Raw genomic sequence first — 72,089 nt, forward strand, 5'->3', positions numbered from 1 at the left:
CCTGATAAGGACAGCTCCCAAGATTGGGAGGTAACCAGTCATCATAATGGATTGCAAAGGAACAAGTAATACGTTTTATTCCATGTTGAACAGAGAAGAGAAAACACAACATTTTGGCTGTGAAGCCATCTTCACAGATAACTATCTTGTCTGGTCTGTAACTCACATCTGAAGAAGGATTCATAGCCAAAACATTGTATTTTCTCTCTTCTCCTTTCAGCATGGAATAAACCTATTACCTGTTCCTTTGCAGACTACGCATGCTGATGCAGCTACCCAACTGAACTATCATAATAGATAGCCTACTTCTGGCACCTACAGTAAATGTCTACTCGAACCCTAAAAACATCTTATTATGGTTCTAGAGTCAGAGGTTATGGTCAGTCTTTTATCAAGTTGACCAACAAATCAGGAACCTGCTGGACATGGTAACAGCATATGCCTGGCAACCTGTAGACCAATTACCAGCCATATTTCCCCCAGTTAAAAGGCACTGCACACAGCTCAGATTTGCTCTCCTCCATCCACTTTTGTGTTCAACTCAGACTCAATCACGTGACTGCCAGTGCTGCGGACTGGGTGCAGGACTTGAAACTTTGTTCCAAGTGCTGAGACAGAGAGTAAGCCCATACGTAGACAGAATTCTGCCCTAAGTCAGCCTGCAGCACCACTTTGTGAACTGCTAGCAAACAAGCGTATCATGCATGCCTGATCAATGGATCAAAATACAACTGGACTTTGTTAGCATTTGAATACTTTATTCAGAAGTAGCCGCTATGATATTTCTTCCACCTTACAAATATTGCCTATATTAGGCATTTTTTAAATCAGTGTCCAATGCTAAGTACTTGATTCATGTATTTATAAATTCAGGGCTCGATTTCTCCAACTCTTGACTCTAGGAGATCCCTAACTCTCTTCTCAACAAGTTGCAATATGTTAACAGTTCTGCTGCAAGACTACTAGCTCACACCAGACCCTGTCATCATATCACTCCAACATGTAATTATCTCCATAGGTAGCCTATAAAATCACATATTCAACATAAGATCTTGTTACTGACTTACTTTCAAGGCTGTAAACAACCTGGCTCCATCATTACATCTCTGAACTCCTCCATGTTTACATTCCCCCTGGAGGCTCTGTTCAGTTGAGGCTGGTCCTCTACTCACTGTACCCGGGGCTAAAGTACTGACTTGTGGTGACCGTGCCTTTTCAGTCGCTGCTCCAGTTTTGGGAAATTACCTTCCTCAGATTCTACGAGACACGACATCTTTAATTCTTTTCAAGTGTAGCCTTAAAATATACCATCTGACCAAGGTGTATGTCTATTTGCATAGATCTATAAAAATCTGTATGTAAAATATGAAATCACAAAAATCCTTGTTGTACAAATAAGATAATACTGCTTCTCAGTGATATACAATAAACAGATCATTAAATATATACATATAATTTAAAAGATGACAAATTTATAAGTATAATTGTGGACATGAGGATAATAGAGTTGACATAAGCGTAATGTACAGTAATTCACAACAGTCATACAGTAATTTATTTCAAATTAATTAAATATCATTAATAACTAAAAGATGTTTTAAAAATCTTTTAAGGAAAAACACATTTTCATATACGAGGAGATATATAATTAAAAAGTTAATTCAACAAAGAATAGAACAAATACTATAATTCCATAATAACATCATTAGTTGACAGTTTTCCAAAGAGAGAGAAACGATTGCAGCATTTGAATCATGTCACTGGATTTCTCAATTAGTTGACACAGCTCTTTAAGGATGTAATGTTATTTTCTAGACCACAAAAAGCCCTCCAGAAGACACTCATTTCTCTAAATCCAATGACAAATTGTGAGGACCACATTGTCTTTTTTGGGTATTAAAATATTTCTTTCTCTGAAAAATATATAACAAAAACATATACAGTATTTGTGTCTAAATTTTGCAAGTCTCTGCTTGGTGCATTGGCTGTAAGATTCAGGCATTCCTTATAAGAGGTCAGGGACTGTCAGCACCAAATTTCTTCTCCTATCCCACTACCACTAACCTCTAAGGCCAGGTTTGTCTTGGCAAGATATTTCTGACTGGTGAGTAACTGCAGAAAACTGCACTAAACAACATCACAGCCTCACTGGGGGCTCTTCAGCTTGCATACCTCTCTAGACATAGTGAAGACCCTGGGTGCCCAACCTTTTTTAATGTAAGATCTACTTTTTAATTCCAGTCCAGTATGATCTACCTGTGTGAATTTGGAGCTCTGATATGGGAAAAACAGACTGTGGGCACATCAGTACAATAATGATACCCATCACTAAAATGACAGCAAATAAAAGCAAGTGACTAATGCTACAGTGAACATGTTCCCCATTTTAGGACAAAGAATGTCATACTTTAATGTGATCATTGGCACTAAGAAGCAACTGCCAGTTTTTCATAGTCAGGGCAGTAGCAGCTGGATTCAAATCTCAGGCAGACCAGAAGGTGTTCATCTGTCATAGTAGATCTGTACTTTGATTTAATAATTTTAATGTGAGAGAATGCAGACTCACACAAATAAGGTGATTTCAAAAAGGCAGACAAGTAAAAGGCACATCTTCTTATGTTGAGATATTTCTCCTCCAACAGCAGCTCCCAGAACTCCCTCTTCATCTCAGTAGTTGCCCTGGCTTTCATCTAACTGGCATTTTGCAGAGTGAGAATCTACTTCTCCACTGCTGTTGTGTCGAGGTGAAAGAGTGATCCCACTTTGAGAGGCTATATCATCCACATCTAAATCTGGGCATAATGGGAAGCACATGTGTGAGGCAACAGGCTCCAGAAATGTCAGTGAAATGTGTGTGGAACTCGGATGAGAGCTCCTGAACTTGTTCAATGTAACGTGCTGTCAAGCTGTGCTGTATCTTTGCCCTGATGCTCAAGCTCTGAATGCATATGATTAGTGTAACACAGGTCTTGGCACTGTTGCTTACTGGAGAGCACTTGTAATTTTCTATTGAACGTGTTGACACTGTTGATTATGTCGATGGCATTTTTATTTTGTCCCTGCAGCTCAACATTCAGCTCATTCAGGCCAGCATGTTTAGACGACTTGAGAAACAGTTCTCTGAACCTCATCAAAAATTTACCTCTGCTGAGACATTGCATGTCAGTGTGCAGCAACAAGTCTATGTGGTCTGCGTCTGCCTCCTCCAGGTGGACATCACAATGTCCATTATGTCTCTCATAAAATCTTCCCACACAATGCTTGCAGATGAATTATGCAGTGATAATGAATAAAATCCAGAAAAGTTTCACTGTTTGCAGAGTGCAATGAATCCACTGGTGAGGCCAGCCATCGCCGGTGCTCTTTCACCATTGCTTCACATCGCCTTGTTACGGTATTTCTTCACAATTGAATGTCCTTGATGGCAGCTGAGATTTCATTTTTCTTTTAATCTCCAAACAGCAAGTCAGCTGCCTCAGCACATGCTTCTTTTATGACCTCTCCATCACTGAATTACTTTTTGTGTTTATCACAGAGCGATGCAATGATTTCCGCTTTTCACTCTTGTATTGGACCTTGTGGAAACCAACTCCTGTGCTGCTAGTTGAGATTTTAACTCTTCCACTTTTCTTTTCCGTAACTCACTTTTAGCAGGAAAGTCCACATCATACATTTTGTGTGGAGTTTTGAAATGTTGTTCTATGTTTCCCTTTCTTTCGTGTAGACGCTAGCATTGCAGATTAGACACACAAACTTTGAATGCAAATGTACAAAAAAATAATCATGCTCCCATTCCCTGTGGTAATGGTAAGTTTCCGTTCTTTATGCTTCACTCATTTTTGCTCAAAAACAACAACTATCAAATAGGCAACAAACTTATCAAACTGTTGGTGAATTTATCATGGCCAGACTGTTTCGCTCCTTATGCACTGTAGCAGATGTAGGGTGCGTTTGAAAGTAACACACTTTTTTTATTTACACAGCTCCATCAGCCAGCAACCAGGTAACAGAGACTTTTACAACCTACTCGACAAGGGTTAAACACACACAAGGGCAGTAAAATGTATGAGATTATATGCATAGAATGAATTGAATGGATGATTGGGCTATTGAAAAAAGTAAATAGATTTTTCACAAAACATTCTTGAGATCAACCGCCAAGCACTCCAGTCGTTCGTGATCTACAGGCTGTGAAGACACTTACTAGGTAGTCTCAATTAAGTGTGTGCCCTCATTGTTTACTGATATCACATATGCATTAGAGAATGTTAAATAGTTAGGTCTTAATCCACATTGGTATAACTAGCATATAACAATATGTGCATGAAACCATTTGTGGGTGAGCCCTGTCCTGTCAAGTAATTATATAGACACCAACGTGTAGAAATGTTAGGAACATTGAAAGAGTTTAAGAAAGTGAAAATTGCTGTTATTGTTGTTTCACATACTGTAAGCTGTATGAAATATGTCATTAAGCACAACTTTAATCCCGAACATATCCAAGTGATGAAAGCTTCTCCAAAGCCAGTGATTGTGATGAAAGTGTGACACGAGGAACAGTGCCCTTAATGATTAATGATTAAACATCTTGAAATGATAATCAATACTGAAAGTGAAAATAAAAGTTTCATGTTTATCAGTCATCTCCTGATTGGTTCTCTGTGTTTTCTATAAATATATGTGACTTGAAGCCAAGGTTTAAATCACTATCTTTTTTTTTGGCTGACCAGACCAGAGCCTTTCTTTGAAACTGGTAAGAAAAATATTTTTTTATCCATAAATTTATAAACAAATGTAAACATTAACATATACATGAATGTATTTTATGTAAACATCTGCATCAATGCTGTACTTAAACTGTTTTGCATTGTAACAACAGAATAACAGATATACCTTTTTAAAGCAGGTCTAGATTACTAGATAATAATTTAATATTAGATGCATTAAATTCTTTACTTTTTTATTTTTAATTACTTTTCTTAGTTAAATACATCATGGTTCCATGCTGTAACACAATAATGTGTGAAAAGTTCCATGGGAGTGAATACATTTTAGGCACTGTACTGTATATCTGACTCTCATATATCAGCCTCTCTCACCTACGGTCTGAACCTCACAGTGCCTTCTTTCTTACCAAAAACTCAAACACATATTGAAATCTACCTCTACCTCCATGTCAAAACACTCCCCATCATTGTTCTATCCTTTAATTATTCTGTTGGTGTATATTTTTGCACATCTGATGTTGTTTTGCACATTACCTGTTACCTTTTGTTGTTTTGCACATTGCCTGGTGTTGTTTTGCACACTGCCTGTTGTCTCGGTCTTTCTTTTATTATACAAATGTATTGTTGTTATTTTGTACTACTTATCATCTGAGAGCTAGCTATATAGCATTTCGTTATACCATATACCTGTATATGTATATGAGTATAATGACAATAAACTTTTGCCACTCATCAACACCAGTATAACCATTAGTATAACGCAGATTTGAGCATCATCAGCATAGAAATGATAATTTAGACCTTTTTATGTAATCTTAATAGTTAGCCAAGTGGGAACAGGTAAATGAGGAATAGCAGGGGGTCCCAAATCAATTCCTGAGGTACATGTCATGAAATTACTGAATTACATTATTACAATGATTAAATGGTACAGTATAAGTATTGACATGTATGCAGTAAACAGTAAACTTATGTTACTCTCCCTTATTATCTACATATATAATAAAACATTTAAGTTCTTGTATATATTAGTATGTTAGAAAATATAAGTTTTTGATGAATATACTGTAGAAATATGAGGATATTCTTTGAGTATTATAGCTTTATTTAATTAGACACCAGTGTTTATCCAAATTTCCTAATATGTTATTCCAACTTATGCTCTTCTAACTCCCTCAAAACAACCAGACAACACTCAAGTTACAGTGATGTGAAATCTTAACACACTTGGACACATGGATTATAATAAATGTCACAAAATTGATGCTGATTGAATGTAACATGCATAATTCTATTTCCATACAGAAATGGGCAGTTCTGAATCAAAACGAGGTAAGATTAATCTTTCATACATAATCTACAAACAAAAGGTAGCTGAAAAATATTGTTTCTACATTTTATTTTTCATTGTTGAGTTAACCATTACTTGTTCCCTGAGTTTAGACAGTGTGACTAAAATGAGGAAAAGGGAATGGCATTAACTACTACAGATGCAGCCATTCAAAGTGCGCGTTACAGACACGTACCGCAGGTGGCGTCGCGCATTGTGACGCAAGATGACGCTCGGTTCCGCGGTAAGTGATTGGTTGACCGACAGGGGCACTCGTGGTCCGTTGGTCTGTCGTAGAAAGACTTACAGTAAACGTCTTTGCTGTGCCCGTTGTATATATTGAATTTTACCACTGAAGGGAAATCTTAGTAGCTGAGCATAAAAAGAATAGGAGCATACTGTAACGCGTGTGAAGGCCATAAACGATATTAATTTTGGAACATAAACATACAGTATATGGCTGGTCTTGGTACTTTAAAGAAAAAATACACACCAGTATTCCATTTCTCCCTAAACATTTTAAGCATCGAAGTCTTTAACTAAAGAGATACCGGAGTCAACAAGCATACTTTTAGAATTTGATTAAAAGGGAATATAATATGGAATCGTGTATCTAACGAAATTAATAACGATATAATTATATTCATGTACCGCAACACAAGAATAGTACACGCTGTACATTGTCTGTCGATAATGTTTCTGTAGTGCTTTTTCAGCACTCTGCATGTGACTGGGTTAGGTTCCTGACTCCCATGTCACACGGTCTGTGATCGAATCCCATGGAACTATGACTTTATTTTTTAACAAACATTTCTTTGAAAAAATGAAACGTTTCCCTTGGTCAGAGATTAAATAAAACCTCACTCGCACCAAACAAATTTATATTTCTAAATATCACAACATGATCAAATTGAAGTCTTTTTAATAACAATGAATAGTCACCTATGCGTTACAAAATAAACAATTATATTGTTTTGAATCGCGTTTTGATTTAAATCGTAAACGCGTGTTTAAATATATGTGTTTAAAGGCGATATATAAAAGCGCTGATTCTTATGGAATGTGTTCCGCTGGGGATTCAAAAAATTTATTTTTTTTAATCGCGTATCTAAGGAAAATAGCAGTATAACTTTGTTCATGCACATCATTATACAGTATCTCATTTTGTATTTCTATAAAAAAATTGTTTGCCCAGCCACTATTGTTGTTATTGTTTTTATCCTGTAAAGCGCTTTGAGGAGCACAGCTTTCTCACCACTTAGATTACTTTTTGAAACCATCCTTACACAAAGCAGAAACTGATTGTATTTTCCAATTACATACTGTACAAGTGCAAAGATTACAGATTTTAATCGTCTTTTTTCTGAACCACGGAAAATCTGATCATTTTTCTCTATAACAATAATAAAAAACTTTATTTTACATATCACCTTTAAAAGTGGCATCTCAAAACAATACAGTAGATGTAAACCACAGATTACAAGGTAAATACCCTTAATCGTTTATTAAATTTAATCGTCTTTTTTCTGAACTGGTTTCACAGCGAAAGACACCTCCCCCCTCAAAAACCCAGTAAGTACAGTGCTAGTTAAGAAAGGCTAGGCTCCTCAATGAAATCGCTTTAACATGCTAATACGTTGGTGTAACAGTCCGGGCGTGGCAAGATTCTAATTTCAACCCGTTCACGGTGAAAGGAACCCTTCTTTCATTTGAAGACAATGAACATATTTTAGCCCTGAATGAATTAATAGCAAACATGGTTTACATAAAAGACATTTTTCCAAGAAAGTTTAGCCTTTGTCACTAATGAAACCACTAAATAAAGACATAAATATAAAAATCTTAAGATTTTTAAAATACATGACTTTGCTAAAATTTATTTGAAAATAAAAACGATTACAAACGCCAGGGGAGAGAGAGAACAGGGGAGGGATGTTGGTTTTGCATAAGGGGCGGGACTATGGAAATAAGGTCTGTTTGGGAATGTGGAGTTACATGTTCTGGCTGTTTGTGAATTATCGTTGTTGAGTATGGAGTGTTGAGGTATTGATTTTGTGTAATGCTTTATGTTGAAAATTGAGGTGGATTTTGTTTATGATAAAGAGGATAAACTGGGATGGGAGGAGGGTTTGGTTTTGCATAAGGGGCGGGATTATGATAATTGAAGGAATTTGCGAGAGTATAATGGTTTGATATATTTGATTTTGTATTGTGGTCGTTATCTATGTTTTTGGTTGGTATTATGTTTATATGGTTGTTTTTGTTGGTTGGTTGTTATTATGGTTATTAATAATACGATCTATAGTTGAAATCTGAGCCTAAATAAAAAGAAAAAGCAAGTGATTAGGTTTATGAGCAATCTAATTACTTATTCGTTTAAAACGCTATATAAAATAAAGTTTATTATTAATTTGCTGGACAGAGCGGTGAACATTATTATGCATAAGACAAAGATAACGATCCTGATCAGTTTAGAAATCTGTGTACGCTGTAAGGTTTTTACTTCTTAAACTTTTAAAATACACGTTTCAAATAGAAAGAAATCCTCTTCCTGGTACAGTCGCATGAAGAGAGAGGCGAAACAGCCCTACACAGCCCTGTCGCAGTACACGAATATAATCATATCGTTATTAAATTCTTTAGATACGCGATTCCATATTATATTAGCAGAAAAGCTTAAAACTACCACTTTTTCACACGCTATTTCACATGTTAGTTAAATACTTCGATGCTTAAAATGTTTAGGGAGAAATGGAATACCGGTGTGTATTTTTCCTTTAAAGTACCGATTCCTGGAATCTGACTGGCTGACACCCTTCTGAAGTGGTTCCATAAGATCTGGTATAGGGAAAAGAAAGCGTTGATAAAAAAAGCCTGGATTCCCATGTATCTCAGAGAGCGAGTGATCAGAAAAAGGAACAGCTGTTACACCCAGGTTTTACGCTCCCTCTCTCTGTTGAATGAATGAAAGCATTTTATTAAAAACGCGTTTGCGTTTGTCTGGGTATTTACCTTGTAATCTGTGGTTTACATCTACTGTATTGTTTTGAGATGCCACTTTTAAAGGTGATATGTAAAATAAAGTTTTTTTTTATTATTGTTATAGAGAAACATGATTAGATTTTCCCTGGTTCAGAAAAAAGACGATTAAAATCTGTAATCTTTCCACTTGTATGTCATCGGACATTAACGAGTACAACCCCCTCTCTGCCGGAGTGCTGGCTGTGACGAATTAAACCGGTTTCACAGGTATTTTCAAAGTAGGAAGTACAGTGTTAACTAGTAGCTAGGCTCTTCAATGAAATCGCTTTAACATGCTAATGCGTTGGTGTAACAGTCCGGGCGTGGCAAGCTTCCAATGTCAACTCGACTCGATTGGAAGACAATGAACGTATTTTAGCCCTAAATGAATTAATAGCAAACATGGTTTACATAAAAGACATTTTTCCAAGAAAGTTTATAATAATACGATCTATAGTTGAAATCTGAGCCTAAATATAAAGGAAAAGCATTTTCAGAGAGCAATCACGCTGTGTTTATGTAGAAAAAGCGATTAGGTTTATGAGCAATCTAATTACCTATTTGCTTAAAATGCTATATAAAATAAAGTTTATTTAAAGATGAATGATAAGTGTCGCAGTTTAAATAATTTTCGTAGTAGGGCTTGGACAGATTCCAAGTGCATTTTTGCAATTTACGTTGCACTGTCCAATGTGCTGTTGTAATACAGTTTAGAATACAGTAAGTCTAAACTGTATCAGCTTTATTTATGGGTTGCAATTTAGAAAAAGTCAAAAACCGCACTCAAAATGCAATTTAGAGCTTTCTGGCAAGAGGAGACACCTAAATTATAATGTAACATGCCACTGTTTGTGCATGAACAAAGTTATACTGCAATTTTCCTTAGATACGCGATTAAAAAAAATAAATTTTTTGAATCCCCGGCGGAACACATTCCATAAGATTCAGCGCTTTTATACAGTATATCGGCTTTAAACACATATATTTAAACACGCGTTTACGATTTAAATCAAAACGCGATTCAAATCAATATAAATGTTTATTTTGTAACGCATAGGTGACTATTCATTGTTATTAAAAAGACTTCAATTTGATCATGTTGTGATATTTAGAAATATAAATTTGTTTGGTGCGAGTGAGGTTTTATTTAATCTCTGACCAAGGGAAACGTTTCATTTTTTCAAAGAAATGTTTGTTAAAAAATAGTCATTTAGCTGTCTTTAGCCCTCTAAGCTGGTTCATACAGAAATGTAGAGAACCAGGCTCAGAACACACAGCTTCATTAGCGAATACATATGCAGGACAACTAGAGAAGACGTTTTACAGAGGATGGATTTTAAGAAACATCCCATCAGTGACATCACTGAAGTCAACTCCTACTGTAGGTAACTGTCGTTTGGATAGTTTCACAAGAACCAGACAAAGGTTTAAGCATCGCTTGTTCTAGATAAAACTGCAAAAAAAAAAAACAACAACCCATAATGTACTTCTTTGCGGCTCTGTTTGCCCAAATCATATATTCACAATGTGAAATTAGAAAATAATATTACGTAACCAAAATCGGCAATATGGAAACAGAACCTGTGTAATTGTTGACAGATGATGTTCTCGTAACATTTTTACAAGACGAACTACAACATTTAAAAAATGACTTGTATGTACTTGATATCTCTAATCAATCCACGGCGATATAGTTAAAGCAGTCCCCGCACAAAACGAAACTAAAACACCCTGGGCATACCGTTTCGCGCTTCTTATCAGTTGCTCAAAATTAATTTGACTGTATGAAATGCATAATATAAACCTAGAAACATATACAGTACGTGAGCAGTATTTACGTAGTATCGGTGTCAAGACATACCTCTAAAATACTGTAAATCAAGTTAAAAATATCTCAAGACCAATTCTGGTCATAATGAAACCATGTTCCGTGTATGTTTTCTTTAAAGTACCGAGACCAGCCATATACTGTATGTTTATGTTCCAAAATTAATATCGTTTATGGCCTTCACACGCGTTGCAGTATGCTCCTATTCTTTTTATGCTCAGGCACTAAGATTTCCCTTCAGTGGTAAAATTCCATATAAATATTCAATACTTAAACGGGCACAGTTAAGACATTAAATATACATATACATACTGTATACAGTACAGTTTGCATACGGAAATATGTTTATGTTCCTAAATCAATCTCTTTTATGAGCATGTGAAAGGCATGGTGAATCGAGTCTCAAAAAATACTGTACTTTGCATGATTGGAAAAAAATGCGTGATTGCAAAATGCTGTGGTGTTACTTTTACAAAGACGGTCAATGAAAAAAATAATGTGGACCAGGGCAATACTTTGAGTTTACAGCTTGATCCAAGGTCATTTATTATTAATACTATTAGTAATATCTTCGTTAAAGACTTTGATGGCTACAGCTCAAACATGAGAGATTGAGCTTTATTAGCTCCACCTTGCGGAAATTCCGGATACTATTATTTTGCTAGCGGTATTTACCGGTAACTTGCGGTATTTACCGGTAACTCGCGGTAGACTGCGTACAGCGTACCGGAAAATAATGCGGTATCGCCCGCGCATTTTGAATGGCTGCATCTGTACCATGGACTTCACAGTGCCCTAAGAAACTTCAGATTCCCTGAAACACAAGCAGAGTTCCTGGACTTCAGGAATTTAGGAATATTTCAAGGACATGAAAGAGGCTTTTATTCTCTTTGGCCTGCAATTAGCAATGGCATTTGCCCTGAGGCTGTAGGACCTAAGGAGGTTAAAAGTTGATCTTTTTCCTCTCTGAAATTCAAGCTGACCTTGTGTAAAACTAGCTGTGTTTCTTAGGTTGATTTCCAAACTGAACTGACTTAATTGAAATATATCCCACAGCTACATTGCATTCCTTGGCCTACCATTCAGAGCTGTAATATTTTCCATTTCTCTGGGACACAAGGATAACAGTGCTGGACCAATTTCTCTAATATATTGAAACAAAGGTCCTGGACCATAGCTTGGATTTGGGCATTAATGCATGTAGGGCACAGAAAGGTCAGTTTGTTTGCAAAAAAGGAGGAACAAAAGTGCCATTTTCATCTTCTTAACCCCTGTGCCTTGCAGCCCAACTCTCAACAGGCTTTTCCAGGAGGATAAGCTAGATTGAACGGGCCAGTTTCTCTGAGCCCTCTGTGAAACTAACCTCTTTACACCATTGTAGTGAACAGGGGTTTTAATTTACTGTAATAAAAATTCTGATGGTAAATTGTGAGAGTACTTTTTAGGAAGCAATCGAACATAATATAATATAAAAGAAAGGAACAGAGGTCTTGTAGCATAAAATCCTATGCTCAATTTAGAAACCAGAAACCACAACCTTTTACAACACATTTATGCACTCGTCATTTTACACAATAGCAGCTTGAATAGTTTTAGGTTGAGATGTCCTTCGTATTTTGCCAAGAACAGTTTTGGAATCTTCTGTAAGAAAAACAGAATACACGACTGTCAATTTGCCAGGTGAGATGGAGGGAGCTTTAGAGAACCCTGTCATTGGATAGGTTCCATCTTTTAAGATACCACATCACAAGTTGTTGACTGGCTGAGATGCAATCAGGTATAGTTCTGGACTTTTAACCATTGCTCCATGGAAGGCGTTTTACAATATCACCAGGATGTTAACTGCAATACACACTGTAGACAATTCCTTGACAGATGCTATGGCTCTCAACCTGGAACATGTGGGTAATTCTGTTTGTCTGGCCTTGTGCTGCTGATCATAAAACCTCTGTGCTTTTTACATGAACATCAACCTGTTTGGTACAAAATGTTTCATACCACTGCTCTTCAGAAACTGTTTGGCAGTAAAACAAGAGTCTGGGGAGTTACTGTACCTGGAAGCATTCAGACCCAGTTAATTTTAAAAGTAGTATTGTTTCATGAAACCAATCCTAACTGAATTTAACACACATAATTGTTTTTTAATACAGAAAAGCATCATTCCCTCCCAACACCACCGCCAAATCCAGGTAAGGTTCGTATTTCATACATAATCTACAAACAAATATGAGACAAAAGGTGGCTCAGCAGGCCAAAATTGTATTTCTTTTTGTCTACTTTTAACAATTACTTGTTTCACCATGGAGTTAACCATTACTTTAAAAAGTAATGCACTTATCCTACAGTATGAAGTGAAAGACAGGCTTGTCACTTAAGTGGAAATTTATTTAAAAAAAAACAAAAAACAGTTTATACTATCCCTGTGATATGTTGCTCTTTTATCAGAGATCATATAAAAGGTTGCTTGGATTGTTTCCGTGAGTGGGATTGTCTCGGAATGAGTTTGATCAAACAATTGTGTGCACATCATACCCACCCCCTTACACAGCCCATATAACTAAAGTGAGGAAAAGGAAATAGCATTGGGTTTCATGGTGTTCTGAAAACCTAAGAGAGAGGCACCAGACTGCTTGGTCAAGGCACACAGATTATTAGAAATCCTTAATAACACTTCATTCTCAGTGGAATAGTACACCTTTTTCTACACCCTCCAGCTACCCTCCCTACCTATAAAACCTCCACCCATACTGCTTAAACAGTTACTCCAATGGAACCAATCCCAAAGCCCAGAGTCAACCTCCTGCTGCCATGTTCATCAGTACATTTTTATCTATAGTCTATATACTGTAATAATGTGCTATACTGCACATTGCCCACCCGTTAAATAAGCTCATCTATTCGCGGCATGGGATAAGCATCGAACACTGAGATTTCATTTCATTTTTGAAAGTTATAGTAAAACCTAATTGTTCTGTCTGGCTTTGGAACCAAATACAATTGGTTAGGCCCACTCACTATGAAACTACCATTGCTAACATTTGCTCCACCTTCTCTTAATAATCTTTCTTATTGCTTTGGGAATGCGGTAAGGGGAGACTATACATTTTTCCCTGGTTCCGTGATGATGTGTGTTATGTTTCCAGCTTCTCATACTGCCGCTTTAAGAAGGCGCAGACTTTTTCAAAGTACCTGACCACTCACCTGTTTCGTTCGATCCTCACATTCTCTGCATTTCTCTATTTTAGGAAACCTTAGTCATTCACCCTTTGCTCAGTATTTTTGGAAGTTCTCTCCTAGTACTCAACACTTCTCTTCGTCTCGTTTGGTCTCGTTTCCCCTGTCTTACGGATTGCTTTTCTCCTCAGGCCTTGATTCTTGGATTACGCTTGTCGGCTTGCTGTTTTGGTTTTGCTTTATTGGTATTGGTACTCTTCATTTTTCTGGCTCCCTGGTTTATGACTTTGTTTTGTGTTTCCCTTCGGTTTTGAACTTTTGGACTGGTTTCAGGCTTACGGCATTAGAACGCGGTTACACTACTCCGCGCAGGATTCTTCACGATCTACCTGGCTACTTTAACAATGTGATGTTGAATAAAGTGGTTTCTTCCTGGTATTCTGGAAAATACATCTTTATTCTGGGACAGGAACTCCTGCAAGTCTTGTCTCTGGTTTTGAGCTACTGTTAGTCTCCCTTGGCTACTGGATCAGTGCCTTCTTCTAGAGGATCAAGGACAAACTGGACTGGTGAGGATTCTGTCCCATGCCATTCCTTCAACAAATTAATGTAATAGATTTGAAATTGGCTTCTTTTTTAATTTTAATTTTATAATTAACAGGACCCAACTTTTACTGTCAGATTCCCACCACAAAGCCACAAGAAAGTTTTCCCCTGGATGAAATTCCCTTAGTGTGACCCCTTGGTTATAAATTTGGGTTTGTTATGCCTGTGCTTTCTCTAAATCTGCCTTCATCCTCTCCCTCATTTGTTCCACATGTACAAGATTGTTGTTCCCATGTTTCTTTCACTAGATCCAATTATTCTCCGGGTCTTCCAGAATATAATAATTCAAAAGGGGAAAATCCCATAGAAGCTTAGGGAGCTTCCCATATCGCAAACATTAAATAGGGTAAAAGCTGATCCCAATTTTATCCATCCCTGTGCATAGTCTTCCTTAACATGCTTCTTAGTGTCTTATTAAATCGCTCTTCCAAGCCATCTGTTTGTGGATGATAAACTGAGTTTCCAATTTGATGAATACCAAATAGTTTACTTAACTCTCTCATAATGTTGGACATACAGGGAGTACCCTGGTCTGTTAGGATTTCCTGGGGGTATTCCTACTTTAGAGGAGAACTGAATGAGTTCTCTAGCAATGTTCTCTGCACTGGCTACCCTTAAAGGAATTCCCTCAGGATATAGTGTAGCATTATCCACTGTCACTAATATATATTGGTATCCCTTAGCAGATTTTATAAGAGATCCATCTCTATACGCTCAAAAGATGTTTCTATTATTGCATGGGACCAAGGGGGCTTTTATAATAAGGCTGAGGTGCTGTCCTTTGGCACTCAGGACACTACTGGAAGTACTGTTTTATCGCCTTACTTATTCTGGGCCAAAAGAAACCTTTGAGGAGACTTTCAGCTGTTTTCTTCACCTCAAGAAGACCTCCCAGGAGAATGCTGCGTGCAAGATTGAGGAGTGTTCTTTGATAAGGCTGTGGCACAAGCAGCTGTTCTATCTCTTTGCATTCTCCCTTTTGGACCTAATAAAGCAGATAATCTCTCACCACAAAATAAGAAGAGGAAAGGGTTTGGTTAGGATCACACAGAAATCCCTCAATCTTTTTCACGTGACACATGCATGTTTCAGATGACCTTCTTCCAGTTGCCCTGTTTTAAACTGACCTCAGCGATCACTCACTTTTAGATCTGTTAATTCTATATTCAATAAATCTACATCTATTTTAGATTCTGTTGCTTCTTTTTCTCTTGGTTCCCTCTGGGTCTCCATGGCTTCTTCTTATCCCTATGGCATTTCGTGGTGTCATTCACCATATCCTCGAAGCAAATCAATCTGGGGCAGAGCAGTGACTCTGTGGCTAAGGATCTACACCTGTGGCTGGAAGGTTGCCAGTTTGAATCCCGCGGCCGGCAGATTAATCCTACTCTGTATGGCTCCTGAGCAAAGCCCTTAACCCCAGCTGCTCCAGGGGTGCCATATAAATAGCCGACCCTGCGCTCTGTCCTCAAGCTTCTCTCTCCCCGTCTGTGTGTCTCATGTAGAGCAAGCTAGGATATGCATAAAGACACATTTCTAATACAAGAAATTGTATATGGCCAATAAAGATCTTATCTTAATCAATGGGTGTTCTTATTGGTGTCTGGATGATGGAATTCTGGACTCTCTTCCTAATAATATGGGATAGAGAAGTTGTTTGGCCACACCCACGGTAGCACGATATTTACCTTGAGAGGTGTTCAAGTTAATACCAGTGGTGGGATATATTTTGGTATCTACATGGATATGGATGAATTCCAATTTCTTTTTTAAGAACTGTCCCTCTGGGTACCCAAGTTACCGGAGTCCAGTAGGGCATCAATGGTTTTCCCTTTTACTTTAATTTTTGTGAGTAGAGGCTACAGGGCAGTTGGATTTTCTTCCGTCTTCTAAATCTACCTGCCTGGGATCTGGCTGATTCGGACAGTCAAAGGCCAGATGTTCTAAATCATGACAAATGAAGCATCTGAGAGTATTCTGTCATGGTGTAGTCCATCAAATAAGTCTTCTTTGTGGGGACATTCGGAGAGGGATAAAGCTTTGAACTGGTCCGCGTTTAGCCTTGAGGAAAAAAAAATAGAATCATTCTCTGAGGTTTTTAGAGAAGAAAAAAGGTCACCTCAGCTGTGTAGCTGACAGCATGGTCCTGGGATGAATGAAGGGGAGATGCGTGAGAATTTAATATAGAGCTCTTGATCAGAAGCCCAGGTGCTAAAGAGACACATTCTCAGGTGACAATCTTGGAGGAAAAAACTATTTAGAGGGCTGCTTTGGTAGTGTTAATGGCCCTCTAGTGGTGAACAGGAGAAGATTCCTTCTGTCTCACACTCCATATAAAAGAGTAGAGGAAGAATTATACATCTGAATGTTTTCATTTATATCATTATCATATGTAGCTAAATCATTGTTACATTTATCTGAGATTGTATATGGTGTTGTCAAAGGCTACAAGATAAACCTGACTTTCAATAATCTGGACTGCTAAAAGACATGGAGATTAAAGTGGGGAGAGGAACTGCAGTGGGACCAGTGCTTAAGGGGTTCATGTTCAACTGCATTTATATAGCACATAAATACAGACTGATAGATGTACAGAAGCATTTACAAGCCTCTTCATATCACTCTATTATGGTGTCAAAATATACAGTGCAAACTCTAAATTCATGTTATTGCAACAGTCTCAGACAATCTGATACTTTACTGTCAATTTGTAGTTAACCAGAACCAGGTAAGGAAAAAGGATTGAAGAAACTTTGATGATTTTAAGTTACATAAAGGTTGTCATGATGTCATTTCTGTTTTTTAGAACTTGTTAACCCATGGAGGGAAATAGTCTGGGGCAAAGAGTAAGTATTTAAAAACACAGTATGAAACCCACATCACACTGTACCTCCCAATGTGGAGCTGTAAGAATGAGATGAAAGCTGTTCAATACAGTCCTGGAGAGCTGCTGTGTTTGTATGTCCCTGAAGAACTGATAGAAGGTGTTCAGTTAAGAACAATAATGAGTATAAAATTGTTAAGAGGAAGAAATTGGAAAGAAAAACTACATTATTTCTTAACCCGTCTCATACCTCCTGACACCCATAGTGTAAAACCCAGAATCCATAATGCCTGGTAATTAGTCATGGTTGTCAGTAATTGGAGTAAGAAGCCACGCATATAAATATATTTTTCATAATAAAAATCTCAAATAAAATTGCTTCTTATTATTTGTTCCTGAATTAAGCATTATAAAGAAATATACATAATTTCAATGTGTATTAAAAAAGGTTCAATGTGTTTACATTATGCTATAATATTAAATTGTTCCTTATATATATCTGGCAGAGTAATGTAGCTCTCCAAATCTATGTGGATGTAAAACAATAAAAATGTAAAAATAATATAAAAGTAATGTAAAACATTTGGATCTAAACATAAAAAAAGCATGTTGCACTCACAACAAGATATAAAAATAAACTATTTCTTTACTGTACCCAACATGGTAATTTTGTTTTGTAAAATAGAACTTGTTTCTTTTTTAAAAATTAATTTAATGTTTAACATTCTGTAATATACAATAGAAAATTAATAAAAGTCTAAACTCTATACAACTTAAATTCTGTCATTGGAAATGTTTGTCTCAAGGGGCTCAGTATTGAGTGGAATTCAAAACCAGGCTTCCAGACACCATGTTAAGCATTCACTGCACCACCTGGCAGTTTTACAAAACAGTGCTATCCTTCAACACAATATTAAAAAGTGTGGTGTGCTATGTTGCACTGAGGTGTGTTCACTGCAAATTACTGCATTATCCTGCGTGCATTCTGAATGGCTGGATCTGTATATATTAACAGAGATGTTCTTAGTTGAGTAGCAAAAGGAAAAAAAATGTGAACAGGAAGAGTGGTAGAAAAAATATAATTCTTGGTCTGAAAATGATTGTTTAAGTAGAGTGACCTCTACTTACAATCGTAATATCACAGGAAATTGTAAATACAAAATTTCAATATTTACTATTATTTTGTTAGCCACTTCGTCAAGCTGTTTTTGACAATAAGTATCTACCCACAGAACAGTGTAGAAGCCCAGTTATACACCCTTCTAGGATGTATTATTTTTTCTTTATTGTGGGATCTCTTCTTTCTTATTTGCAGGGAGAAAGCAAGACTGATGAAAGAAATAAGGACTTTAACACCAAAATACAAAGAAGCAAAAGAATTAAGAATCATGATGGCTGGACAGATCAAGGCTGGAAAGTCCAGTTACATCAATACAATTGATTCTGTGTTTCAAGGTCATTTGACAAGCCGAGCTTTGGTTGGTGAAGATAAATACAGTTTTACCACGAAGGTTAGTAGCCATCTAGAGGGTCTGTTGAATGGAATAATATATTCAAATTCTTTATAAATTATTTGCAATGCTGATAAACATACGGGTAATTTAGTTATGATAGTATATAGCAAACTCTACAGTGACTTGGCACTATTAATGTATGGATTATTCCTGACTGTTAATGTCATGGATTGTGACGCCTAAATGCAGGAACTGCTTTTGTTGTGTCGATATAGCAATTATGAGGATGCTAGGACCCTTTTTTTCTTGCAACAGGATCTTTTTTTTCTTTTTTTCAGTGCACTCACAGTTAACTCACAGTTATCCTAATGTGCAGAATATCCCAGTTATTTACAGTATTTCAGTCTTCCCTTCACATAAAAGTATTTATATAATAATAATAAATTATTGCTTACACTTATATAGCGCTTTTCTGGACACTCCACTCAAAGCGCTTTACAGGTAATGGGGACTCCCCTCCACCACCACCAATGTGCAGAATCCACCTGGATGATGCGACAGCAGCCATAGTGCGCCAGAATGCTCACCACACATCAGCTATCAGTGGGGAGGAGAGCAGAGTGATGAAGCCAATTCATAGATGGGGATTATTAGGAGGCCATGATCAGTAAGGGCCAATGGGAAATTTGGCCAGGACACCGGGGTTACACCCCTACTCTTTTTCGAGAAACGCCCTGGGATTTTTAATGACCACAGAGAGTCAGGACCTCGGTTTTACGTCTCATCCGAAGGATGGCACCTGTTTACAGTATAGTGTCCCCATCACTATACTAGGGCATTAGGACCCACATGGACCACAGGGTGAGCACTCCCTGCTGGCCCCACTAACACCTCTTCCAGCAGTAACCTTAGTTTTTCCCAGGAGATCTCCCCTCCAGGTACTGACCAGGCTCACACCTGCTGAGCTTCAGTGGGTTGCCAGTTGTGAGTTGCAGGGTGATATGGCTGCTTGCTAAAGCTAAAAAAAAATCTGTGATTGCCCACTCAACACACAGAACAGATGATACAACTAATATTAAGTACAAGAACCCCATTGACCCCAGTTACCAGAACCAAATGTTCCAAAAGAACAGTCCAGTATTTTTATTTTCCATAACCAGCTCTGGCTGGTGGCGTGGTGTGCCTCCTTACACCACAGCAAAGAAAAGGTGTAGTTTCAGGCACCCTCCTCTGTCCCAGGCATCCTAAACAACATGTATCTATGCTCCTTTCACTTCCCAGTTTGTCTCCAACTCCAAACATGTTTTACAGTAAGATGGAGAAGCTTTTCTCCGCTGCTTTCAGTACCTGATATCCAAGTCCTCTCTTGGGTCCAATAGCTACAATCTCTGTGTTTTCTAACTTCTGTCTGACTTTTCAAAATTCTACCCTGTTCTCTTGACTTTGGGTTTTTAGTGCCCCCTTAACAAGGGCTCAAGTTTTATTCTCAGGGGATGTGGAAGTCTTCCTTTGATGTTCTGGGTGTGGGCAGAGCTCACAACTCACTGCTCAGGGCTCATTGAGGAACCAGCTGTATACAGGTGCACTGTGTATTCATGCCCTGTTCTTGAGCCCCCCTCCCATTCACAGGCACAATCAAACCTGTCTTGCAGCCACACCATTAATGAAGGATAATAATTAATGAGGAAGCTCAGAGAACAAGGAATGAAATGCATCAATACTTAGGCTGACAGTGTGCATTCAACGCAACTTAAAGTCAATACAGTCCCAGACATCTGGTCCATACATCTCCCAACTTGTGATAAGCAGAAATTTTACCACCTTTTATCCTGATCATCAGATTTCCAAAGTGAAACATTGTTGGACTTGATCAGTAGTAGGATGCAAACCTCTTTGAAGCATTATGCATTTTGACAACACCACAACTAAATAGACTTTCAAGATTTCAAGATTTTTTATTTGCCATATACAGTAAGTGTATTGAAATGCTTACTCATTCAGCTGTAGCCAGTAACAGTGAAAAAAAAGTAAAAATATGCACAAATGACAAACAGACAATGGACATTACAATAAATTTAGACATTAGATGTTTTAATACAGCCAAGACAGGACATACAGTAGTGCAGACAGTCCAGTACCTTAAAGTGCAGGTGCTAATTTGTGCAGTAGTCAAAGCTTACCTGTTTATGATAAGTCATTTTTTTAATCAGTTCCTGAAGAGAGAATATGAAAAGAGCAAATGTAGAAATCTGTTTAATGTTTCCAATAAGTCTCCATAATGACTAAATTTGTGCCAAAACAAAGGCAACTATCCATGAAGACCTGAAGTGAGATGATCTAGTCTTTTAGTACAATTGTATTAAAATATCTATACGGACCTTTAAAGTGCAACACACTGATGCCTAAAAGTGGTAATTAAATTTCATCTGCACAATGGGGATAATTCTCTCAGAATTTATAATTTTGCTTTTCTGACTTTTCTGTTTAGTTTAAACCATACAGAGTAGAGGACTGTGCAAATGGAGAAGGAGATGGAGTTCTCCCTTTTGTTCTCTATGATGTCATGGGAATAGATAATATTGTGAAAAGTCCTGATGTCTTCGTCAGTTTGGTGAAAGGCCATATAAAAGATGGATACACGGTAAGTTGTACTCACAATGCATCACAATTCCACCAACACATAACTGCTTTAGGAAAAACAACTGTTTAAACACTAGCCTCTTTAGAGCCTCTTTAGAGAGAGGGCTTGGAGAGGAATCTGAGGTGAGGCACATCAGCAAGTATTGAGTCAAGAATGGTAAGAAACAGGTAATTCAGGTGGAGTTCTGAATGACCACACAACCTCTGTCTCTGTAATATTGATGAACAGTGTGATTCTACTGTATGCTTGTACAACTGCTGTAAGTGTAGCTTGCAGTGCTTTTGGGGTGTGTGCTACAACAGCACAATCATTAACATACTGGAGCTCAAGTAAATATTCTGATTTTAGCTTAGTGGCATTTTGGAATCTCCTCATATTAAAGAGGTTCCGGTCCAACCAAAAGTTAAAAAAATACCTCACTTTCTACAAAAATATGCGTGCGCAGGAGTGTGTAACTCACAGGTGGAAGATGTTAAATAGGACTGGTACAAGCACACTGTCTTCAGGAAGCTCTTCAGTGATTGTGGCAATACGTCTGTGAAGCATGACCATCGCAAGACCTTTGCCAGCAGCTGAGAGGAGAGATATTGTCCTGCTCTTGTCACAGGTGGATCTGTCATCTTATAAATGATGATAATGTTTTCATCTCTCCATTGATGTGGAATGCGTCCTTATCTCCACAATGAAGCGATGAATGGTTCACATGCAAATGTAACCTCCCTGTTTCAAAATTTCAGCTGAGATGAAGTCAGGCCCAGGAGTTTTGTAATTTCTGTGAGACATGATAGCAGAGTAGACCTCAGAGAAGGTGGGTGGGAGGTCAAGACCTTTGATTGTGGGCAGGACTGGAAGATTTCCCAAAACTGAGAACTTAACAAGGTTTGGATTGTTTAAGAGTGCTTGGAAATGTTTGCTCTACTGATGTACTGATGGCATTGGATGGTCTTCAATGTGTCATAGACGTTAGCATGCCATATTTGTCCTTGTGGTTCTGTATTTCATGTGCCTTGGATATCCAATACTCATTTCAAAACTGTTGCAGAACATTCTGTAAATATTTTTTTTCTCCATTCTTCTTACTGTTTTCTAAAAACCTTAGAAGTGGGGTTGTAGTTCTTGTGCATGGCACCTAGCTGATTTGAGATGTCTTTTGAGTTATCATCAAACAAGTTTTGATGTTTCTTTCAACTATAGCTGATGGATTAGGGTGCTTTCTCATGGAGCGATATAAAGAAGTCCATTCCTCAATTGCACCTTCTTCTGTTAAGCCTCAAGGTTTTCTAGAATGCTGCATGTTGGTTCATACAGTACCTCCACTTCTTGTGTGCCACAAAAACACAATCACTGCAGTTGTTTTTTTTTTCTTGGAAGAGCTCTTTATTTGACCCATCCTTCATTCGTTAACTATGATCATCCTATGGTCCATCCAGCACTCTGCTTCTCTCATGACTCATGTGACAATATCATATTTAATATCGGAGCGCTTAACAATGATGTAATCTATAAAATACAAGTGCTTTGACGTTGGGTGCCTCCATTTGTATTTATATTTCATTTGAAAGATGGTGTTTGTGATAGTGAGACTATGCTCAGCACAGAGACTTCAATCCATTTTTCTCTTCCATATCCAATGCTGGGTTTCCAAAGCAACCCATTCCAATTGTCACTATTGTTCTCTACTCTTGCATTGAAGTAGAAGGATTTTGTTGTTCTGGGGACTTGGAGCTTCATCCAACATTCTTCATTATTTGTTTTCAGAGTTTGTGCATAAGCACTAAGGAGAGTGGTGTCACGATTGTAGTCCCTCCCCCTTAAGGGCGCTCCAGCTCTTTCACTTCGGACTTGATTTTGTGCACCTGCCCCCTGTTCCAGCCTCCTTCCAGCCCACCTTAAAAGCCAGACGCTGACGTTAATCTGGGCTCTGTATTGCTTTCCGTATCATGCGAGGCCCAGGACCTGGATGCGCCTGGCTCCGTTATGCTTTTAGTTTCTGTTCCTGTTCCCATTCCCGTTTCCCCTGCCAGTCCCAATCTGGCTCTAGTTTTTTAATTGTCAGTCCCGGATGGATCGCCTGGCTTTAGACTTTTGCCCTGTCTTTGGATTCCTCTTTTGACTCATCCCCGGATTGTTTGCCTCGGTCTCACCTCCCCCGATCACCAGCACTCCATGGACATTCCCTGTTTTCATCCCCGTATCCTGTATGACCTTTTCCCCGTGTTTTCTTCACTTTTCCCTGGGTCGTGTTATCTGCATAGGGTCCGGAAAAACGCTTCCGTTACAAGTGGCATGCTACTTACAAATGACAGGGATGCAAAGTGACATACAGTAAGCCTTTTGCTTAAGCCAGTAGGTGTTTCCGTGGGGAGAAGCATTTTTTTAATTGCGGTCAACACCATACATAGCCTTCTCCATTCTACCTTATAGACCCAGAAGTCTGGTCTCACTTTGACCAGTAATATCATTATTACAATGTTTCAACTCTGCTGCAATGAGTGCAGTCCTGTGTATGGGTCTATCCATACCATAGTTGCTATCCAGAAGAGTCCTTATGACTATTGCTAGTCCTTATGACTATTCCATATTGCTAGTCATAGTAACACATTACTGCTGTGACATTTTCAATCACCAGGCTCAATGCCCCAATAGGTGAAGCAGCCTACCTTAGAAAGTGTGAGTGGACAATGTGTGGGCCACCTTTTCTAGGGTGGTGTGGTCCCTAAAAAAGGGGTGTTCAGAAACACCTGGTTCTCTGCATTGAGATCCCAGCTACGGATGACAAATAGCCCTGTGACACTACCATGCAGGGCCCAGACTAGGGGCTTCCAGGTCATCCAGCCCTGCCCCTGTAACCAGGACCCCCATTGCCAATAGACTTTAGTAATGATAGGAAATTATCATAGAAATGATAATTCCAATCCTGTGATGTTAATAACTGAACAATTGGGAAAATGCAGAATCGTAGGGGGAGCAGTACAGAGCCAATCAGGAACAAGGATTTACAGGGGTAGTTCCTGTGCTGTTATTGTCTGAAACCAAACTGGAAGGTTTTGAAAAGCTTATTTGCAATGAGATAGTTGCATAACTAAATTCTAACAGCACATTCTAAAGTTTTAGCCAGAAAAAGAATTTAGATATAGGGTGAAAACTAGAAAGGGGAGAACAGCAACAACAATCATCCAGGAATGAGGTGGAACAGTATAACTCTGGTGGACAACCAAAAACCTCTAAGACAGTGTTACAAAGCTGGGATGAAGCAGGTAATGTAGTAGGTAGGTTTGGCTTGAACAGTCTGGTGAGGGTGGTGAACAGGTGTCTAGGACTGTTAGGTTGCTCTCAATGATATAGGAGAAGTAGCTGGATCCAGATGCAATCCAATGCAGCTGTAGTGTGCTCTCTGAAGGCACCAGTTCTGTAGGGTTTGGGCATTTACTGGGACAATTATTAATTGTAGCAGTAAATCACAAAATTGATTCTTTTGATGGCTTTAGAATCCAACCATGCGATATATCTCAAACAACGCACACACACAGGTACTAATACACGAGGATACATTTATTAATACATAGAATATGCATGTAAACCTAACAGATCTTATCGAGAGGGTTATAAGAATACAAAAGATATATATTCAATCAGTTACAAAGTGTTACACATATCAAGAAGACAAACGTTAAGTATATCATTCATTTAGACCGTTTCGTAAATGAACTTGGTTACAACTTCTACATTGGATACTCAAAACAAGTACATAACTCTTAGGAATTAAATTGATATCAACTGGTTGGGATAACAATTGAATTCTTGAGCTGTAATGCATTGAAGTTGAATACTCATTCAATCTCTGGGGATTCAGATCTCCTGCGGGCTCTCTGGCTCCGTGCCAGGCTGTGCTGTGCGGCTTGCGACGGTGCGCTGCTGATGCTCACTGACCGGCTAGTTAGTGTTGGCTTTAACTAGCAAAGTTTGTGCACAGGAGAAAAGATGACTGTGGGTCCCAGCAGGTCAGGAAGAGGACCGGTTCGTTCCTGATGAAGCGCTAGTTCTGAATACTGATTCAGCTGTCCACAGTTCCGACCTGTTCATGAGGCTTGCTGCTGGTGTTAACCTCGGGTGGATCCTCTGGTTACTCTCTGGCAACCTCCGCTCTCGACTCTTAGAACAAAGGAAAGTTCTGGCACTCAGACACACTGGCCGTTCCGTAGTTGTCCGGGCTGAGTCTCAGGATGGTCAGGAGGCGCTCTGCGAGAATGTCCTGCCCTTAGGAGCCTTCTGCTCCTGGGCCGTCCTGCTCTGGAATTCTCCTTTGAGATTCTCCCTTTCAGAAAAGTCCACTACAGGCTCTCTGTGTTGCCTGTTTTTACCTGGAGGAACTTCAGCTCGTTCATTGGCTGAAAGTTTCTTGGGCATCAGAGCCCACATGGGTTACTTGGCCCTACCAGTCCCTGATTGGTTGATCAAGGTGAGATATGAGTCACTTACTCCTGACACTTAGGAATGCAGTCCAGATGTCCATCTGGCACTCCCTAGACAGATAGGCGCCAATGGATGACCATTGATCATGATAGCCAGGCTTAGCTAAGTGAATCCCCATTTGGGAGCTGTCCCTTATCAAAAGAAAACATCTTTAAATCAGCCTGTATGAATAGTTTCTCTGTGGCTGCACCACAGAGATGAACAGAGAGATGGGGCCTCATTTGGGAAAGCACCGCAACACTTAATTCTTTCTTAGGAATAAGCCTCACCGCTACATATCCCCCCTTTTTGAAGGTCACGAGGTCCTAAGGCGTTGTGGCCTTCAAAACAAAACAGAGTTAAGTGATGTCCCTTGTCATTAGAACATTAACCTTAAATGTCCACATTACTCCTCAAGAATTCATACCGGAACCAGCATTGGATACAAACATTATAAACAACATCTGGAGTACTGTATGTATAAACAAGGTAGGAGACATCATCTCTGTCTAGGAATTACACATCAGGAAGTTCACTGTCAATATCTGATACCTCTGTAGGCAGATATTTGGGAAGAAGGAACTTCCTTTCTTTTGACTTGCTACCTTTGACTCATTCATGCTACCCAGAGTACATCTTGATGTGAGTGTACAGCATTCAGAGTACATTGTCATGATCCAGCTACCCGGCAGTAGTGTTACAATAACAACAGTTCCTGTTACCAGCCCCCCGTTAAACCACAACACCTGTTGGGGTATCTGCTAGGGTGGTTTGGAGGTTTGTTCCATTAAAGCAAACTCAACTACCTGTACCTCTTCAGGGCTTACTGTTTCTTGGATTTCTATCCAGTTCAATAGTGTGGCACCTGAAGGCATCCACGACCTCAAGTTTGGTCTTATATTGTCTGGTTCCAGACCGTACAGTAAGTCACCAAGCTGTACTATGGCCTCCTTGGGAACTTACAGGAACTGTTTTATTAGGTAGCTGTATCATGCCTGTCACAAGTCATGGTGACAGTTAAATGGTGTGTTGACCAGCTATTTACATCCCACCTGCTTTTCATGGGGTTCATTAACCTCCCTCTGCTCGTTAGTAGCTTTACACCCTTCATTGGTGAATCGTTTAGACACAGCCAATGGATAGCTTTGGTAGCCATACCCATCTCAAGATTTGGAACCGAATTCAATCTTGGATTGCCTTCTGGGTGAGCTATGAGCGATGGGGTTAATGTCACATACTCCTCTACTGAGAAGAGTGGAATCAAGTGGGTTGGGAATTTTGCCGTGGTTAGACTGGCTACAGTGGCACTAAGCTCCCTTAACAGGTCTTGTGTCAACATTCTGACCTGTTGCACACAAGCATAAACCCACTGTATAACACTGGCAATCATGTCCACTGGTTGGGGGATAAGGTTTAACCCTGTTGCATAGAAAGTTGCCTGTAGGGTTTTCCCTAAGCTTTCCAGCCTTTGCTGCTGTTGATACAGTCTGTCACTACCCCCTGGCATCTCTGACACCTGCCTTCTTGGGGCAGTCAGGGTGAGAGTGCCAGTAGCACACAAACCTACCAGAAAAAGCAAATGCACAACAGTGGTGGCAGCAATCAGTCCTCCCAAAAGTTTTTTCAGGTGGCTGATCCCAGTCATCTCCTTCTGAGTGACTGTTGCCTTTCTAAGCTGGCGCAGCATGTACATGGTGTCTTTCTCAGTATGCCATGTGGCATCTTGGGCACCAACATCCTGGAAATCTGGGGAGATCTGAAGCAGCTGCTGATGCTGCTCCGCCATTTCCAGGGCATCTGCTTTTTCGATTTGTTCATGCCTGTGCTCTAGGAACCCTGCAGGGGGCGGTGCAGCGGTGGAGCATGCCTGACCCTCGGCTGAGTGGTCATCTGGAGCACCTGAGTGATCTAGGATTGTTACCCCATTCTCACTGTTCAGGTCCACCCTGCACACTTCCTGATTGAGGAATCCCTCTATTGGCATGTTTACAATCGTTTGCTGGGCATGGGTGTAGGACACCTGCTCTCTCCCCCCTTCCCTCTCTAGGGGTTCAGGGAGCTGCCCCAGCACTGGGATAGCTAGTTCACGGTCTTTGAACTCACTATCACCCACCAGGCTAATGTCAGTGCAGGCAGGGATTCTGACACCCCGTTTTGCGATGTCCTGCACTGGCAGGCGGGTGGCTTGACCATTCAGTTCCAGTCTGGGTGAACCACTGTTGGTCAGACTCAGACTGACAAACTGAGCTGGTGGCTGTAAGAAAACCGGCTCGGCTTTCATTCCCTGTCCCTTCTGGGGGACTGGGTGTGTTGGCAACCCTGCCACTGAGGCAGGAACAATCAGGTCAGTCTCACTCACTACCTGGTAGTTGTGAGAAATAATGTTACCTGACTGCAGGTTCCCTGGGTCACAGCAGAGGGAGTCGGCATCTGGGATCAGGTGTGTCCATAGCGCAGTAGTTTCAGCGTCCAGCTGGACCTCCTGTTTAACCTGTGAATGTTGCACCAGGGGCACCTGGTGGTGGCCCTGTGACAGCTGCTCAAGCAGATCCTCACTAATAGAGGACCTCTCAGGGCTAAGGGTGAGGGCTACATCACCAACCTGCTCTCCTGCATCTGGATCCCTTCCACCACTGCAGGGTGGTGGTCCTGACCCCTCTTGGGTGCCAGGGTGCACAGGGAAAGCTCCTTTTCATCGCCAGGTGGGGAGATCTGCTCCTCTTTAGGGATGTAAAAGGGGTGTGCTTTAGCTGGTGGATCAGGCGGCTGCTCGGAGCACCGCTCCTGTGGCAGGGAGGCTGTTGGGACCTCAGCCGGGACACAACTTCCCTGTATATCCGGGGAACAAGAAAATATTTTTATTTCTTGTCCAGAGGGAACAGAAGGAATCTTCACATAGGCTTCTGTGTTCGGTGGGCACTGTGTGAGCACAGTCTGCCTCTTGGCCCCCCTTTCCTTCTGTACAGAAGGCTTAGGAGCCTTGACCTGTTTCCACACTTTGCCTTTCTGGTGATCCACCAAAGGTTCCACTCTGAGTCGCATGCCCTTTTCTTTTTCTACCTGTTTGAGCTTGCCGTGTGACATCAAACACCTTTCAACCTCAGTGTCAATCAGTGTCTCACTGGGTAAGACATCTCCCATGGCAGCCTTGAGGTAAAAGCTTCTTGCTTTTCCTCTGTGTTTTACTGCCTGCTCTGTGACTTCAGGGGTGGAGTCAGCACTCGCTTGGGAGTGGCTGACCTCATCCAGGCAGGAACCCTTCCGCTCAATCAGATAGACTGAGGGAGGAAGAGGGGACGGGTCTCCGCCTCCTCCAGTGGAGAGTATCAGCTCATTCACGCTTCCGGCAGCCTTGGGGAGTGGTCGTCTCTGTCCTAATAAAACTTGTTCAAGCCTGGCCAGGTGGGCGGCTACTGAATCCTTTTGTTCAGCCTTTTCTAGCTCTTTCCCTCCCCTGGTGTTCTCATGGCACTTAGGACGCTGGGTGCGGTCCTGTGTGAGTGCTTTGGAACGGGGCTTAGCCAGCTCAGGAGTTTGTGCTCCTTCGAGCAGAGGGGAATTAACCCTGCTGGCTCTGACGGCGAACACAGTCGCTTTAACAGCTTTTTGCTCAGACGACTTTGGACATCATACTCCCAGGCTTTCTGCACGAATCTCTTAATATCAGTCATTTTCATGGTCTGTGCATCTGTATGCATTAAGATCATCTTTCTGACTGATGGGTGAAGATTCACAATGAATAAACCCTTGAAATGTGTGTTCTCTTCGCAACCCTCATCATTTCGCCCTGCAAAATAAGTTTGTCTAAGTCTCTCGTAATATTTACGAGGGGACTCGGCTCTCTCGTGCTTAATGTTAAGGGTGGCGGCTATCGCGGCAGTCGGGTCAATAAACGCACTGTATTCTTGGATAAGTGCTTGACAAAGCTGCTCAAAATCATTACAGACTTTCTTCATCTGTCTAGCCATCCACTCATGTACTTGTCTGCTGGTAGTTTTCCTGACCAGAAACACTTTCTCCTGTTCTGTGGCATTTGGCAGGTACTGCAGGGTATACCTGAGGTCCTGTATATAACTCTCGATATGATTCTCTGACACTGCAAGGTCAAATCTCTCTATGTCCTTCGCTAGCTCTCTCAGAGAATGGAGATTTATTCTCGCTTCTCCGCTGACGGAAATATGACGGAGATCGTAGTCAGACTTGTCGCTGCTAGAGAGAGTGCTTAATAGCGACTCGAATTCAGACCTTTTAGCAACCATTGTTAAACTTAAAGAGTATTACTTTTAAGTACGAAATCACAGTTTTACCTCAGAAAACCACAAGATCAAGTATGCAAACCCGGTAGATCACAAAAGATCACAAAACAATCAAGCATTGCTTAAAGAGCAAGGGGAACTTTTTTCAGCACACTGTATTGTCGTGTATGAAACCCACGGCGTTTTATATGAATTATTCCGCTTGGTTGATTCATTTCAGTCTTACCATAGCCCACGCAGGGACGCCAATAAAATGTAGTGTGCTCTCTGAAGGCACCAGTTCTGTAGGGTTTGGGCATTTACTGGGACAATTATTAATTGTAGCAGTAAATCACAAAATTGATTCTTTGGATGGCTTTAGAATCCAACCATGCGATATAACTCAAACAACGCACACACACAGGTACTAATACACGAGGATACATTTATTAATACATAGAATATGCATGTAAACCTAACAGATCTTATCGAGAGGGTTATCAGAATACAAAAGATATATATTCAATCAGTTACAAAGTGTTACACATATCAAGAGGACATACGTTCAGTATATCATTCATTTAGACCGTTTCGTAAATGAACTTGGTTACAACTTCTACATTGGATACTCAAAACAAGTACATAACTCTTAGGAATTAAATTGATATCAACTGGTTGGGATAACAATTGAATTCTCGAGCTGTAATGCATTGAAGTTGAATACTCATCCAACCTCTGGGGATTCAGATCTCCTGCGGGCTCTCTGGCTCCGTGCCAGGCTGTGCTGTGCGGCTTGCGACGGTGCGCTGCTGATGCTCACTGACCGGCTAGTTAGTGTTGGCTTTAACTAGCAAAGTTTGTGCACAGGAGAAAAGATGATTGTGGGTCCCAGCAGGTCAGGAAGAGGACCGGTTTGTTCCTGATGAAGCGCTAGTTCTGAATACTTATTCAGCTGTCCACAGTTCCGACCTGTTCATGAGGCTTGCTGCTAGTGCTAACCTCGGGTGGATCCTCTGGTTACTCTCTGGCAACCTCTGCTCTTGACTCTTAGAACAAAGGAAAGTTCTGGCACACGGACACACTGGCCGTTCCGTGGTTGTCCGGGCTGAGTCTCAGGATGGTCAGGAGGCGCTCTGCGAGAATGTCCTGCCCTTAGGAGCCTTCTGCTCCTGGGCCGTCCTGCCCTGGAATTCTCCTTTGAGATTCTCCCTTTCAGAAAAGTCCACTACAGGCTCCCTGTGTTGCCTGTTTTTACCTGGTGGAACTTCAGCTCGTTCATTGGCTGAAAGTTTCCTGGGCATCAGAGCCCCACGTGGGTTACTCGGCCCTACCAGTCCCTGATTGGTTGATCAAGGTGAGATATGAATCACTTACTCCTGACACTTAGGAATGCAGTCCAGATGTCCATCTGGCACTCCCTAGACAGATAGGCGCCAATGGATGACCATTGATCATGATATCCAGGCTTAGCTAAGTGCATCTTCATTTGGGAGCTGTCCCTTATCAAAAGAAAACATCTTTAAATCAGCCTGCATGAATAGTTTCTCTGTGGCTGCACCACAGAGATGAACAGAGAGATGGGGCCTCATTTGGGAAAGCACCGCAACACTTAATTCTTTCTTATTAAAAGCCTCGCCGCTACACAGCAGACTCCATTACAACCTTGTGATTTAATTAGGTGCTTCTTCCAAGACTGAAGATGTACAGATTCAGCCATTCAAAATGCAGTGCCCGTTCCGCAACATACTGCAAGGTACCGGATGTTTTTTTTTAATTAGGTTAATAGTGAAGGATCAAACATTTATTTCTCTTATTTCACTAGTTTGCTTTTACTGTGTAAATAATTTACTTACATCATTTCACTATCCTGCTACAAAAATGAAAAATTAGTTCGAGATGGCTGCGCACCTGGAACGTGAAGGGCAGCCTGACCAGAACTGAGAGTGCCTGATATCTGCTTAAGCCATGATTAACAAAATCTATAAGTACATAATGTCTGCTTAAACAATAATTAAAAGGATCCTTACAGTTTTTACAGTTTATCATGTACCAAGACTAGCAGCCCTGGCTTTACACCATATATGGCATGGAATTGTACTGAAACTGTTCTGGGTGGGTTTTCTGTTTGTGATTTTGTATAAAAAGGGTCCTTTTGTATCAATAAGTTGAGTCAGTGCTTCATCAGCTTTGGCTCCCGTGTGCACACGTAATAAAGATCATTCCTGCTTCATACACACCCGGATCGTATCTCCTTTGTTAGACACAACAATGGTAACTGGAAATGCCTTGTGGCGCTAGGAAAGCTGAATGTCTCAGGTACAGCATTTGGGCTGTTGCCAGAAAATGCCTGGTTTCGAATCCAGGCTAATACTGAGGGACAATCGTTTTCCAATTAAATAATTTAATTTTAAATCGTGTATTACAGCATGTTAAACATTAAACTGGTTAAAAAGTAGGTATACTTTATACGAGCAAGATTGCTCAGTTGGACAAAAGATAGGTAAGACTTTACTGATCCCGAAGGGGAATTGAGTGCACACAAAAGTACACAACCTTACAGTGGATTGTAGTTTTAACGTGCTTGTTCTAACATTATAAAGTTTATATACTGTACTTCATAAAACATTATAATGTTTTCTCCATCTCTAAGTATATTTAGTTAGAACACCACTTGCTGTTATTGTAAAAAAATAAAAAAATGTCCTGCTTCAAATACCATTTGATAGTAATATTAATATGGAATTGTGTAACTAAGCAGCTAAAATATCAGAAGTGGATGTTTTGGAAACATTTTGACATTTTTTTTTACTTTTATTGTCCTTATGGTAATAGGCAATGGACTGGCATATAGTGCGCTGTACCCAGGAGGTTCAAAGTCCGATTAGAGTATTACTTTCTAAATACATTAAAATTGTCCACTATTATAGCTTGTTTCATGATTAAAGATTTCTTCACTGAATTCTTTAAGTTATACAAAGTGTTATTATTACAATTGCCAGTAACTGGAGAGCAGCTTATCAATATGTTGAAACCACACCACAACAGTGAAGACAGATGTGTTACATTTAATTCATTGTTGTTTACTATGTGCTCTGTGGGAATTATTATGTAAACTAAAGAGATATAGAGGAGAACATCTTGTATCGCCTCTTTTTATATTTGTTTTATAAAATGTTCCAATTTAAGTCCAATACGGAATGGATTATTAATAATGTTAATTATGAATGACCATGGATGAGCTGTTAACTGAAAAGTTACAGAGAAGACATGGTGAGTCTTGTCTTTTTAGCTTGGAATTTAACCTTTAGAGCAATCCTTTTGGCTATATTTTTACATAGCCGGATGTGTATCAAGAGATTGGATTAATAAATGGAATAAAAAAAATAGTTCACATATACTTGGAACCCATACAGCTTTGAAACCATATGGAATCATACTGTACATACAAGTAAATTTATACATTACAGATTACACTGCCGTGTGAGCTACTGTTTTAGTATATCCGTGGATCTAAAGCAGTGGTTCTCAACTTTTTTATCAACTGGGCCACAACCATGCCTAAAAGCAAGTCTCAGAGGCCGCCTATATTAATCACTACTAAGCCTACCTTACCTGACCTTATCCTTACCTTATTTGTAAAAAAATTAAAAACAATTAAAATGTATAGTCTTTCCATGTGTAATGTCATTAGGAAGTACAATAAGCTTTGATTTCAAATATAAAGCTAACTGGTGAGAAAGGTATGTTAAGTATAATTAAAAGACTTCATGTTAAAAGAAATGACTTTCATTCCATTATTACATTTTAAAGACAGACACGCTCAGTACAAAGCTGCAGAACAGTCTTTATGTATTGCTGAGCTCAGCGGGTGGTGTGCTGTTTCTTCAGCAACCTGCTGATTGCTTCACACCACAAGAAGGAATTGATTGCGATTTTATCTGTACTATATACGTGTTTTGTTTACAAAATCAAAGTGCTTAAAATTAATTAAAAAGTAAAAAAAAAAAACTTACAGCTTACACAAAGATTCTAAGATGACCAGGAGAATGAAAAATCACCCTTTTTTGTGCATAAGTAGTGTTAATATCTAAACCCATAAATAACTAAACACGTTTTTTTTCATGGATTTTAAAGTCATGCAATGTCTAACTTAGATATGAACACTGTATTTTATGTTGCATTTTTATGTTTTTGAGAGACTTCAGAACGCTTTGACTGATGTATAAAAAATATAGCATAATACTAAATAATTTACACCTGGGATTCACTTTACTCAAATTAAATTTTCTAAAAATGCAATCAGATACTAGATATCGTTTCAAGAAAAGCTTTGAACATTTTCACAAATCATGATCTTTAAAATGCCTATGGTTTGAAGGCTCTGTGTCATTTGTTGGCGGAGTTATTGACATCTGAACCATCCTGTCTCAAAAATACGAGATTTAATAAGAAAGCAAAGGTTGTGAAAACAGCGACAAATGACCCTGAACAAAATACAAACACAAAATTGTTATTAATCATTTAATATTGTTAATAGTGATCAAATATATTATAGTTCAGTTTCAGTGGTATTTTAATATCGCTTTATTATTCTCAATTATAATTGTAATATATTCTCCTTTGTTTTAAGACTTGTTGTAAAGGCTTGTCTTGAATTGAATTAAACTGGTTGAAATTCACATTTGGTCATTCATATTTCAATTTATTTATTGAACATGTTGTTATACATATATAATGTCAATATAATGTACATAATATTCGCTACTTTATTTTTTTAGTCTTTTTTGTTGTAACAAAAAGACATGCTTTGACTGGGATTCAAACACTGACCACCCAGATGATAGGCAAGTGCCAAATCTACTATATCAAACTGTCAGTTATAGGCAAAGCTGAAACAGACAGGTTAAAATGTTTCCAACATAATCACGAGCAAATTAGTCAAATAAATTTGATGGAGATGTTTACAAAGAAAGTGGAATACGATAATACTTTGAGCTATTGAAATATATTTCACTAGGAATGACAACGTGTCAGGAATAGTTCTTTCCAGACCCTATGCAGACGACACGATCCAGAGTAGAGTGAGAATACATGAGGAAAAAAGGCATGCAGGATACAGGGATAAAAACAGGGGGGGCGTGTCCATGGAGTGCTGGTGGTCGGGGGAGGTGTGGCCGAGGCAAACGATCCAGGGATGAGTCAAACGGGAAATCCAAAACGGCTCAAAAGTCCAAGGCCAGGCGATCTATCAGAGGCAGATGATTAAAACCAGAACCAATTCTGGACCGACAGGGGAACGGGAACAGGAACAGAGACTAAAACCATAAAGGAGCCAAGCGCATCCAGGTCCTGAGCTCGCATGATGTGCGAACCAATGCAGAGCCTGGATTAGCATCAGCATCTGGCTCTTAAGGGGGAACTAGAAAGGGGCTGGAACAGGGAACAGGTGCGGGAGATGAAACTAACAAGGAAGGGCTGGAGCCCCCTTAAGAGGAGGGGTTGCGATCATGACACCCCATGATCAAAGCGTGATGAGCGGATATTTGGCTTAACCTGCATGGCTGAGGGCCGGCCTCCTGGCCATAGGACAAGGAGGCCAGAACCCCCACACAGTGTAACCTGTGGTTGCGTTGGTATTTATAGCATTTGGTGGAGGAAGGATGATGGGAGTGATTGCTAATTACTGACAGCTGGGTACAATTGAGCGTGGTTGTTGTCATCCATCCCTATATTATAAACTCCATTTAGATACTTGGATATTGTTATTAATTTCTTTAGATACTTGATTCCATATTATATTCCCTATTGAGCAGATTCTAAAAAGTATATGGTTTTCACTGCGATAACGAAAGCAAATATTCATAGAAAAGGTTAAAACATTTTAAAACATACATGTACCATTTAAACTTTATATAGTCAGAATGAGCACATCAAAAGTTTTCCCAAATAACCACAGTAAGTGACTGGGTGAACGACTTTGATGCTTAAAATGTTTATGAAGAAAGTGGAGCTCAGGTCTCAAGAGAATTAAAAGAAAAATAAGGTATTAAGAGTAATTAAAAGAGTGCTATTAAACACTTGAACATTACTCACTGCATTTCCATTCTCTTTCTCTCTACCAGTTCAATCCATTCAAATCTAGCAGTGATGACTCTTCATATGTCAACAAGAATCCCACTGTGAATGATGTGGCCCACTGTCTTGTCTACTTTGTGGCAGCAGATCAGCTGAGCATTATGGATGATCATGTTCTGCGGCTCATTACAGAAATCAGATCAGTGGTCTCTAACATTGGTAAGAAAATTATCATGTAAGATGCTATGAAATGTAATATTTAAAAATAATATGTATCATGTTTAAAATGATACCACTGGTTGAGCTCTTTGTGGACGCATCTGTATATGTTTTCTCTACTCACTACTATTCCCTGTTTCTTTTTTCTTTCATTGACTCTGCACCCTAACAGTCCTCTCAGTGTACTCCCCCTTGCTGGGGTACTTCTCTCTCCCTGCAGTGCAGACACACCTAACATCATTCTTCTGAAACACAGCCAGGGTTCTTCAGGCCACACTCCTTGCTCTCTGGATTTCACTCTGGTTCATGTGCAGCATTCACACCTCCCCTGTCTTCACTCCAGGCAGTGGGACTAACTTACTGTACCCACATATCGGTGGTGACTGAAGCTGAAGCTGAAGCTGAACCCCGCCAGTGCCTTACTGTCTTCTGTGTCTTCTGTGCGCCATTTAAAAACACAGCCTGCTCACCACACCTCCTGATCATCTGAATGTCTGACCAGTATCCCTCAGCCATTAATCCACCCTCTGTTTTCTCCTCAGCACACAAACCCACTATAAGGTTTCTGCAGCCTATAGCTGCTCTGCTGTTCAGATTGGAATCATTGATGGCACGTACAGCCAGCAGTCTCTGCTGCCTATGGGTCTTCTATCACCAGGCACTCCCTCAGAGCCCCAGTGGACAGTGTTGACTTTCAGCTGTATCTCTTCAGAGACACAATAATGCTCATAGCATACTGGGTGCAGAACCTGCAAACAAAACCACCTCTCTGCTCTGCTTCTCAGTAGCATCAAAATCAACAATACCAGCTGCCTCACAAACATACACACACTTTCTTCGCAGTTACCAGCCGCTCCGCCAGCCTGCATTATGTTAGTATTGTATATGCTAGTATATTCTTTATATTTCTAATTGATGAGAACACACAGAAAACACATTTGGCAGACTTTTCCACCAACATAAACGCACTTAGGTAGAAGTGGTATTCCTTTATATTCTCCTTGTTCTGAGAGACAGAACATAAGTCTCTCCAGTGAAGTCAGACAGGCCATACAGATGCAGCCATTCAAATTGCGTGGTACAAACCCGTACCGCAGGCAACTCACTACGTCATAACGCGTCATAACGCGGTACGTGATTGGCTGGCCAAAATGAACGACAGGGGCACTCATGGTGCGTTGGTCAGTTGTGGAAAGATTTAATCATTTAATGTCTTTACTGTGCACATTTTAATCAGCTTAGTATTGAATATTTACAGATGCAGCCATTCAAAATGCACGGGCGATACCGCATTATTTTGTGGTGCGCTTTATGCAGTCTACCGCGAGTTACCGTAAATTCTCCTATAATACCGCAAGCAAAATAATAGTATCCGGAATTTCCGCAAGGTGGAGCTAATAAAGCTCAACCTCTCATGTTGGAGATGTCGCCATCAAAGTCTTTAACGAAGATATTACTAATAGTATTAATAATGAATGACCTTGGACGAGCTGTAAACTCAAAGTATTGTCCTGGTCCACATTCTTTTTTTCATTGACCATCTTTGTAAAAGTAACACCACAGCATTTCGCAATCACGCATTTGTTTCCAATAATGCAAAGTACATTAATTTTTGAGAATCAATTCACCATGCCTTTCACATGCTCATAAAAGAGATTGATTTAGGAACATAAACATATTACTGTATGCAAACTGTACTGTATACAGTATGTATACTGTATGTATATTTAATGTCTTAACTGTGCCCGTTTAAGTATTGAATATTTATATGGAATTTTACCACTGAAGGGAAATCTTAGTACCTGAGCATAAAAAGAATAGGAGCATACTGTAACGCGTGTGAAGGCCATAAACAATATTATTTTTGGAACTTAAACATACAGTATATGGCTGGTCTAGGTACTTTAAAGAAAACATACACACCAGTATTCCATTTCTCCCTAAACATTTTAAGCATCGAAGCCTTTAAGTAACGTGATACCGGAGTCAACAAGCATACTTTTAGAATTTGATTAAAAGGGAATATTATATGGAATCGCGTATCTAAAGAAATTAATAACAATATAATTATATTCATGTACCGCAACACAAGAATAGTACACGCTGTACATTGTCTGTTGATAATGTTTCTGTAGTGCTTTTTCAGCACTCTGCATGTGACCTTGCTGGTGGCACAGTGGGTTAGGTTCCTGACTCCCATGTCACATGGTCTGTGATCAAATCCTGCTGGAGCCATGAATTGTTTTTAACAAACATTTCTTTGAAAAAATGAAACGTTTCCCTGAGTCAGAGATTAAATAAAACCTCACTCGCACCAAACAAATTTATATTTCTAAATATCACAACATGATCGAATTAAAGTCATTTTAATAACAATGAATAGTCACCTAGGCATTACAATATAAACATTTATATTGATTTGAATCGCATTTTGATTTAAATCGCAAACACGGGTTTAAATATATGTGTTTTTTGATTCACAATCAGACAAATGCAACATAAATTGATATCTTTGTCTTCTAAGTATCTTAATAAACAATAGCTTTTAATAAGCATAGCTTTCTCCCCGTTTAGATTTATTTTTCTTGGGATCTTGGGATCAAACGTGGAAAGATTAGATTGTAATCGTTTTTATTTTTTAAATACATTTTAGAAAAGTGTAATCTATACTAAAAAGCTGTACACCACCTGCTATAAAGATACATATTGTAATACTTTCGGGTTCGGATAGGACAGACACGAGAACTCAGACTTGCGGAGTTAAAGCAAGTTAAAGCCTTGATTTTATATATCACCTTTAAAAGTGGCATCTCAAAGCAAAGTAAGTACCCAACACTGATTGTACCCGTCTGTCATGCTAATAAAGTACCTTGAGTTGAATTGAGGGAGAGAGGGGGGGAGGGCAAGCGAGAGAGCCAGGACAGACAGGCAAATAAGATACACTCCACAGACATTCACAACAGCGACATATCATAAAACGTTTGCACATATAGTTAAATTATTAGTTGTTTTTAAGGAAGCTAAAAAAAACTTGAATTACTTATCCAGTCTCTCGAAATAAAGTTATTTTTCAAGCAATGCAACAAACGTCGGGCAATGTTTTTTTTTAATCCAACATTGACAGCCACATCTTAAATCTTGTCAGTCAGCTCTTTTTCTCTATCACCTTAAGGACAGCACATACAAGGGTTAATTGCACAATGGACCGCGCAAAGAAATTTAAAATAGTCTTCTTTAGTTGTGAGGGCAGGAGTGGATCACAGAAGGCATAATCAGCAAATTAGGAAAACAAAGAACAGGACAGGTGAGACGTTTATCCAGAGAGCGAGTGATCAGAAAAAGGAACAGCTGTTACGCCCAGGTTTTACACTTTCTCTCTGCTGAATGAATAAAAGCATTTTATTAAAAACGCGTTTGTGTTTGTCTGGGTATTTAGTTTGTAATCTGTGGTTTACATCTACTGTATTGCTTTGAGATGCCACTTTTAAAGGTGATATGTAAAATAAAGTTTTTTATTATTGTTATAGAGAAACATGATCAGATTTTCCCTGGTTCAGAAAAAAGACGATTAAAATCTGTAATCTTTCCACTTGTATGTCATCGGAAAATACAAGAAGTTTCTGCTTTGTGTAAGGATGGTATCAAAAAATAATCTAAGTGGTGAGAAAGCTGTGCTCCTCAAAGCGCTTTACAGGATAAAAACAATAACAACAATAGTGTTAGGCTGGGCAAACGATTTTTTCACAGAAATACAAAATGAGATATAATGATGTGTTCCAGCTAAGACATTAACAAGTAAAACCCCCCTCTCTGCGGGAGTGCTGGCTGTGACGAATTAAACCGGTTTCACAGGTATTTTCAAAGTAGAAGGGGGCGAGATTTCCAGCGAAAGACACCTCCCCCCTCCAAAACCAAGGAAGTACAGTACTTACTAGTTAAGAAAGCTAGGCTCCTCAATGAAATCGCTTTAACATGCTAATGCGTTGGTGTAACAGTCCGGACGTGGCAAGCTTCTAATGTCAACTCGACTCGATTGGAAGACAATGAACATATTCTAGCCCTAAATGAATTAATAGCAAACATGGTTTACATAAAAGACATTTTTCCAAGAAAGTTTATAATACGATCTATAGTTGAAATCTGAGCCTTAATAAAAAGAAAAAGCATTTTCAGAGAGCAATTACACTGTGTTTATGTAGAAAAAGTGATTAGGTTTATGAGCAATCTAATTACTTATTCGTTTAAAACACTATATAATATAAAGTTTATTATTAATTTGCTGGACAGAGCGGTGAACATTATTATGGATAAGACAAAGATAACGATCCTGATCAGTTTAGAAATCTGTGTACGCTGTAAGGTTTTTACTTCTTAAACTTTTAAAATACACATTTCGAATAGGAAGAAATCATCTTCCTGGTACAGTATGTATAGCAAACCAGCACGTCTTTTTTCACCAATCAGAGGGGTTAGACGCTCGGTTAAAAGCAAAGGAGAATGTTATAATGGACATAAAAACAAGAGTTCACTGGCATTATATCCTAGAAGACACAGACCGGCGCCAGACCGGGAGAATGCCCACAGCGTAAAAGAAAATGCCTGATGAACTAGGGATTGGACAGTTTCCAAGTGCTTGTACAATCGATGGAAATGTTCAAATAAATGTGCAAAAGAAATAAACAAAATAATCATTTATTTCTTTATCATATTGGCTAGCTAATGTCCTCTCTTTGCTAGTTAGTGGCCATGTTTCTGCGTTGGGTAGCAACGGGTGACTGTTCTCAGGCGGAAGATGTAAACAGCTTAATTTTCGTGTTAAATATTTTTTTTAATTAAAATTCATTCTATACAGCAATCGCATATCTGGGTACCGTTTTATAAAACTTTCATGCTTAAAATGTTTAGGGAGAATTAGAAGACTGGTGTGTATTTTTTCTTTAAACTACCAAGACCAGCCATACACAGTACAGTTTACGTACATACAGTAATGTTTATGTTCCTAAATTAATATCGTTTATGACCTTCAGATGCGTTATGCTCCTCTTCTTTTTATGCTCAGCTACTAAAATTTCCCTTTAGTGGTAAAATTCCATATAAATATTGAAAACTAAGCGGATTAAAATGTGCACAGTAAAGACATTAAATGATTAAATCTTTTCACTACCAACCAATGCACCACGAGTGCCCCTGTCGGTCATTTTGGCCAGCCAATCACTTACCGCGGGGCACCGTAGGGTGGCTTGTGGGTAGATTACCTTACCGGGGGTTTGTACCGCACATTTTGAATGGCTGCATCTGTATATTGAATTTTACAACTAAAGGGAAATTTTAGTAGCATAAAAAGAAGAGGAGCATTATGCATCTGAAGGTCATAAACGATATTAATTTATGAACATAAACATATTACTGTACGTAAACTCTACTTTATATAGCTGGTCTTGATACAGATGCAGCCATTTAAAATGAGCGGGGTACGCCATGGTAAAACGCGGTGAGCGTGTCGCATCACAATGCGTCATAGCCTGTCACATCGCGTCATACCACATAATACCGCAGTAAAATAATAGCATCTGGAATCATCACCAGGTGGAGCTAATAAAGCTTAACTCTCATGTACAGCATTTGAGCTGTCAGCAGAAAACACCAGGTTTCAAATCCCAATCACTGCTGAGGGACAATCTTTATTCAATTAAGAATTTAATTTAATTAAAAATTAAACATTAAAAAGTTGGCATATTTTATGAAAGCAAGATTGCTCAGTTGGACAAAAGTACATAGCCTACCACCTTTATCATAAATATTTTAATTATGCAGAAATATCTTATGCATCACAGTATTTACCGAAGATATTACTAATAGTATTAATAATGAATGACCTTGGAAAAGCTGTAAACTCAAAGTATTACCCTGGTCCACATTCTTTGTAACCGTCTTTGAAAACGAAAATACTTTCTTTTTTCATTGACAAAAAGTAACACCACAGCATTTCGTTGGTCTGATCATGCATTCGTTTCTAATGATACAAAGTAAGTCTTGAGAATCTCCGATTCACCATGCCTTTCACATGCTCATAAAAGAAATTAATTTAGGAACATAAACATATTACTGTACGTAAACTGTACTGTATATGGCTGGTCTTGGTAGTTTAAAGAAAAAATACACACCAGTATTCCATTTCTCCGTAAACATTTTAAACATTAAAGTCTTACATGTTATTATTTCAGAAACGTTTTTACATGCTCCTTCTGACCATATTATTGTACGTTTATGTACTTTGTGAAAAGTGATCGTTTTAACCTTTTCTGCAAATATGCTCGTTATCAGAGTAAACAAAAGCATACTTTTAGAATTTGATTTAGGAAATATAATATGGATTCGTGCATCTAAATAAATTAATAACGGTATAACTATATCCATGTACTGTAGCACAAACAGAAGTATTAGACTTTCCATTGCTATGTGTGTAGCTGTCACTTGACTGGCCTTGGTGGTGTGACAGCTCAAGTGACTGATTTATAACCCTGAGGTTGGGTGTTCCACCCAGCTGTCACCATGAGTTTTCTTTTAACAAATAAACATTTCTTTGAAAAACTAAAATAGCAAATATTATTGGCATTATATTGACATTTTTATATTTCTAAATATCACAACATGTTCTGTATGTACACAGCGGTACCGCAGGGTGTAGGGTGCAAATCGAAAGCCCTACATTAATATTGTGTATTTGCCTGGGGCTGCGTGGTTTTCGCATCTCTCTTTCTCTGTGCTGAATTTCACTCCACTCTCTGAGTCTGTGTCCACATTGTTTGTAAACAAACCGGTTTTACAGGTATTTTCAACTTAGAATGGGGCGAGCTTTCCATGAAAGACACTCCACCTTCCCCCACGGACACATGTTTTCTTAGAAAAACAGATTCACAACACGAAGCGTGCATCAGTCTTCTGTATTAAAACATTGGTTTGAACACCATGGGAGCTGTTTTTAATAAGCTGCTGAGTAAAGAATAGGAATATTCCTGCTGTCAGCAGTATTGTGTATATAGTTGACCCTTACCTGAATGAAAACAGGACATAAAGAAAGGGTTTCAGAAATCAAACAAAGCTTTATTCCTGTGCTTACAGTTTGGGTTATGCTGTTATGCTTCCTATGCTGATATATGGGTTTTTCGCACAAAGCCGTATTGAACAGTATTTCTCGCGTTGTGAACGTGTGTACACAGCGGTCCCCCCGAGTTCCAGTTAGTGTGTAATTACACATCAATGAAAAGAGAATTAGCTCACTGATTTTTTGAGTTTTACGTGGAGGCTGTGAACATTTTCACAAGTCGTGGTCTTTAAAATGCATTTGGTTTGAAGGCTTTCTGTTTCCCTTGCGAAGATATGAACAAAAGAAGCGTGGTAAAAAAATGGCTTCAAAATGAAGCTGTGTCACTCTTCTGTGCTTAGTGCTTAGTGCTTACTCTGCTTAGTGTGTAAAACACTTGCAGCATTGTGGGTGCTGTGGTTTAAATGCTATTGGCTTGTGAACAGCAGTGAAGGCTGTGAAAACAGTAACCTGTCCCCACACACCCTGCCCCCACTGCAATTAGAATATACACAAAGCACTGAAGTTTTTAAGGTAGATGATCAGGTGTTAACTGGAGTAAAGTTAGCTTGAAGTTCAAGAATGATTTTGGCATGTGTGTAGCTTTTTCACAAAACCTCCTAGAGTTACCAAAACGCTTGCTGTGTGTACAAAGTACATTGTTACTGTTTTCACAGCCTGTTAAATAAACACAGCCAAATTGAAACGCTTGGAGTTTGTAATGTAAGGGCGCTGTGAACGAGTTAAACTTCAATGCAGGAAAAATACTGATTCTTATGGAAGCCCGTTTCCACCAGGGAGTAAAGAAAAACATGCTAGGGAGTAAAAAAAAAAGCTATGGTATTCTCTCCGATGCAGTGCAGTTAAAAAAAATATATCTGATGCTGTTCCTAAATTAATATCATTTATGACCATCAGACGCTTTATGCTCCTTTTCTTTTTTCCAATGGATTGAACAGGGAGAGGCATTTCATTATGTATTTTTCACTGATGAAACAACAGTGGCTCTGGAACAGTTTTCAACCATGTCGTTTTATAAAAAGGGGAGATATGTGAACAAGAAAAACCCAAAATATCCACCGAAGTATAGCCTATTCTGCTCTGATAAGAGTAGAGGGGGTGGAAAGTTGTCTTTAAAATGCATTTGGTTTGAAGGCTTTCTGTTTCCCTTGCTAAGTTATGGACATGCGTGGTAAAAAAAAATGGCATAAAAATGACAAAGTGAAGGCTGTGAAAACATTCACAATGTACTTTATACACAAAGCAAGTGTTCTCACAACTCTAAGAGGTTTTGTGAAAATGCTACAGGCGTGCCAGAATCGTTTTTGAACTTCTAGCTGACTTGACCGACCCCGGTTTTCATTTTCAGATTGTGAATCAAAAAAGGCATTTAATAAACATGCATTTGTGATTTTAATCAAAATGGGGTTAGACCATTAGACATGCAATACACTTCCTCGTGATCATCTTAGAATCTTTGTGTAAGCTTTAAGTTTTTTTTTTACTTTTTAATTATACACTTGAAACACTTGAATTTTGTAAATGCAACACACATTCCGTACAGATACAGTACAACCACATTCTCCTGTCTTCCCATGGTGTAAAACGAATTAGCAGGTGATTGAGATAAAAATGCATCGCCCATTGAGTGGAATGTTCTCATTTGTTCTCAGATATAAAAAGAGGTGATAATTCTTAACAATTCCGTGTCGCATTAACTAACTCTTCAGTTTATTCTGCCAGACAGTACATGAATATAATTATATCATTATTAATTTGTTTAGGTACGCGATTCCATATTATATTCCCTGTTAATCAAATTCTAAAAGTATGCGTTTGTTTAATCCAATAACGAGCGAATTCACAGAAAAGGTTCACAAAGTATATAATCTTATTATGGTCAGAAGGAGCACGTAAAAACGTTTCCGAAATAACCACATGTAAGACTTTGATCCTTAAAATGTTTAGGGAGAAATGGAATACGGATGTGTATTTTTTCTTTAAACTTTAAGACCAGCAATATACAGTACAGTTTACATAATATTTTCATGTTCCTAAATTAATATATTTTATGAGCATGCGAAAGGTATGGTGAATCGGAGATTCTCAAGACTTACTTTGTGTGATTGGAAATGAATATGTGATCGGATCAACTAAATACTAGTTACTTTTTGTCAATGAAAAAATAAAGTTTTAATAAAGACGATTACAAAGAATGTGGACCAGGGTAATACTTTGAGTTTACAGCTTGTCCAACGTCATTCATTATTAATACAATTAGTGATATCTTCGGTAAAGACTGAGAGCAGGAACATTCCTATTCTTTACTCAGCAACTTATTAAAAACAGCAGCCACGGTTTTTTACACAGAAGAGTGACACAGCTTCGCCTTGTGAATCTGTTTTTCCATGTTTACAAAGAAAGTGGAATACAGTAATACTACCTGCTATATAGATACATATTTTCTAGATATTTAGATCCTTAAATTAATATAATTATTTATTTCTTTTGATACATGATTCCATACTATATTCCCTATTATAAAACGAATAATTCCGGTCCTGAAATCTGATTGGCTGATACACATTCGAAGCCGTGCTATATTCTCTAATATACGCACACCCCGGAATTTTGACTTCACTGAGTGATAAAGAAATTTTAAAGACTACTTCTTAGCGTAAATAAAAAAGCTTGGATTCTCATGTATCTGATATCTTTTTCTGCTGTCTTTGTTGCGCTCTTGAGGATCCTTGTGATATTTTGAGCTCTCGTTGAATGATAAGTGTCGCATAGTTTAAGTCATTTTCATTCTTAGAAATTATGAAACACCCAGTTTAAAGCAAGGGAGTTTTTATGTCTGTTATAGTAAAAGAAAATTCCTGACGAACTAGGGATTGGACACTTTTTCAGTGCTTGTACAATCGATGGAAATGTTCAAATAAATGTGCTAAAGAAATAAACAAAAAACAAATCATTTATTCCTTTATCATATTGGCTAGCTAATGTCCTCTCTTTGCTAATTACTTGTGGCTGTGTTTCTGCGTTACGTAGCAACGAGGGACTATATTCTCAGGTGGAGGAATGTAAACAGCTTAATTTTCATGTTAAATAAATTAAAAAAATTAAAATTCATTCTATACAGAAATCGCATATTTGGGGACCGTTTTATAAAACTTTTATGCTTAAAATGTTTAGGGAGAAATGGAATACTGGTCTGTATTTTTTCTTTAAATTACCAAGACCAGCCATATACAGTACAGTTTACATACAGCAATATGTTTATGTTCCTAAATTAATATCTTTTATGAGCATGTGAAGGACATGGTGAATAGGAGATTCTCAAGACTTACTTTGTATGATTGGAAACGAATACATGTTCGGATCAATGAAAAGCTGTGGTGTTACTTTTTGTCAATGAATAAAATAAAGTCTTTTTGTTTACAAAGACAGTTACAAAGAATGTGGACCAATGTAATACTTTGAGTTTATAGCTTGTCCAAGGTCATTCATTATTAGTAATATCTTCGGTAAAGACTTTGATGCATAAAATATTTCTGCATCATTAAAATATTTATGATAAAGGTGGTAGGTTGTGTACTTTTGTCCAACTAAGCAATCTTGCTTTCATAAAATATACCAATTTTTTTTTAATATATGACGATTAACATACTGTAATACAGTTTAAATTTAAAAGTCTAAAGAGTATACAACTTAAATTCTTAATTGAATAAAGATAGTCCCTCAGCAGTGATCAGGATTCAAAACCTAATGTTTTCTGGTGACAGCTCTAATGCTGTACAGGAGAGGTTAAGCTTTATTACCTCCACCTGCCGGTTTTACAAGGTGATTCCGGATACTATTAACATAATCTAATTTGCATATGGTAGGATGCGGTATACTGTGACACGCCCACTGTGTTATACCGCAGCATACCGCACTTGTTTTGAATGGCTGCATCTGTATACTCGATATAGAGACCATCACAGCTGTAGCTCATCAAACCCTCAATTCACTACACCTATGTTTTCCCAAACTGGCTGACAGCCTAGAGCTCATTGTAAAAACACTCAAGGACTCAATGAACACACAGCTTTTTAAACAAATATGTGTAACATTCAAATGCTGAAAATGCATTCTATGTATTTCTAATTGATCAGACTTAAGCTAACATGATTTTATCTCTCAGATAGTTAACACTTACAAGTAAAAAAAATATTGTATTTGGCTGCCTGTGATTAATATACTTTTTGTTACAATTTGTCAAACAGTTATCTCTCCCATGGAACCGCTTACAGGAATGCCTTGTTTTATTGCTCAATAGTGACTTTAAGGAGGGATAAGCTCACCCTCAGATTGGTATAGATTCTCTTGTAGAGCTCATTATAGGACACACAATGTATAGATCTGACAGGCAGGTGTCAGAGTTAGAGAGTAAATGCAAACTGAAATGAGTAACAACAGACAATTCAATTTAATCTGACTGGGCATAAAACAGCAACTAGCTATTCAATTTAAAAAATAAATTAAGATTCTTTAAAAGATTTACGCCAAAGTACAAGTACAAGTACCTTTTTAGAGCTTGAATAATAATAAATGTTGTTCAAGACATTCATTTGCAGAAACAACAGTGGATTTAATGAAAGCCTCTAGTATCATAGAAGATACAATATAAACAAAGAATTTGAGAGCATTTTTAAGTATTATTAAATCAGGCTCATATATGCAATCTGCACAAATTAGCAAAAGACGACTGCTCTTTGGCTGTATAGTAATTACGAAAGACATTAATAAAGTTTTGGGTCACACTGACTGCAATCACTGCACAGCAATAATTCAGAATTCACCACTACAGGAGCCCTCAGTGCTCACTCACTCCTGGAGGTAGGTACCTTGCTCATAGCCATCACAGCTGTTAAAGCTAAAGGGTCCTGTCTAAAAGGATAGTTTTAAAATTACTTTGCTGTGGTCATCAACCTAAACTGAATTTAAACCCTGGAGAGTTGTAATGACACATGGACAGTTTTGTGGCCAAGAGAAGAAATAAAACAGAGATGAGGATTGTAGTGTGCTCTCACGAGGCACCAGTTCTGTAGGGTTTGGGCATTTACTGGGACAATTATGAATTGTAGCAGTAAATCACAAAATGATTCTTTTAATGGCTTTAGAATCCAACCATGCGATATAACTCGCACACACACAGGTACTAATACACGAGGATACATTTATTAATACATAGAATATGCATGTAAACCTAACAGATCTTATCGAGAGGGTTATCAGAATACAAAAGGTATATATTCAATCAGTTACGAAGAGTTACATATATCAAGAAAACATACATTCAGTATATCATTCATTTAGACTGTTTCGTAATTGAACTTGGTTACAACTTCTACATTAGATACTCAAAACAAGTACATAACTCTTAGGAATTAAATTGATATCAACTGGTTGGGATAACAATTGAATTCTTGAGCTGTAATGCATTGAAGTTGAATACTCATCCAATCTCTGGGGATTCAGATCTCCTGCGGGCTCTCTGGGTCCGTGCCAGGCTGTATTGTGCGGCTTGCGACGGTGTGCTGCTGATGCTCACTGACCGGCTAGTTAGTGTTGGCTTTAACTAGCAAAGTTTGTGCACAGGAGAAAAGATACTGTGGGTCAGCAAGTCAGGAAGAAGACCGGTTCGTTCCTGATGAAGCGCTAGTTCTGGATAGTGATTCAGCTGTCCACAGTTCCGACCTGTTCAGCAGGCTTGCTGCTGATGCTAACCTTGGGTGGATCCTTTGGTTACGCGCTGGCCACCTCCGCTCTCGACTCTTAGAACAAAGGAAAGTTCTGGCACTCGGACACACTGGCCGTTCCGTGGTTGTCCGGGCTGAGTCTCAGGATAGTCAGGAGGTGCGCTGCGAGAATGTCCTGCCCTTGGGAGCCTTCTGCTCCTGGAATACTCATTTAGAATTCTCCTACTGGAATAGTCCCTAGAATAGTCTCCTACAGGCTCTCTGTGTTGCCTCTTTTTACCTGGAGGAACTTCAGCTCATTCATTGGCTGAAAGTTCCATGGGCATCAGAGTCCCACGTGGGTTACTCGGCCCTACCAGTCCCTGATTGGTTGATCAAGGTGAGATATGAGTCACTTACTCCTGACACTTAGGAATGCAGTCCAGATGTCCATCTGGCACTCCCTAGACAGATAGGCGCCAATGGGTGACTATTGATCATGATAGCCAGGCTTAGCTAAGTGCATCCCCATTTGGGAGCTGTCCCTTATCAAAAGAAAACATCTTTAAATCAGCCTGCATGAATAGCTTCTCTGTGGCTGCACCACAGAGATGAACAGAGAGATGGGGCCTCATTTGGGAAAGCACAGCAACACTTAATTCTGTCTTATTAACAAGCATTGCCGCTACAGGATATTAGGTCTTACAATACAAAAAATAGCACCTACCATTTACACATATGCACCAAATAATTCTACACCTGATCAATGCTGTAATAAATTGGGAACTTCCATTCAGCACTATTAAACTGCTTGGTAAAATACAGATTCACAACAACATCTAAAACATTGTCAAATAAAATTGTGAGAAAAACTCTAAAATATATAATAATATCAATGACGGATTATTTTCTCCATCAGTGTGAAATGATGAAAGTAAAACACAACACAACGCAATCTAAATGGTACAGACAAAACTTTCACTACATCTGAAAAACAAAATTAAAACGTATAAAAGTTTTAAAGATCCCAAATAAAAGAGAGGTTTGTTCCAATAATTCTGAATGAATAGTATTTCATGACAAGTATAGCCTTACATTACCCCAAGAATATGATCCACTACACCTGATAGACTAATCCGAGGAATATTCTAAAGCTGAATTAGTGAAGTACAAAAATACAGTGCATAAAATCAAATTGCCTGGAAGAAGCTCAGAAATAATAGTCAATAATAGCTCCACCTTTGCCATTTCCCTGCCTCTGAAATCTTAACTTCTGCATAACGAAGGTTTGATAAAAAAACAAATTTATTTTGTTTTGTTTCTGCAGATATTCCCCAGGTTGTGCTGTTAACTAAGGTGGATAAAGCCTGTCCATTGGTAGGAAAAGATGTCAGGAATGTGTACAGGAGTAAATACATCAAATCACAGGTGAGTTTAAACTTTGCTATTTAATATTAATATATTACTGTCTCAAGTTACACTTTAATAAAGAGAATGCAAACCTGACCTTAATATTCAAGAAATACTCCTTCAAGGTTTGTACCTTATTAAAATATTGTAATCAGCTTAAATTACTTTTGCTGATTTGCTTCATAATCAGTCGCCATCTAGGCTCCGGCTGGAAGGAGACAGTAAGAGCTCTGAAGTTAAGGGATCTTGTTAGAGTCTAACGGCCTCTGAGACTCTCAGTGAGGTATAGTAGGCTTGAAGATTATGCAGGAGATGCATTACTGAGGTGGGTCTTGGGTCTGAGACAAGCAGGTTGCAGCCTCTTTGCTTGGCCCAGTAATTTAGAAATGTGTTGTTGAGGAACTGAAGCATCTTCTCACAAAAGAAAGGAGAACAGAGTCTGGAGAGCACAGGCTGTGTCACTAGTCTCCCTGCATACCAAGATCTGCAGACACACAGGCATTCACTGGGACATTTGACATTAATAGACATTAGATTCTTTGATGTTTACAGTATGTCTGCAATGTTTAAAGTACAATTAAATTCCTTGGACTTGTATGTTATATTTAATCAATCATCTGTCTTTCTTTATATTTCAGATAGAGAGGTTTCATCAGATATCGGGCATTCCTGTAAACTGCATTCTTCCCGTGAAGAACTACAGTGAGGAAATCAGCCTGAATGATGACATTGATGTCCTGGCCCTGACAGCACTGCTGCAGATACTCAGATTTGCAAATGGACACTTACTAAACTTGACGCAAATGGGATATAAGAAATAAAGTTGTAAAGTATTAATAACTATGCACTATATTTTAGAAATTTCGCTGATGCATATCTAAATTAACAGCTAAATTAACTCAATTTTGTTTTTTGTTTTTCTGATATTCTCATATATTTTTTAGAAATTTGACAAGGGAAAAATGCCTCTGTATAAGAATATGAACAGAAAAAATAATAAAAATCACCTAATGCTAATATGAATTAAATCATTCATGAGGTTCTGCTTTACTCCAAGATATAAAGTAGCCGATACTGTATATCATTTTATCAAGCAGCCCACTGAAGCTGGCCTGGCCAGTACCTGGACCTCAGAAAGCTAGGTTGCTGCTGAAAGAGGTGTTAATGGGACCAGGAGAGAGCACTCCTTGAGCCCTTGAAACCATGTACCCCTTGAAAACATGAATTAGGATCCCATGCAATTCGAAAAAGAAAGTACCCATTTCTCCACCTTCAAGATCTTTTTATAACATTACTCTTATAATACTTACATCAATGGTGCTCAGGTCCTTACAATTACTTTTTAATTCCAGTGTAACTTGTCTCCTGAGGCTATTTCAAAACTTAAAGTACAGCCCCAGTGGCATCAAGCCAGCAGAGCATGGATGGGATCATCAGCTGTTCCTTTGTCTTTCTATGTGGGAGTTATGATTCCACTGTCATACAGTTAAATATTCAATGCCTGGAGAATTCAGTTGCTATCCTGATACATGCTGATATCAATTTAATTAAAGTATCAGTTACTTAGGCGTATCTGAATTTGAGCATGTTAGTGAGACAGTCTAACAAGTTGGTGTAACCAATATTATATTAAATGCACAATACAACAGATGCAGCCATTCAAAGTGCGCAGCACAAACACGTACCGCAGGCATTCGGCTACATCATCGTGCGTCATCAAGATTAAAATGTCTTTACTGTGCCCATTTTAGTATTGAATATTTATATGGAATTTTACCACTGAAGGGAAATGTTAGTAGCTGAGCATTAAAAGAATAGGAGCATAAAGTGTGTGAAGGCCATAAACGATATTAATTTTAGAACATAAACATACAGTATTACAGTATGTAAACTGTATATGGCTGGTCTCGGTACTTTAAAGAAAAAACACACACAAGTATTCAATTTCTCCCTAAACATTTTAAGCATCGAAGTCTTTAACGTGAAATAACGTGTATAAAAAGTTGTAGTTTTAAGCTTTTCTGCAAATACGTTCGATACCGGAGTAAATAAGAATACTTCTTGAATTTGATTAATAGGGAATATAATATGGAGTCGCGTATCTAAAGAAATTAATAATGGTATAATTATATTCATGTACTGCAACACAATAGTATACGCTGTACAATGTCTATTGATTCAGGTGGGTAGCTGCGTCAGCATGCGTAGGCTGCAAAGGAACAAGTAATAGGTTTATTTCATGCTGAAAAAAAGAAGAAAGAGAACACAACGTTTCGTCCGTGGAGCCTTCTTCAGGTGTGAGAGAGACAGGGTAGTAGGCAAAGGTAAAGTAGCGGGAGAACAAAGGTTGGGATGGAGGAGGAGTGAGAGGCGGGAGCAGGGGACAGAAAGAGAGGTCAATCAAGAGGTGTGAAGTCAGAATGGGTGCAGAGAGGTTTGAAATGAAACTTCCAATGAACGGAGAAAATTTAAAAGAACAGTAGTCTGTTGTTAAGAGAAGGGAGAATGTGTGATCCTAGCTGCAGAATAATTTTGGTTTCGGTGGTCTTCCTGATGTATGAGTTCGGAACACCATCTTTGAGAACACAGACGGAGAGATTAGAGTGGTCGTGGTCATCAGAGGTGAAATGAGAAACAATGGGCTTGGAGAAATCTTTAATCTTCACAGCCCTGACGTGTTCTCTGAAGCGGTCTCCAAATCTCCTTCCTGTTTCTCCAATGTAGATGGCTGGGCATTTACTGCAAGAGATACAGTAAATAAGGTTGCTGGAGGTACAAGATGGTGTCTGGGTGATCCGGAATTGTCCTGAGGGGCCTTGAATGAGTGTGGTGGTGGATGTGTACTTGCAGGTGATACAGCGAGCTGTGTTGCAAGGGAAAGTGCCTGGTGTGGATGGTTGTTGAGGGTGGTCAAGGGAGCTGTGAACAAAGAGGTTACGCAGATTAGGTGGTCGACAATATGAGATGATAGGGCGATCAGAAAAGAGGGCCCCAATGGAGGGATAATCCTGTAGGATGGAAAAGTTCTGGTTAATGGTCCTGGGGATAGGAAGTGTGTTAGGGTGGTAAGGAAGCACCAAAGGAATGCGGTTGTTATGGCAGGAGTTCCTGATTGGGTTGATGGTACGGGGGGTGTTTTTGGCTCGGGCAAGGGCCCTGTCAATCACACTGCTGGGGTATTACAAACCCACGGATTCACACAGCTACCTCCTGTACAGCTCATTTCAACCCAACCACACTAAAAACTCTCTTCCTTTTTCACAGTTCCTTAGGTTACGACAATTATGCAGCAACGACATCGACTTCGAGAACCAAACCCTCGAAATGTACTCATTTTTCATCTACAGTGTGATTGACAGGGCCCTTGCCTGAGCCAAAAACACCCCTCGGACCATCAACCCAATCAGGAACTCCCGCCGTAACATTCGCATTCCTTTGGTGCTTCCTTACCACCCTAACACACTTCCTATCCCCAGGACCATTAACCAGAACTTTTCCATCCTACAGGATGATCCCTCCATTGGGGCCCTCTTTTCTGATCGCCCTATCATCTCATATCGTCGACCACCTAATCTGCGTAAAAAAATTTCTCCATTCATTGGAAGTTTCATTTCACACCTCTCTGCACCCATTCTGACTTCACACCTCTTGATTGGCCTCTCTTTCTGTCCCCTGCTCCCGCCTCTCACTCCTCCCTCCCAACCTTTGTTTTCCCGCTACTTTACCTTTGCCTACTGCCCTGTCTCTCTCACACCTGAAGAAGGCTCCACGGTTGAAACGTTGTGTTCTCTTTCTTCTTTTTTTCAGCATGGAATAAACCTATTACTTATCAATTATTAATCTCTAGTAAAATCAGTTCGCCAACCTCCTTGGTAAAACTGTGTTCATCTTCACCAGCCAAGGCCCGTCTTGACACATGACCTAGAAACGGAGAATCGACTTTATTGATGTAACTAGACTTTCCAGCCTTGATCTGCCCAGTTATCATGATTCTTATTTGTTTTACTTTGTGTCTTGGTGTTAAGGTCCTTATTTCTTTCATCAGTCTTTCTTTCTCCCTGCAAACAAGAAAGAACACATCACACAACAAAGGAAAAAAAAATAATCCTAGAAGGATGTATGACCATGTTTCTACACTATTTATTTGTTAGATATGCACTGTTGAAACTACAGATGCAGCCATTCAAAAGAAGTGGGGTACGCTGTGGTATAATGCGGTGGGTTTGTCGCATCAAAATGCGGTATAACTCGTCATTTCGCGTCACACTGCAAATTACCGTATGCAAATTAGATTATGTTAATAGTATCCTGAATCATCTTGTAAAACCGCCAGAAGGAGCTAATAAAGCTTAACCTTTCATGTACAGCATTTGAGCATTTAAATTTAAACTGTGTACTACAGCATGTTAATCATCAGTCATTAAAAAGTTGGTATATTTTATGAAAGCAAGATTGCTCAGTTGGGCAAAAGTACACAACCTACCTTTATCATAAATATTTTAATTATGCAGAAATATTTTATGCGTCAAAGTCTTTACTGAAGATATTACTAATAGTATTAATGATGAATGACCTTGGACAAGCTGAAAACTCAAAGTATTACCCTGGTCCACATTCTTTGTAACCATCTTTGTAAACGAAAAGACTATTTTTTCAATGACAAAAATTAATACCACAGCTTTTCGTTGATCCGATCACGTATTTGTTTCCAATCATACAAAGTAAGTTTTGAGAATCTCCAATTCACCATGCCTTTCAGATGCTCATAAACTATATTAATTTAGGAACATAAACATATTATGTAAACTGTATATTGCTGGTACTGGTAGTTTAAAGAAAAAAATACACACCAGTATTCCATTTTAAGCATCAAAGTCTTACATGTGGTTGTTTTGAAAATGTTTTTACGTGCTTCTTTAGACCATATTACTGTGCGTTTATATACTTTGTGAAAAGTGATCGTTTTAATCTTTTCTGCGAATACGCTCGTTATCGGAGTAAACAAAGCATACTTTTAGAATTTGATTAATAGGGAATATAAAATGGAATCGCGTATCTAAAGAAATTAATAATGATATTATTATATTCATGTACTGTAACACAAACAGTAGTATATGTGTATGGCTGTTCTAGTAGCTGTCGTGTGATGGTTTAATTGACTGACTTATAAGCAAGAAGTCGGGTGTTCAAATCCAGCTATTGCCATGAGTTTTCTTTTAACAAACATTTCTTCGAAAAACTAAAATAGCAAACTAAAATAGCAATAGCAAAATTATGGACACTCTTTTGACTTTTTTATATTTCTAAATATCACAACATGTTCATACTGTATGTACACAGTGGTACCGCAGGGTGTAGGGAGCAAATCCATGTGAGCCCGAAAGCCCTACATAATATTGTGCATTCGCCTGGCGCTGAGCAGTTTTCACATCTCTCTCTCTCCCTCCCCCCCGGGAGTGCCACCTGTGCCGAATTTCACTCCACTGTCTGAGTCTCTGTGTCTACATTGTTTGTAAACAAACCGGTTTCACAGGTATTTTCAAAGTAGAACAGGGCAAGTCTTCCGATGACAGACACTCCACCTCCCCACCACGGACACGTTTACTTAGAAAAACTGATTCACAACGCGAAGTTGTTTCAGTCTTCTGTGTAAAGAAAATCGGTTTGAATACCATGGGTGCTGTTTTTAAGACGCTGCTGAGTATAGGAATTTTCCTGCTGTCAGCAGTATCCTGTATATAGCTGACAGTTACTTGAATGAAAACAGGACATAAAGAAAGGGTTTCAGAAATCAAACAAAGCTTTATTCCTGTGCTTACAGTCTGGGTAATTGGAGGCTACACTAGTATGATTCCTATCGTGATATACAGGTTTTTCACACGAAACCATATAGAGCAGTATTTCTCGCGCTGTGAACATGTCTACACAGCGATCCCCTAGGGTTCCAGTTAGTGCGTAATTATGCATAGATGAAAAAACAGAGGTTTATAAACATAGTTTTATATGCAAGCTGTGAACATTTTCACAAGTCGTGGTCTTTAAAATGCATTTGGTTTGAAGGCATTCTGTTTCCCTTCCGAAGATATGAACAAAAGAATATTGGAGCATGGTAAAAAAATGGCTTAAAAACGACATAGTGAAGGCTGTGAAAACAGTCACAATGTACTTTGTACACACAGCAAGTGTTTTCGGAACTCTAGGAGGCTACAGGCGTGCCAACATCATTTTCAAACTTTACCCCAGTGTGGGCACTGCATTGTTATCTCAATCACCTACTTATTCGTTTTACACCACTGGAAGACAGGAGAATGTGATTGTACTGTATCTTTATGGAATGTATGTTCTGTTTTCAAAATTAAAGTGTTTAAAATGTATAATTAAAAATAAAAAAAACTTGCAGCTTACTCAAAGATTCTAGATGATCACGAGGAAGTGTATTGCATGTCTAATGGTCTAACAAAAACTACAGTATGCTTAAGAGTTGTTAAACCAGATTTTATTTTTCGGCACAGCCAGCCGGCTGAACCACACAGACACCAGCTAGCCTGCTAGAGTGCCACAATTTGCACTCAACCACATCCCAGATCACAGATCAGTCCCAGTGTATGAGATATTACTGTTTAATCTTTGATCTGAGCTTTAATAGAGAGCTTATCTATGAAAAATAAATCTAAATAGTGAGAAAGCTATGATTAAAGTGAATTAAGGGACTTAGAATGCAAAGATAATGATTTACATTGCATTGCCAGATTGTGAATCAATAAAGGCATTTTATTATACACGCGTTTGCTATTTTAATCAAAATGGGGAAAATGGGGTTAGAATTGCGTTAGACACGCAATAAATTTCCTCGTGATCATCTTAGAATCGTTGATTAAGCTGCAAGTTTTTTTATAGCATTCAGAAATACAATCGAGAATAGTTTTGTGGTATATGCATAGATGAAACTTTTCTAAAATATATAACAAAATTAAAGACGATTAAAATCTGTTATCTGTAATCTTTCCACATGTAATGTCATTAGAAAGTTCAAGTAAGTTCCTGCTTTGTCTAACGATGGTATCAAAAAAGAAACCTGTGCTTAATGATAATTAAGGGATTTAGAAGTCAAAGAAAATTCAACATGAGTCTGGGTCACTGTGTCCTTCCTATATAATAATGACACAATATGTCTTTTATGTGTCGCAAAAAACTGACTTGCTTTAACAAAATATAGTTACTAATCCTTTAGCCTGGCAATCTATCTGAATGCCCGACTATCTGAGAAGCCCTCCGTGAAACCAAAAGAACCAAAACTGAATGAGTGTTGATAATAAGAGAGAAAGTGAAATAATAAGAGTCCCTGTTACCCCCATTTTGATTTAAATCGCAAACGCGTTTAATTAAATGTCTTTATTGATTCACAATCTGACAAATGAAAGGTAAATCATTATCTTTGTCTTCTAAGTATCTTAATAAACTTTCAGCATAGCTTTCTCCCTGTTTAGATTTATTTTTCTTGGGATTTTGGGATCAAACGTGGAAAGATTAGATTGTTATCATTTTTTTAAAATAAATTTTAGAAAAGTGTCATCTATACTAAAAACTGTATTTATTTAATGCCACTTGATAGTTATATTATTAGAGATAAGAATTCAAGTTGATACTGTTTAGACTTTTAATTATTTTAAACTGTATTACCGCATCGTAATACACATGCTTAAAAGAGAAGAGAGAAAACGCAATGTTTCAGCTATGAAGCCTTCGTCAGGTGTGAGGGTCTTCAGCTCAAAATGCAACACTAAATGTAATTTAGGCTTTTAATGAGTTAAACTATGATTTGGGCTCGCTTGACGTCGCTGCCTTTCATCTGAAATCCTGCCTGAATCCTGCTAAACTAAAAATTAGACACAACAAGAGAAGAGGCTCTGGTGAAATTTCTCTGTGAACTGAAGAGTTAAAGTGTAAAATATAAAGTGTCTCCTCCTTTTAAACTTGTTAATGCGACACAGAAGATATTACTATATGAATGATGTAGCGTTTTTGGCTCATGTGGGTTTGCACCCTACACCATGCGATACCAATGTGTACATATAGTATGAGCATGTGGTGATATTTAGAAATATAAAAAATGTCAATATACTGTAGTGTCCATCATTTTTGCTATTTTAGTTTTTCAAGAAATGTTTATTTGTTAAATGAAAACTCATAGCGATTGCTGGATTTAAAAACCCAACCTCACACTTATAAGTCAGCCACTTAAGCAATCACACCACCGATAAGGTCATCTGCAAAGCACTGAAACAGCAGAACAGCCCCAAAACCAGCATATCCACTTCTAGACATTACATTGACATTAACAGGGACACTCTGAGCAAGCGTCTGAATGAACACACTTGGTTTGTGTACTTCAGCCCTGTGTCTAAATGTGGAGAGAGGAGTGTAGGGGTTTTGTGCATTTGCTGGGACAATCATTAATTGTAGCAGTAAGTCACAAAATGATTCTTCGAATGCTATTAGAAAATCGAACTTGCGGAACAACCATGCAACGCACACACGCGGATACTAATACACGAGAATACATTTATTAATACATAAAATGTGCATTTAAACATAACAGATCTTATCGTGAGGGTTAGGAGAATAGAAAACGTAGATATTTGATCACGAAGTGTTACAAATACCAAGAGACACATACATTCAGTATACCACTCATTTATACCATTTCCTTAAAGAGCTTTGATCACAACTTCTAGACTAGATACTTAAAAGCAAGTACATCACTCATAGAAATTAAATTGACATCAACTGGGGTTGAGGTAACAATTGAATTCTCGAGCTGTAATTCAGAATGTTGAATACTCATCCAAATTATGTGGATTCAGATTTCCCACGGACACAAAGTTCCGCTGGCATTTGAGGCAACCGTAGGGTTACCCTGCCCTACCAGTTGCTGATTGGCTGATCAAGGTGGAGGATGAGTAACTATACTCTCTGACCTTAGGGTTGTAAACCTTGGGATGAGACTCTCCCTTAGAATCTCCCAGACAGAAAGGCGCCAGAGATGACCATTCATTGGGGTGGCTGGAGAATCTTAGCCTTGGGAGTTGTTCTTTATCAGGAAACTCTATCACACATAAAAACACCTTAAATCTGAGCCACATGGAATGGCCTCTCTGTGTCCAGCACCACTAAGATGAGGGAGAGAGGAACTGGCAAGGGAGCAGCAAACGTAATTCCCGTATTATTAATAAGCCTTGCTGCTACAGGAGGTTAATGGAAAGTCTGTGTCTGTGCTGTTCACAGGGTGAAGCTGGACAGACCGGGGTCAACAATGTCCAGTGGTGTGTCCATGAAGAGTGACCAGTCAATGAATCCACCAATACAGTTCGCCTTTATTCCTCACCCCAGGTGGGATCACAGTTGTCCATTGAGTGTATCTCTCAACTGGTCATGAGACACAATTGTTTGACCTGGATCACTTCTCCATTTCTTATTTCCCTTGCTCTGTGAAACATTTAAAAGTAATGAAGAATTGACAGATAAAAAATACTGAAAAAATACAATTATATTTTCTTACAACTAAGGGATGAAACAGTGAGTATGCAGTGTTGTTATGACCACGGACACACACAGCTCTGGAGGAAGAGTGAGGTGTAATTGAGCACAATAGTGAGTAGCATTAGAATATCGAACCTTGATTCTCAAAACATTTCATTGCCCTTGTAGTTATCTGCACACCATGTGTGACAGAGGAAGAGAGCTGCAGAACCATCTCCCAGCTATATGTCCATGACTTTTTTCCCCTTCCTGTCTTGAAGTCTGTAAGGATCCTTTTTTTCTCTTGTCCTGAATTCTTGTGTTTGTATTTTGTTTGTGTAAGGAGCTGTACAGAGAGATTCTGCGTGAATTTTGTGACTCTCGGTCTTTGAGTTCAAGGCACAATGTGAATATTTTGGTCGTTCACAGGTCTGTTGGGCATGGAGATGTTTTCTGTGACTTCTGCCTTAAGAAGATGGTCAGGGCTGTGAAATACTGTTATGTCTGCCCAGCCTCCTACTGTGAAATACACGTCCGACAGCATTACACAGTCCCAGCTCTGCAGAAACACAGACTGGTGGACATCAGTGGAGACCAGGACCTCAAACTGTGCCAGAAGCACAGAAAAGCTCTGGAACTGTTCTGTAATACTGACCAAACTCTCATCTGCAGCCTGTGTTCAGTGCAGGAACACAGGGGACATGACACCGTCATTATGTCAGACCAGGGACTGACACAGGTAAGAGGCTTCAGTCACTCATCTGCTATATAAAATCAGACCTGTGCTGAATATTGACACTATTTTCACCAGCTCATTTTACTGTTAAACTCTAAAGACTGAGTGACTCTGTGTGTCCCTGTGCTCTCTTCCAAAAGACAGAGATAAAGAACTGTAGTGACTAGTGAGAGGGAATTAATACACATTCATCACTGAGGGCAGTTGGGTGTCTGTGTGTTGTTTTATTTCACATGTACAGTGTAAAATATTAGTGACCACAACCCACTATCTCAGTGCGGATACACCAAGGAATGGTCTCTCATTCCTACTGTGGAGTTGTTGTCACTATGGATGCCATCATTGTGTTAGTATGAAAGCTTCATACCTCTTGATTCCTTTAAAATCTGCCAATTCTACCTATTTCTGAGTCTCACTCTTCTCTCTGTACTTTATGCTCAGGATGTGAGGAGAGATGTGATACGAGGATTCCAGGAGACTGACCAAACAGGTTAGTGTGAAAGTGTGTGTCTATTTGTGGTATGCGGGTATGTGAGCGAGTGTGCATCTGTGTGTAGAAGAACAGACAGGTCAGTGTGTGCAAACGAGCGTTTTCTGACAACTGCCAGGTATCAGACATAGTAATTTAAAGTTTCATACACCGATTTTAAATATACTGTACAGTATATGCAGTTTATTTATTGATATACCGCCTGTCACGCTTGACCCGCTGAGCAAAGGGGAGGATGGACCCTGTGTGGTACCTCAGGTGGTCAGGAGACTAGAAGGTAGCTTCCAGAGTAAACGAGGACTAGGCAAGAGACATGGGTCAATGGTAAGTTCCATAGGTCATATTGTGAAGAGTAATAAGAAGGCCTCCAATCCAGGAGAGGGCTAGGCATGGGACATGGTCAAAGGTGAGCTCCATGGTTTGTAACAAGAAAAGCAAGGTGAGGGTTTAGAAACTAAGGCAAGGTAGGAGTTCAGGAGAACAACGAATACCAGGCAAAGAGTAAAGGGTTTTGGAGGGTTTAAGTATTGTGAGAGGAAGAAGGTGCACTGATCGATGGAGTGTCTCAGTTGGCTGATTGGCAGGAGCGGTGTCATTTGGCAGAAGTGCTCAGGGCTGGAGTGTAATTAGCGCGAGTGGGCTTCCATGTGAGAATGTGGTGGGATGGGGGCATGACACTACCAAAACATTTACAAGAAACCAAAATTAGTAATTGAATATATTTGTGAAGAGATCTGCTGTTATATGAATCATTGATTGTTCTCCTCCCAACAATTATTATTAAAGAGTAAATAATTATTAAAGAGTAAATAATTTAAACTAAGTTAAAATACACTAATAATATACTAATGTTTTATTATCTTACTTGTAGGTTATATCCTTCTCATATGTCAGTATCATGGTTAAATCAAGTTCATTTCTCAAAGACAAGTAAATATGCACTTACCATCATGTACTACTCTACCTTTGTATTTGATATAGTTAAACTCATTAGAATTATAATGTGATTATAGAAGTATTATACGCAAAGATCAAGGAACTGATCTGATGATGTGCTGATGACAGAGCTGAGCAGAGTTATCACTGTGGCTTTTCAGCTGCTTGTTCTGTGCAAAGAACCTACAAGTAAGACAATACATCAAAAATTAATTAGTTGGATACTACCTTATGAAGCAGAAAATCACTTGGCTAGGATGTCATCAGGTATTATAATAATATTAACCTGCAGAGTCCTCATTGTTTCATCATCCAAATTGGCTGGTTAGCGATGTCAGATCTATTGTTTTGGGTCTCATTCTCTTTGTAAAGACAAGAGAAAGATTATTAGAAATCTTTAATAACACTTACAATGTTACAATGAGGTAGAGAAAAAATAGTGAATAAAAAAAGTTTTAAAATCCTATAAGTAGAATAATAAAATTCAAAATCTAGCATACACTTAAAAACAAACTACTATATATATATAAAAACATTATCTTTAATTGAATTTATAAATAATAATTACATATAGGCAGTTACTAAAATAGACAATTACAGTAAAAAACAGAACAGAATAATCAATAGCTAAAACAATCATAACCCTCAAATTGTAAAGATATGCAAGAAACAAACCCAAGTGGGTTTGTTTATAAGAGGCATCTCAATTCTTTGTTCTCTGGCACAACTTTGGTGAAAAGAATAATAAATCAGGCAAACTAGAATGAACAAATATTTTTGAAAAATGAAAATAACTACAACATAAAACAGATTTCCTCAGATGGTAGTTGAATATTGGAGATCCTGCACACATTATCCCCTAACTTGATCTTGACTGGATCTTTGGTTACACATCTGAACCTGTATCATTGAATTTAACCATTTTAACCTTCATTCGGTCCATAACTGTATGCCTTCTTTAACCTTTTTTTACTTTTCGGGTAGTTAGGAAGAGAATATGATCTCATCTTGGTCATTTCCAGCCATTCCATCTTCTTGTTTACTGGCAGGCGACAATGAAACGACAGAGGCTGCTTCTTCTGTGACAGCCTTCTCCTGTTCCACATATCTCTAGGAGTCCCTTTCTCCCAGATAGCTGACTTCCAAATGTGTAGCTTTTAATCTTCCACTACTAGTTGTCTTATCCTGAGACTGAGTTTACCCTGAAATTCAACTTACTCAAATCTGAGCAGATATTTCTCTCAGACAGCTCAGTTCTCTCTCACCCTCATTAGATCAGGGTGTCTGTAGCCTTTCTCAGTCTTCTGTGGGGCTGCAGCTAGAACAGGCCCCCTTCCGGAGTTTGATCCTTCACTAGGTCTCATTGCGAGAGCCTGAGTCTCATTGTTAAACCTGACACTGAGGATGTTAACAACTGTTATACAGTACCTGACAGAGAGATCTGACTCCCCTGAGCTGACAATCAAGAGTCAGAGCCTCTCTATGAGACTCTGTTTCTCTCTGCCACAGCAGACAGCAAGATTCTGACTTCCTTGAGCAGTCAAGGATTATTCAGTCCCTGAACACTTACATCAAGAAGTCTTGCTTCACACTAATTCCCTAATAGCCTCATGAGGATTTAATACATATTCTCCCTATGGTAGCTATGGAATATTGATTTAAATATGGAAACTAACTAGTGTACCCAGAGAAAACCTACAGTATATGGACAATAAGAGATCACATAAACTCCACAGAGAATGCCCAGTCCAGAATCCAACCTATAATGCAATCCAAGAGCTGTGAGGCAGCAGCGCTGTCTGCTGCAACACGGTGTCACTGTGCAGGTTCAATAAGACCTAATCAAGTCAATAAAGCCTGTAAATGCAATCAATAATGTAACAACAGGGTTAGCTAGAAAAGCAGAGCAAGAGTCACATAAGATACAAAGAAATAGAAGTGGACAGACAGTATTAACTGTGTTAAAAGCATATTGACATGTTCATAGGTTTACAATAAAGGAGGGCAAGTAGTGAATATCATAAAAAGCACAAGAGGAAGCATGATTTTACTAACAGCATAATTTTATTTTTAAAGAAAATTAAACAAACTTAATAAAAATGAATAACAAAGGAAATTTACAATACAGTAATTAATATTTATATATACTGTATATTGTAGTTTTTTTATTTTATCATACTCATAATTTATATTTTAATCTGACCTTTTTTGTTTTTACATATTTTGTTTGCTTTTAAAAATATTATGCTTTTAAAGCTACATCTATTTTATCAAATCTAAAATTAAGGTATCTCTTTTCTAATTTCCGCACTTATATTTCTTATTACTTATAATTCTATGTAATGTATGTATTTAAAAACAATTCAATTAATGTTATACAGTGTTATGACATACAGAATCTCATTTGGAGTTGTAGCCATGTGATAAAGACACCCTGTCTCAACAATGTGTTGATTGTATTAAATTAAATCGTTTGTCGCTAGTACGTATACAGTACAGTATTTTTTGTGCAGGAAAGTACTAATGGGTTAATAAATATTTAATACTGTACCAATTTGTCTGACAACTAAATGCAGCTTTGGTATGTTAAGGATTCACTGACAAACCTTACAGTTTTACAGATTAGTGCATTCCTATATCAGATTATTCTAAAAAGTTAAAAATGGGAGTCTGTGACACTGCAGTGCTTACTATAGTATACCTACTGACTCCTTGCACATTCTAGATGGCTGCATCTGCACACAGGTTTAAAATTCAGGAATAAGAATGGTGCCATATAAGGGTAGGTAGTTTATGAATGTTGTTTTTGTTTTCTATGTTTAAGCAATTTTTAAGGTATATTTGTAACACAGAAAGTAAAAGTATGGAGTTATGAGAAGCTCTTGTTGAGAGAACAATATGATGCCTCAACAACCACAGCTAAAAGGTGTGAGTTCTAATGAGCCTCAGCTATAGGAGGGCTTTAAGATCAAGCAATTCCCAGAGTGAAGACCAAGACAGATTGTCAGTCCCGATTTAGCTGCAGGCAAGAGCAGGTGTGAGGTGCTGCTACTGTCAGTGGTGGCAAGCGGCTGCCTCATGAGGGAAAGAAGGTAGACTAGTGGTAGTGAGGGGAGATAAAGACGATCAATGGTCTCTTGAATAGTGAATAGCAAAAGGCAGTAGAAACCATGATAAGGGGCAAAGAACGAGAGCAACAATTCTGGAGGGGAATGTGGAGTTCTGGTGTAGGAGTTTTGTGAATTTACTGGGACAATTTCTTAATTGTAGCAGTAAACATGAGGTGATTCATTATGGCTATTAGAAAATCAATCGATCGGTGATGCACACACAGGTATTCAATACACGAGGTACATTTATTAATACATGAATTGTGCATGTAAAACATATAACAGCCTACCTGGATACAGATGGTAGATCTTACTGTGAAGGTTATCAAAATGTAAGGTACAGTATATAATCACAAAGAAATACAAAATAAAAAATATGCTTCAGTATACCATTTGGCTATACTATCGTTAATCAGTTTCATTAATACCACTTCTACATTAGATACTCAGAAGTACTGTAAATACATTTCTCATGAATTAAATTGATATCAACATGTTGATGTAACAATTGAATTCTCAAGATGCAATGAAGAACATTGGGTTTACTTATCCTCTGTATATGGATTTGGGTTTCCCAGCACAAACACCAAAAAACAGCTGGTGGCTGCGTCCAATCACTGTGGCGTTCAGTAGTTGTCCTCTGGCACTGAAGCAGAGAGATGAAGCCTCATTTAGGAAAGCACCTCAATGCTTAATTCTGTCTTATTAATAAGCATTGCCGCTACATTGGAATGAAAGAACAGGGCTGTCTAACAAGTCTGGTGAATATGAGTATGAGTGAGTATGTGTTTGTGGTAGTGTGCTCAAGAGAGTGCCGAGGGTGGTAGAGGGACTCTCCCCTTAGCAGTATGATGTCTATGGGGAAAGGGCATGGTCTATCTAGCCATACATCTATAGTATCTAGACTGAGGACCCATGGTATGTTAGGAGCTTGAGTGAGTTAGTAGTGGTGGCTGGGCACAAGATGTGCCAGCAGCTGTGTATGCACAGCCTAAGACATGAGAGTGAGGCATTAGAAAGGCTGTGTAGTTTTAATGGAGAAGTTTAAGTCTTGGCATGGAATGAGGTGCTAGAGAGACTCTGTGTAGCGAATGTGTCCGAGTCTGAACGTGAGAGTGAGATAAAAGATATTCTACACTGTCTTGTGTTGAGAGAGTGAGACCCAGCCTCTTGGCGTCAGGAGTATGTCAATGGCTGGAAGCAGACCTTGAAGTCAGAGGAGTAATTGAGGGAAAGTGCCCACAGCCTTAGAGGATTGGGTGGCAGTGAGGGAGCAGGAGACTCCAGTATAGAGAGTCATCTGGGAGCAGAAGATTAGTGAGTGATTATCCAGATTAGTGAGGGAGTGGGGGACTCTATGGTGGTAGCTAGGAGCAGGGAGGCTCCTAGAGAAGAGTGTCGGAGAGGTTCAGGGAAGAGCTTTAAGAGTTGTGGTCTTAGTCATTGCCATGTTGGCCTGTCAGTAAGGTAAAGAAGGCAGTAGAGCTGCTCTGGGCAAACGGTTTTGACTGAATTGAGGGCCTTCCATTGTTACTTCCCGATAGGGACCAGTCAGAAGGCAAGAGTACTAAAGGTGAAGCTTGTCGATCCTGGGAATCATCAAGTGGTCATGCAATGCAAGGGATGTTAGTTATGATCCAAGAGGGGGACAGTGGCAGTGGCATGTGTGAGTTAGAAACTGGAACTGAGAGTCTGCGATCTGAGGGTGCAGAGGGCTCTCAGGATGTGCACCACGTGTCCTGGTGCTCTGACAAGGGGGGCCATGGTCAGCAGCACTCTTGGAGGAGAGTGTGTGTAAGTTGAGGAATGAAGGTGACAGGGTTCTCCAGCAGGCTATGTGGGTCGTGTCTTGTGCGATGGACACGCCTGTTTGTGCCCACAGTGGTAGCAACAACCCCATGGCCTCACAATATATTTATGATGAAATAGCATAGAAACAATTTTCATTGTGTTGATTGCAAATGTAAAAAAAAGTCAAAAGATCCAGAAAGCTTAAATACTGATGGAAAAAAGAAAGGCAACACCTCTTCAATCCTCTGGCTCTCCTGTCTGCATGGAGACAGGCTGAAGAGTGACTCATCCGTGAGGAACACCTGACTTCTGATTAGTCCATCGCAGCCTCTGTCTGACCCAAGCCAGTCGGGTGTGACATCTAGGAGGTGTGAGGGCCTCTGACAGGTCTCCTTGCTCTAACACTAGCAGCATGGAGCCTCACTGTCCTGTCACTGATGAGGGCATTGTGTCTCCTGGCAGTTTCAGCAGCAGTACAGGTGGCAGATCTGAAACAATCTCTCAGATGGAGCAGTCTGATGTGTCGGTTCTACTCTAGTGTGGTCACTCGAGGGTGACCAGATCTTGGACGGTCATCTGTCCTGCCGGTCTGCTGAAACCTTCACTGCAGTTGGGACACAGTGGAGCAGCTTACTCCATAGTGTCTGGCAACGCTGGCACATGATATGCCTGCCTGCAGCATGCCAATGGCCCTCTCCCTTACTTCTGGTGACATTTGAGGCATTATGGAATGCACAGAAAACTGACTAAGTGTGGCCTTTTCTTGCAGTGACCTAAGCTTTGAATTTAGGCCTTTTTAAAGGTGACCTAATCAGGCATTGTTCCACCCCTGACCTCGTTGGATAAAAGTGGACTTTACGAGCTTTTGTGTGATTGGCAAGTTGCAATGCCTCACTGCACAAGCTTTATTGCTGGTCAGAGGGCTTAAAACAAATTGACAACTTTTTGTAAAAGTATATACAGATGCAGCCATTCAAACTTCACGGTACAAACCCGTACCGCACGCATCTACCCACAAGCCACCGCGGCGTACCGCGGTACATGATTGGCTGGCCAAAATGACTGACAGGGGCACTTAAAATGTTTAGGGAGAAATGGAATACTGGTGTGTATTTTTTCTTTAAAATACCAATACCAACCATATACAGTTTACATGATATGTTTATGTTCCTAAATTAATATTGCATGTGAAAGGCATGGTGAATCAGAGATTCTCAAAACTTACTTTGTATGATTGGAAACGAATACATGATCAGATCAATAAAAAGCTGTGGTGTTACTTTTTGTCAATGAAAAAATAGTCTTTACATTTACAAAGACGGTTACAAAGTAAGTGTAACGCTGCTCTGTAGAGGTGAACAGGATCCGATGCAGATGCAGGAGTCGCAAGGAGGTAAGTAAGCGTACCGAGCAAGTCCAGGAGCTGAGTCGTAGTCTGAAGGCGAAGGTAGGTCGAGATCCGGTAAAGGCACTGGTGGCGAACAATCCAAAACGTGAGGCAGAATCGTGGTCAAAAAGAGGGCTACAGGGTCAAATCCAAAACAGGCAAAGATAGCAAACAATCCAAGGGGCGAGACGAGATCCAAAGTCCGAAGGCAAAAGGTGAAGGCAGAATTCCAGGAAGGCAAGAGAGGGGTAAGAACGCTAGGCTGAGCAACAAGTAGAGAACTCAATACCGAGCAACGGGAATCAGGTAAGAATGGTATAAATAACCCAGCGTGCCGCACGGTAGAGCAATTGCAGGTGTGTTAACTCGTGCGGCGGCACTTGTTAGTAGTAATCAGCTGCTGGTGCTGATTAGCTCGCTTACGTGTTGATCTCAGCTGGCTGGTGGTCGTGACAGTAAGTGGACCAGGGTAATACTTTGAGTTTACAGCTTGTCCAAGCTCATTCATTATTAATACTATTAGTAATATCTTCGGTAAAGACTTTGATGCATAAAATATTTCTGCATAATTAAAATATTTATGATAAAGGTGGTAGGTTGTGTACCTTTGTCCAACTGAGCAATCTTGCTTTTATAAAATATACCAACTTTTTAATGTTTAATGATTAACATGCTGTAATACAGAGTTTAAAATTAATAGTCTAAAGAGTATACAACTTAAATTCTTAATTGGAAAGATTGTCCCTCAGCAGTGATCGGGATTCGAAACTGGGTGTTTTCTGGTGACAGCTCAAATGCTATACATGAGAGGTTAAACTTTATTAGCTCCACCTGGCGGTTTTACAAGGTGATTCCGGATACTATTAACATAATCTAATTTAAATGCAGTAAAATGCAGTATGACACGAAATGACGTGTTATGACCCGTTTTGATGGACATGCCCACCGCTTTGTACTGCAGCATACCCAGCTCGTTTTGAATGGCTGCATCTGTACAGCTCTGAGAGCTGAAAGGGAATTTAGGATGAGTCCATTGCTTCCCGACCATCACAGATATCTCCCCCAGTTGATCCAGAGGACGCCAGAATCAGATACCCAGTCAGCGAGCTGAACCTGGCAGACTGAGCTGACAGCACATGCCTGGCCTGGTCTTGGAGGAAACCCTCCATAGAGCACATTTCTTGAATCACCGGCTCTGGGGTCTGACTGATCCACTGTGTGGGGGTTTCCTGCCTCACCAGTTTTGGTGGGACCCTTCCTCTCAGTTACGCCTCCGGGTAAAGGCACACCTGTGTTCTGACGAGACTGCTTTACTTTTTCCTGTCCAGTACATCAGCCTGTGGGCTTGCTGACCTGCATCCTTGGCTCCTTGTAGGGCTGCATCACAGAACCATGTGGTCATCTTTCCTTCTAGGGGCTCAGTAGCTGGTTCCATCCCAGAGCTGAGGGTCCCAGATTCAAGTCAGCGGGCTGCGATGAGGAGTTTAACTTGGGGCTGGTGCTTTGCAGTGCCAAAATCTCTCTTTGGTCACCAGTGATGTAAACAGCTGGCATCTCCCAGACCATTGTGCCTCACTTGGTTTCTTTTCTAGCTGACCACCTGGGACCATCCTTGTTGCACTGGCCAGTTCTGTTGAACTTTTTTTGTTTTCTTTTCCATTACTGTCTGGCTTGGGCTGATTAAGCCCTGTTGGTCAGTAATCAATTATTCTATAATCACTTTTCCATTTCCATGTCCCATCACTTTCCCTCTGTCCAGGACCATCTGAGCCCTCAATCAGCCGGGTCTCCCTGGGTGTTCTGTCACTCTTGTGCTTGAACATGTCACAAGCTCTTGCCTTTACAATGAGGTAGAGAGAAAGGAAACTTCCCCTGTTGATGTAGATATAGGGGCAGAAAAATTAAATAATGAAATCAAAATGTTTTAAAATCCTATAATTAAAATAATTAAATTCCAAATCTAGCATAATATAAGTTAAAATATAAATATATAAAAATATGCTCTCCAGTAAATACAGTAAACATTGGAGTGTGAGTACTGAGTATTAACTTTCATTGAATTTATAAATGACATTGTTAAGTGTAGGGGTTACAAAAATAGACATTTACAGAAAAAGGCTGAGTGTGATAATAAATAATTATAACTGCTAAATTGTAAAAATATATTGAAAATATACCTGAATATACTGAGAGGACACCCCAGACTCTCTATTAAGTATTGAACTGCTACTGTATATAACACCTACACAGACCAGCAGGAGAAACAAACCTTCCTTCTGCACCAAAGAGAAAATGACCTCCAGATAAATCTCTAATAATAATAATAATACAATTAATGTATATACTGTAGCAGATTCCATTCCAATGAATCTCAATGTGCTTTACATAAAAGAAAAGCTAAAAAAGAAGTCAAGGAACTTAATATTACAGTAACTAAAAAGGAAAAAGATAGCAAATTAGTATAATTAGTATAACTGGAAGTTGATTTTAAGGGTTTTAAAATCTATTTTAAAATTTCTGGTGGAAATTGCTTGTCTGAGGTGATGCTTTGCTAGAACAGGGATGATATGATCTGATTAGCCCTAACAAAATATGGTACTATACATTTCATTACCCTACACTGTATTGTTCAGTTATGTGAAATAAAATACGTAGAAAATAATAAAATAAAATCACTTAGGTGTTTCCCTGACAACTACATTACAGGTTACTCTCAAGTTCAGACTTATGTAACACATGAAAAGGGTGTTCCTGTATCAGGTCCACTTATTGTCTGTTTTCAGGATTAAAACAGTTCACTTCTTTCAGAGGCTCCCAGTGCAGTATGTTTTGTATCTTTAAATTGTCACCTTCTGAAGGCTGTGCTGAAGAGATAATGTGGTCAATTTAAATCCTTTTAACTTGCATTAAAAACCTTAGGAGTTTCTGACAGATTCCCCTTTGATGGTAGCTAAATGTTAGGAACTTGCACACATTAACTCCTGACATGACTGGATCTTTTTACTGCGTCTGGACCTATATCACTGTATGTAACTTCTTTAACTCTAATTCATCTGTAACTGTACGCCTTTTTTAACCTTGTTTTACTTCAAGAATAAGTAGCAGTGGAATAAGGCCTCAACTCTGTCATGTCCATTTTGCCCACTCTCTCTTCTTTTTACTGACAGGCCGACACGGAAACACTGAGGCTGCGACTTTCATGAAAACCAACTTCTCCTCTCAAATAAGCAAATAACACAAATCTCTAGGAGTTTCCTTCTCTCATATAGCTCACTCCTAATTCTGGAGCTTTTAAGTTTGTACTAATACCAAATGTT

At 39.0% G+C, this 72,089-nt stretch overlaps 1 protein-coding gene across 2 annotated transcripts; it reads left to right on the forward strand.

Moving 5' to 3' along the window:
• The first annotated feature begins 3,540 nt into the window (after window positions 1-3,540).
• LOC138224029 (interferon-induced protein 44-like) lies at window positions 3,541-51,802 on the forward strand. 2 transcript variants are annotated; one of them, XM_069180278.1, is made up of 10 exons: window positions 3,541-3,807; window positions 4,731-4,753; window positions 6,033-6,059; window positions 13,057-13,095; window positions 17,493-17,532; window positions 18,826-19,021; window positions 21,453-21,605; window positions 36,415-36,586; window positions 50,721-50,821; window positions 51,442-51,802. In XM_069180278.1, exons 3-10 carry the CDS (start codon window positions 6,035-6,037, stop codon window positions 51,622-51,624), a joined length of 909 nt encoding a protein of 302 aa, XP_069036379.1. In that variant the 5' UTR covers window positions 3,541-3,807; window positions 4,731-4,753; window positions 6,033-6,034; the 3' UTR covers window positions 51,625-51,802. The 2 variants fall into 2 exon arrangements, with proteins under 2 accessions (XP_069036379.1, XP_069036380.1); XM_069180279.1 differs by lacking the exons at window positions 50,721-50,821; window positions 51,442-51,802 and adding an exon at window positions 37,129-37,970 and having other exon boundaries at window positions 3,744-3,807.
• The last annotated feature ends 20,287 nt before the right edge of the window (window positions 51,803-72,089 follow it).

Source organism: Lepisosteus oculatus, chromosome 18 (genome assembly GCF_040954835.1).
Source record: "Lepisosteus oculatus isolate fLepOcu1 chromosome 18, fLepOcu1.hap2, whole genome shotgun sequence".
In the NCBI taxonomy this organism is placed as follows: Eukaryota; Metazoa; Chordata; class Actinopteri; order Semionotiformes; family Lepisosteidae; genus Lepisosteus; species Lepisosteus oculatus.

Excerpts from the sequence above, each read along its gene's own strand:
- LOC138224029 (XM_069180278.1), top strand. The coding sequence starts at position 6,035 with ATGGGCAGTTCTGAATCAAAACGAG. Across the intron at positions 17,533-18,825 it reads GAAATAGTCTGGGGCAAAGA|GGAGAAAGCAAGACTGATGA; the intron begins GTAAGTATTTAA and ends TCTTATTTGCAG. Across the intron at positions 36,587-50,720 it reads ATCAGTGGTCTCTAACATTG|ATATTCCCCAGGTTGTGCTG; the intron begins GTAAGAAAATTA and ends TTGTTTCTGCAG.